The following is a 72,089-nucleotide window of genomic DNA, read 5'->3' on the forward strand; positions in this document are numbered from 1 at the left end:
ACTCATTAATATCAACATTGTCTGTAAATTTTTGGAACATAACAAGCTACCAAAGAATGCATGAACATAACAACAGTATGGATGTCAGCAAGTAGCAAGAACAGGACAAGGGGGGATGAGCCAGGAGCTGAAAGTAATCCTTTTCCCATAACATCTAAACACATCAGGAAAAGCAAGCTGCTGGTAGCAGGGTCCATTAACAGTCCGATAGAGGGCAAGGAATGAACCAGGTTCAAGGTCTAACCCCTTGTCAAGTCAGGAACAAAAGGAAACATAACTGCAAGAAAGGTCCAAAGTCCATCTGGGTAGACCTGTTATATATTTCAGGTAAGTGTGGAAGGCCCAGACCTGAACTTAAATAGAGTTCTTCAATCAATGGGCAGAAGATGTATGTGGAAATTCCAGGTGAAGCTGGGCCTCTTAAGGCCTTTTAGTGTAATCATGGCCCTAACAGAGACCTCCTGGATCATCAGAAATGATCCCTTGGTATTACATAGAGCCACATTTAGAAATTATCTCTGCAAATGTCAACTTGAAATGCTCGAAGTTTTTGCTTTTGCTGTTCATAATAAGCTGAATCATGGAATCATAGAATATCCTGAGTTAGAAGGGACCCACAGGGATCATCCAATCCAACTCCTGGCTCCACACAGTACCACCCCAAAATCAGACCATGTATCTGAGAGCATTGTCCAAATGCTTCTTGAACTCCAGCAGGCTTGGTGCCGTGACCACTGCCCTGGGGAGCCTGTCCCAGTGTCCAACCACCCTCTGGGTGCAGAACCTTTCCCTAACACCCCGCCTGACCCTCCCCTGTCCCAGCTCCATGCTGTTCCCTCGGGTCCTGTCACTGTCCCCAGGAAGCAGAGCTCAGCGCCTGCCCCTCCGCTCCCCTGGTGAGGGAGCTGCAGGCCGCCATGAGGCCTCCCCTCGGCCTGCTCTGCTCTGGGCTGAACAAACCAAGGGACCCCAGATGCTCCTCATAGGGTCTTGCCCTCTAGACCCTTCACCATCTTTGTAGCCCTCCTTTGGATGCTTTAATAGTTGTATGTCTTTCTCATGTTGTAGCACCCCAAACTGCACACAGTGCTCGAGGTGAGGCTGCACCAGCACAGAGCAGAACAGGACAATTCCTCCTCTCAACTGGCCGGCAGTGCTGTGTTTGATACACCCCAGAGTATGGTTGGCCCTTTGGGCTGCCAGGGCACACTGGTGACTCATCTTCAACTTGCCATTGACCAGAAACCCCAGATGCCTTTCTGCAGGGCTGCTCTCCAGCCTCTCATCTCCCAGTCTGTATATATACCCAGGGATCCCTCATCTCAGGTGTAACCTGTATAGTTTGTCCTAAAGTCTCATAGCTACCCTAGAGTTAGGCACATTTTATTGTCAAGATGAATTTCTGTCCATTGCCCACTGATGGCCATTTATTTTCAACCCCCAAACTGGCTTTAGATGAAATGTCTGAACTTTCTGTTGCTCCCACTACTGGTTTGTTTGTAGTTCAGTTGTTGTTGTTGTTTGTTTTGTTTTGAGAACAATGGTATCATTACTTCCTTATCACTACTCAAAATACCTTATCAGCTATATGGTATTTGCTCTCATTTACAGCCACAGCACAGCAGTGATATCTAATTAGCCTTTGACTGACTGTTGCTGCACACTCGTTTTTTTGTGGTTTTTTTTTTTTTTTTGGCCTTTTCAAAAAGTTTATAGTTTATGAAGAAGTTTATGGCTATAGTTTATAATGGGAATTCTTGTGGTTCTTCTATAAGTACATGACCTTCCACCTCATACAGTTAGACACACATCCATTTCTATTTCACTCATCAGAATCCTTCATTGCCTTCCATGGTCTGATCCTCTGCTGTATTGCTCTTCTTTGTGTCAACACCTAATTTCATTTGCACACTCTTCCTGTTTGTATGAACATCACTAATTATAAACTTGGTGATGTGTGTTAAGAGCGATCTCTGATGGTTCACATTAGTACCCTGTTCTCATAGAGTCAGATGACAGGATCATAGAAGAATTCAGTTTGGAATGGGACTCTAGAGGTTCATTAGTCCCCTGTTCAAGGTATCATGAATATCAAAGTCAGATCCAGTTGCTTAGACCATTAAATCCTTTTTCAACATGTCCACAGTTGTTTCATTCCTGCCTAATTTCTTATGGCTCCTGAAACTTTTAAAATTCCTTTTTGTCATCTTGTCTTTACTAAAAGTAGTTCTCATTTCACACTATATTTAGATGTTTACTGAAGTTCAATTATCTTAGCTGTGAGCCAGTTCATTTCTCTGGAAGTGAAATATTTTTTTGTACTTCCCTTTTTGCTACTAATTGTTGTTTTGGCCTGTCCAGTAGTCTGGAGATTTTTTTTGTGTGTTCCTATTGTCTATGCAGATTCATGAAATAGAAAAATGGAAACGGTGGGCCTTTGAGATCTCTGACTACTATAATTACTTCCTTCAATCCAATCATATGACATCAAATTTTAACTAATATTCCTGTTTTAATTCTTCTTTTCTTTCCTTCCTACAAATGCTGCAGTCATGCAAAATGCTGCAGTCATGCAAACTGTTAGACCTTAAATGAAACTTCCTATTGCCATGCTGGAGACCAGCATTACCATTCTTAAGATTCTTTGTAAGTCAGCTGGAACCTACTAGGAACTTAACACCCACATACAATGGCCTTATCCAAATACAACATTTCTCAAACTTCCCTGAAGTTTGATATTCTGACAAAATATCACGTACTTATTTTAGCAGTACAGGGTCATTAGGAAGAAAATATTAATGCTCAAACAAAAAAGAAAGAAGGAAAAGATAGAAAAGAAAGAGAGAAAGAGAAAGAAAGAGAGAAAGGAAAGAGAAAAAGGAAAAAGAGAGAGAGAGAAAGAGAGAAAGAAAGGGAAAGAAAGAGAGAGAGAGAAAGAGGGAAAGAAAGAAAGAGAGAGAGAGAAAGAGAGAGAAAGAGAAAGAGAAAGAGAGAGAGAGAAAGAGAGAGAAAGAGAGAAAGAGAGAAAGAGAGAAAGAGAGAGAGGGGAGAAAGAAAGAAAGAGAAAGAGAGAGATGGGAGAAAGAAAGAAAGAAAGAAGGAAAGAAGGAAAGAAAGAAAGAAAGAAAGAAAGAAAGAAAGAAAAAAGAAAGAAAGAAAGAAAGAAAGAAAGAAAGAAAGAAAGAAAGAAAGAAAGAAAGAAAGAAAGAAAGAGAAAGAAAGAAAGAAAGAGAAAGAAAGAAAAAGAAAGAAAAAGAAAGAAAGAAAGAAAAAGGAAGGAAGAAAGAAAAAGGAAGGAAGAAAGGAGGGAGGGAAGGAGGGAAGGAGGGAGGGAGGGAGGGAGGGAGGGAGGGAAGGAAGGAAGGAAGGAAGGAAAGAAAAAGAAAGAAAGAAAGAAAGGAAAGAAAGAAAGGAAAGAAAGAAAGGAAAAGGAAGAAAAAGAGTTCTACTGACCATTATCAAACAGTCAGTGGATAATGAAGTTTCTAGGTTGGACTGTGCATCCTACTGACCACTGAAACATTTACCCGTACATAAGGCCACTAGCATAAACCACCACAGCCTGATTACGTGCATGCCTTCCAGCACCCAGGGAAAGGTGCCACTAAATGGAGGCCAAACTCCAATTGCTGTGCACAACTAGTAGGGATTGAGATAGCTTGAAGAAACAGCAATGAGACCAGCAGTCTTTCATCTCTATGTCACTGATGCAACGAAATGCAGACTAGATCAGTGATGATCAAAGTCTTCTGAAAGTGTGCATTAACAAACTGGTGGTGCAAGTGGCACTGCCTTGCTCAAAGGCACAAGAACAAAGTTGCAGTGGCAGAACCTGGCCAGATTTAATCCAGTCTCCTTGGTGACATCAGAACTTGTTGTTTTCTATTGTTTATTGATTGCTTGTTTTTTTGTTTTTTAAGATCACAGTGTACAAAACATGAACAATAATGTATATTAAATGGTATGAGAAGAGCTTTCTCCTATTAGACGTGCATCCTCTTTTTTTTTTTTTTTAACTGTACAATGGATCACAATCTGTTGGATCCAATAGATTCATCAGAAGTTGTCGATGACCAAATGCGATTGCAGTCAAAATTTAGAAGAAGCTGAGAACCGAGAGAAACAGGAGTTTTGACTCTGTCACAAGGCTGGGGCAGAGCAGAAATGTCTCCCAGCATAGCGGCAGGAATTAAGCTCGTCCCTACTTGCTAAGTCTTCTGCTTGCTTAACGCCAAAACACGGAGGCAGGCAAAGCTCTAGCAATTATATCAAGTACTACTACAAATACAATGAAAACTAACACAAGTTGGATGCAGTCACAGATGTAGAAGCAATGGACTGTTTGATCAGACAGTATTTTTGTCTAAATAGCAAAAACATTGAAAATACAATTAACTTTTGCTTTCTACAGGTACAGCAAGAGATATCCATGCACAAGAAGACACAAAGTGGGATCTGTGAATCCGTTTAGCCACCACACAGGAGTGAGAGATTATTCAATTACCGTGGCTGGGTGGAAACAAGCAAGTGCAACATCAAACTATGTTGGGCATTTCTTCAATGGATATTTTGTTCTAAATCAAAGCATATTGCCAACTAATAAGGTAAACACAATGCAGTTCAGTTAGGAAAGAAGTAGGTTAAACCAGCTGTTCATTTACTTTCTCTGCGTCAGAAGCAGGAACTCAGTGAGTTCCTTGAACTCGGCATTCTCTTTTCTTTCAACTTTGTATATATGCCTTCACAATCTCCTGGGTTTTTTTTGTTGTTTTTTTTTTCCCCTTCATACTGCAGGCAATAACTGTGAAACTCTTTAATTTAACAATATGTTCTTTGTCCTGCAACTGTTCCTGTTTTGCAACCACATAGATTATATGTATGGGCCTGTAGGAATAGTCAAACAGTTAATAAGGGTAGGGTTTGGCATGCTTTCACTATGTACAAATTCTACAATCAAGTCCTGACAGGAAAGCACTGTATCTCGTGTGGTTCCCAGTCCTGACTAAAATATGCAAAATATGACTACTGGGAATGATACCTATTTCCCAAAGGATAATACCTTTTTTTTTTTTTTTTTCTTATCAATGCATCATTGAAAAGTATTTTGTTTATATTTATGCCATTTATTTTCCCAAGCATACTAGGTTTTCAAAAGTGACCCATGGTTCATTGTGCTTAAGATATAGAGGTGTTATTTCAAATTGTGTTACACCCTTAATACAGTGTGAATGAAAGAACTACAAAGAGACCTATACCAAATAACTGTATTAACCCCTGAGGTTAAATACTCATCTGCATGATTCTCTGGCTCTTCTGGTTCACCCATGTGCCCTGTGCTTGAGTGTAGTGCACATCCTACAAGAAGATAGAAATGCACTGTGCAAAGGGCACTGCAGCACAGAGGTACTGCAAACAGGATGAGGAGAGCAAGGGTCTACTCTTCAAAGCAGCTGCACAAACTCAGTTACTGATCCTGCTGATGAGATGGGAACCTGAGTAAAATCCAGTGTGTTCCTCTAGGGTTGCATCAAGAGCATCAGGAACACAAGGCAGGGAACACAGTAAACAAAAACCACTTTATTTGTATCTAATAAAGTAAACAGTCATCAGTGTGAACATGTATGGAGCCCAGATCTGGAGGTAAGGAAGTAATATCTTTGCATAATCCCTTTTTAGACAAGAAAGGCATTTAAAGTTCTTCATGTGGTCTTGGGCCTTGAACCTGAAGACTGAGTTAAGCAGAATAGAAAGACAGAATTCAAATGGGAATTTTCTCCTCTTTAAAAATTGTCTTACAGAGGTGGAACCTCAAAAGACTTGGGATTCTTGCTCTGACCTCAAAAGACTTTTGAAAATGGTTACTTACTTAAACCACTGGAATGCACAGGAGCAAGTCATCTCATGAGGTTCACAGACAGTCCAAACAGAAGGTAAGAAAGCTCAGTCAAAACTTTTAGACCACTAGAAGGTGGAGATTTAAGCTTTAAAAAGATGTGAGAAATCTATCGATTGGCTCTCCTTTGGCTCATGCTTGAAATGGACACCCAGTTCCAGAGGCCAGAGCCCCTCACATCCTCTGTCAAGGTCCACCTGATCTGCTCACCAGCATGAGACATAGTCTATTGTCTTTCAAAGGGAGAAAGTGCTCTTTTGTAATACAGCAGCTTCTAAACCTGGCAGAGCCTGGAGGAACTCCATCACTGATTTTCTCCACTATCATTCAGTTAGCTTTACCTCCATTGCAGCTCATTACATTTTTGGCCAGTTTTTCATGTATACAAGACATGAAAAAACACCTCTGAAAATCATAAGCACAAAGAGCACAGAATAATTCACTTTTAATTCCACTTTCAAAATAGCTCTCTAAAACCAAAACTCTAAGGAGTTGTAGTGAGAAAAAAGAAACCAGTCTGTAGAAAACAGAAAAACAGGAAGGAAAAAAAAAAAAAGGAGAAAAAAAAATAGCACAAGGGTTAAAATAGGTGGGAGCAAGAGAGAGACACCTCACCACACAGCTCATGAGCCACCAGGAATGATGGTGCAATGCTGGTTTGCCCTCCAGCCAGGGAGAAGGAGCAAAGCTCTCTTCTTTATAGCAGCAATGGGAGAGACAAGCTCTCCTGCTTTTCTTGTTCTTTAGCGACAAGTCCTGCTCACCATAAAAGTCTTTTCCAGGAGCTTACCAAGTCAGCACAGCCTTGGCAGTTGTGCTGTAGGAGGGAGGCAGAGGACAATTCAGGGTATGCTGTATTCGACAGGTACTGTGGCCTCTGAAATGCAAAAGGGTGGGCAGGAGCACCCAGCTCACCTCTCTCCACGCGATTTGTGTGTGTATGCCTGGTAAGGGACTTGCGCAGATGCCATGAAGCTGCTGAATATTTGCCACCTGTGGGGAGTCTCCACCCCTGGTGCTAAGCCCATTCCCCTTTGGGCTTGGCAGAGGACATGTATTTCTCGCATAACAAGCCTCTTAAAACTCAGAATAGCAGCATCTCTGTGCAGTGCCATATCTCCCAAGTTCCCTAAACCTGCTGCCTAATTAAACCTGCTTCACTCCTATGCCCCAGGTTGTCCAGGGTTGTTAAGCCAGAGCTAGCTACTGTTCTTGCCAAAAACGCATGTATCCATCTTCTTCCTGTTCTTTAGATTCCTTCGTGCCAGGGGACACAGACAGTAGCAGAAAGTTACACCTCCTGGTTAGTCCAGTGTTTTAGTCAGTATGGACTGTTGTTTCTGGCTCAGCAGTGTTTAGGCAGATAGCTTTCCTCTCAACAGCCCTTATTTTCTCTTGGATAGATCTGTTACACAGATGAGCATATTTGCCCAAAGCACCACAAAAGACAAGTTTTTACTCTCCCATTCTTTCAAATGCATAGTCACCACCAGAGACAAGTGGTCCCTACAGAACTGTTATTTATCCTGCTGTGCACAAAGGTTGTAGCACTGCTCAGTCAGGATAGCAGAGACTCATACACCATTCCATGAAAAATAAATAAATAAATAAATAAAATAAAACAAAAAATGTTTTGAGCAACATTAACTTCAATTAGCCAAACGTCCCAGTCGTGGTAATAATGCAGGCACTGCCCTTAGTGATTTCCTTCCACTAGGCAATTCAAAAGGACCTAACCAAATTCCTTAACTCTAAACGGTAGGCTTTATCTGGTTATATCATTTGGCTGTCTTCCAAGTGCTTAGGCTTAATATCCCTGACTGTTGGGAATATCGTTATCAGTAAAGTGCCATGGACATTTATGGTGCTATATAAATGCATATTATTAATTAATAACTACAATACTAAGTGCCGGTATTTTAAACGCTTACATGAGTTGTCTTACAAGCCACAACACACATTGCATTTTAAAGTTGATAATGCAATCAGAAACACTAGCGGATCATAACTGAAGCCCTCTTTGGCCATGGCAGAGCCTGAGCTTTCCCTCTCCCCACCTCTGTCCCCTCTCTGCACCCCTTCAACCCTCAGGCTTTGAGCTGGTGCCACTCCTGTTGCTTCAAAGCTGAGCCCGAGCTGCAGGTCACATGAGTCTGGGTGTCAGGCGTGCCTAACCCAAAATCTGACTGGATGCCAGCATCCGTGGATCCTCCCTGAAGGAGGGTATGATCAGTGGCCTATGCAGTGATCAGAAACCCATTCAAATAAACTACTGTCTATTTAGCATCAGGAACAAAGCATTTAGAGACAAAGGGGTTTCAGAACTACAATCAGGCTACACGTATCTATCTTACTTATCCTCTTTCTGTCTCCTAAGGGTACCAAAAAGTAGAGCTCGCACCTCTAGAAATCCTCCAAGGTTTGCTCTCCTCACAGGAGCCAGTATCCTAAGAAAACTTTTACCTTGAACCATATCTTTAGACTCTCACCCTTAGCATTCAGAGCAGCGCACTTTAGTTTGCAGGTGTGTTGGTGATAATCAATAATCCATTGTAATGACGTGCTAATGTATTAATGGAATTTGATCCTGCTCAGTGGAGTCAATGGTGAAATGATGAATTCCTGTAAGTATATTATTGACTGGGTATAGATGCATAAATTGAAAAACATTGCACACAGACATGGAGCACATGTTCATGTGCAAGATTTCTGACTAGATTTTTTCCTGCCACCCACCTTCACTTGAACCGTGTTGTGCAACTTAGTTCCCTACAGTCCCTATACTTTCATGTAGTTTATAAACTGACTAGCAACAAATCATACACCAAATTCCCATAACACACAAACAAACTCCCAAATCACTGATCCTGTACTAAGCCAGGCATTGAGGAAGAATATGCTAAGAAGCCTTCTTTTCGTAGTGAGGTTCAAAATTATGTCTTAGCTACCTGACTCCTCTTTGCCTAATGCCACACTAACCCAGGTCCCTCACAGGTTTCCCTGTTTTCCTAGGCTACTTATCCTACTGACGCCATGGCCTTCCTTACAACACACAGAAAAGTCAGCCCCTCACTGAACAGGGCTTCTTCACAAATATCAGTTTCAAACTCTGCAACAGCCCCCTCAGGGAGGCCCACATCGTAAAGCAGACGGTTTAGCAAAGACTCAGAGAAGTCTTTTAACTGCTATCAAGGAATTTGGCCACAGGATCAATAAAAGGTGGAGCAGGAAGAGGGAAATTTGGAGAGAAGTTCAGAGGCATGTAATGAAGAGGGGAAAAGAAATAAATTCAGCCTGTGGAGGTTACATCTTCCCACGGCAGGTCAAGGCAAGAGAAAGGCCCAGGAAGCCTAAGTCTCCTGGCAGGAACAGAGAGCTCCCACCTAGGGCTAGGATAGACTATAACATTTTCGCATAACCTTTGCTTGCTGACTGCAGCATCTCCCTGCAGCATGGGGGGGAGTGTGCAGCCCCATGCCCTTCCTTTCCCACCAAGCTCTGTCAAGGCCTCGAATTCTCAACATCTTAGTCACTACTTCATGCCTTTTGGATCAGGCCTTTTACAAGGACTACCTGTTTAAGCAAAGAAGAAGTGGGAGGGGAAGTAAGAGATGTATAATGAATCACAATAAACTCACAGGGGTTTGATTGTGTAAATAAGAGTGATGTTTAGTCAACAGAGTGCATAAAGTTATAATACAATGGCAAGTTGAAAAGAATGGATATGTCTTTACCTAATCCCAGTGTAACCTAAACTTATTCTGGAACAAAATGTTTCCCCAGCATTGTCAGCTCAAGGTAATATTTGGAAAGTCATGCAGATTGCATGATGCAGTTGCATAAGATAACTTTCATCGAGTCAGCTTTTTCTGAGGTGTTATACATACATGTCAGATTAATTTGACCTAGATGAAAAGTAGACTTTTTTTTACTAGCTCCCACCTCCTGTAATGTTAAATGTTAACACCTACCAGACTGATCATTAATAAAATATAATTGTTTATAATAATAAGTTTATATAAATACTGCAAATAAAATTCTGGGGAAACACAGGGCAATGACAACCAAGAGTCCCAGAGACATAAGATTGATTTAGACAAGTAGATACTGATAAGCATACTGAAGTGTGTAGAAAAGATCTGGGAGGCAGGAGGACATCAATTTTTAGGTAATTATGAACCATGGCTAAAGTTAAGATACTCCCTGAAGACATCACTGCTTTTTTAATTCCACCTAGGTACATGCTTTGTTCCATATAACAAAATTTGTGGGAAAACACTAGGCAAGATTTTCACAGTAAATCTTCACAAGTACTATAAGAAAATAAGAAACTACTTCTTCCAGAAGGAAACAAATAGAAATAGGCAACTGAAATGCTCAGAAAAGATCCTAAGTTCTGGAAATACCTCACAGCATTGTCAGTTTGTGAGCTGCACAGTGTAACCACAAGACAATGTGGCTTAAGAAATGATTTTACCAGGATCTCTTAGGGTGTGTTTAGATGGTGTAATGAGATTCCAACACATTTCTCAGATGCCTGAACATATTTATCCTGGCCACTGTATGCTAATCATCTATACATTTACTATAGGCCCTCATCCCAAACTTTTGATATGGCAATTCCAGCCTACGCTTCTCTTGAAAGCAGACAAAATTCTTTTAAAATCATATTGACATGCATGATGCCTACCTCTGACTGTAGTCAGCAACATGTTCTAGAGACTAGTCAGCAAATATTCTGGAGACTGCCTTCAGAAAAGAAAAATACTCCCTTTGGGTTAGTATTCAAAACTCAGCCTCTCCTTTGGAAAGAAGGCAAGATAAACAAAGGAAACAAAGCAAGCAAACAAGCAATGAGGCAAGAAGACAAGAAATAATAACGGTAAATAAATAAATAAAAATAATGTGAAAAGAGAAAAGAACTTAAAGGTGGGGCAAAAAAATGAGTTTTCTAGTCCCTTTTAGGCTCCAACATTAATAATTTCACAATCAGTCTCAAATGCATAGAAGTTTTGGAAGCCTGTTTCTATTTCTGCCAGCCTGTAAACTCTGGTTTTGACCACACTTCCCTGAAAAGGAAGTGAAATGCTTGCTTTGGAGGTTCTCAAAAACAGATCTGTCTCAGACTCATTACCACGGTAGTTCGGGGCTGCCGTCTTTTCAAGCACCAATCTTGTGCAGTTTACCCAATGTAAGTCAAAGATATGGTATCTCAAAAATAAAGCCAGGTGGATTCTCATCCATAGATATTCCCCAAGAAATAACATGTGGAGCAGCACCAGGGTGACCAAAAGAGGAACAAGAAGATATTAAGACGGAGAAGGGGGTCAGAGGCAGGAGAACTACCCAACACGGGGTTGCAATGAGGGAGGCTATCAGGGACAGAGTTGGTTTACATAAGTAAATATATATATATATATAAAATAAGTAATAAAACTATTACTTATACACCTACTATGTATACTGCTGCAGACCTAAAGAAGGGCTTTTGGTTTGATTGCTTTCATTTAGCTATTACAGATAGCCCACAAGTTCTACACATGGAAATACTATCATTCTTCAATTTCTCCTTTGGGCAATGGTGCACTAAGTGATGGTTAGATGGATGGTTTGAGGAGATTGGTTGCATCCATAGATATGTGTACAAATCTACACAATCTTTCTACCCCTTCTTTGCTGGGACAGCCAAGCCAGTAGTGAACTGGCTGGTTGTAACCTACCTCTTGACTTCTCCCAAGTAAATATGTAATTTCTACTACATAATACACATCTTTGTTAATTTACTCTAGACCAGAATTTCTCTCACTCGGAGCCTTTGACTGTGAACTTCCAGTCAGCTACCGTCAATCAGAATGTCATCTAGATAAATGTTTACGCTCCATATACAGAGAAAATTATGTCGTAGTTTCTTTAAAACATTTCAATATGCAAAGTGCTCCAAAGACATGGTGTCTTTCAAAAATATAAACATATAATCTTTTTGTTCCAACTGTCTATTGGAATAACCACCTAAAAATACCCATTATCAGCTATGGTGGTTCCACACACATTCATATTTCACCTCGGTTGACAGTAGAAAATGTTCCCATTTTATATGTCTGTACACAGGGAGAGGATTTTAGCTTTAATTTCTACTGGGTTGGTTCCTTTACTCTCTCTACTGCTAAGCAGATCTATCTATCTTTCTGTCAATCTCTTCATTTAGCTTTAGGGCAGAAGAAAGAAGCCTTATGGTAAATTCTGTCTTCTGTACCTTGTGGAATGTTTCTCTATCCTTTGAAATATGTCCTTAAGTGTATCTTGAAAGATGCTAGTCCTTCCTTCTTCCAAAAAATCATCTTCACCAAACTAAGAGCTTGACATATTTTTAACCCAGTACTTGTTTTCACAGTGTTGTTAAAATTGTGTTGCAATTTCCAGGTTATTATTTTTCCTACGCATGAAATTCAAATATATCCTGCAATAAAGATAAACACTTATTTTTCACCACAATGTCTCTTCTTTTCAACAACATCACAGCTCATACACCAACATCTATTGTAAAGTTAATAACTGGACTGCCTTAGGCAGACAGTCCTCATCTCTTCTGCTTCAGTGAAGTCCATTAGTTCTGTGAAAAGTTCATTCAAGCTGGAGTTGCTGTTGCCATCATCTCCATCCAAAATCTTGTCAAGTGATAGCATCTATATATCTTTTCCTGAGTATTTAGTTTATGGTAGTGAACTGATTGTCACAGCATGAGGAATGCCTGGAGCTGGTCTTCTCTGAACCAAAGTTCACATGCTTTCCTGCTCCTGAACTCTTCAGAGGTATTTTGCCTTCTTTTATCGGGCCTGGGGTATCAAATCACCTATGTGGGTTACTGAGTCACTATGTGCTCAGATTTCCTTGCATGGCAAATTCAAAACAGCCTTTTGGGGTTAATTCTGTATCTCTTATTACAGTTTCTCTATTTTTATTTTAAGTTGCAGTCTGACCTAATCATCCACAAAACAATCCCCTGAATTGTCCTCCCAAGAACTGCAAGGTCAGCCCTTCACTTGATCAAAGCTGTAGCCCATTCTACAATTACACATTCCTTTTCCCACATAATATTAAAAACTTTTTTTTTTTGCACTGTGCTCCATTTTGTTTGTTTGTTTGTTTGATGGTTTTATTGTTTTTTTAATTCTATACATTTTGAATTTTTGTAGTGCAATCTTGTATCTATCCTCTTCTGCCTGAATTCATTGAAAACTGTTAAATGTAGCAGGGATACCAGGATCTGATCTCATGAGAAAAACGTTCCTTTTTAATTGATTCCCATTTCTTTGGCCCTTTGCTTGCAATTGGAGAGTTAAGAGACACCTAAACCTCTCTAATAATTTTCTATATATTCCAGTGACCAGTTACTTAATTTTGCAATTAGGATTATTTCTCCCAATATGTTTCTCCTCCTTGTAGCTCTTGAAGTCATCACCTTTATTTCTTCCAGTGATCAAAACAAATTTCTTCCTCTGAAGAGGTGATATATCCCTATAGAGCTTCTCCTTCTGACTGCTTGTATGGGGGAACACAAAGAGCTCTAAAGGTTGAATTCTCAACCCAGTAGCAGTCGCTTAAATCTGACATCCATGGTTGTGAAGGTTGCACTTAGTGAAGTTTACTACACCCACACTAGCTCTCCTCTAGAGAACAAGGGTTAGCCTCTGCAGTATCACATTGTGCTTATTGCATATGGGCCTTCAATGCTATTTGTAACAGCCTACCTGAATTGTTAGAGGGTAAAACAGACGGCCTTTGGGTGGAAACCCCAGGAAATAATTATGAGGCTGTCTGTCAACGAGATAAAAATAGTCTCAGACAACTTTTGTATATCCAGACAGAAGTCAGTTTAAGTGAACAAACAGATTAAACAACATAATCTTGCATGGGCCACGAGCAGGAGCACTGCTGTTTTATCACAACAGAAACAGGGAAGAAGAGGCTTTAGGAGTCAACCGATCCAAAATTGCTTTGGGCAATGCATTTGGAGCCAAAGTTACATGATGTCCCATTCCTGAACAGTGGTATTTTTCTGTGTTTGTTTGTTTAAACAAATAATTGCCAAATTTGAGCCCTGCCAGAGAACAGCATGCAAAAGATCCCTCCCAAACCCAGCTCCAAAGGGCAGGCTAGATTTCAATCTATCACCATATCCCCAACAGTCAGTGATGTTCATGTAACACACTCCCTGCTAGTCTCTGTTTTCCAAGGTGCTCATAGCACTTGGATCCTTTTTGGAACCACAGGGTGTTTACTGTACCAACCACAGGAATACATTTCGTTATGAATTTCCCTGCCCATTTATAGAAAATATGTATACTGTCTGTTCTTGTAACAGGCTTCCTTAATAAATTAAAAAATAAATCTAGAAAAACAAAGCATTACCCTTCAATGACTTAATAAGATTTTGCATCATCATCAACATTATTATTGTTATTATTAAAGTATCCCAGCAACAGAATAATAAAATTACACTGATGTGAGCAATTCACACACCTTTGATTAAGAATGTGTCAGCACTTTCCCGCATGAATCCTTCTTTTTGGTGGAATGAGAAGGAGTGGGAAAGAGATAAAAATCGCCTGCTGTTAATTCTTTGTGGGCTGCTCCCTGGCAGATGATGTTCTAACAGAGAAGCCGCTTCTTTATTAATCCACCTTTACAAAATAAATTAGCCTGAAACATTTATGATCTTGATTTTCAGGACTGTATTTACATTTAATTTGCAGGCCCCAGTGACTGTCCGTTGGTTCAGTTTGCTTGCTAGCCACTTGCGTGAGGGCACATTTGCTGGTGCCATGCGTGAAGTCATGGAAACCAACGTGCTTTGTTGGGGTGACCAGGGTTTGCATAGCCTTGATCACTTATATGCATCAAAATCCGGGGCAAAGCAAATCCTTCAGAGCAGTTTGCTACTTGAAAATATTAGTGCTCTAGAGCAGGTGGAACAAAAGCCTGTGTCTGTATAAGTTAAAGTCTGAAGAGGGACCTGAGTTACACCTGACTTATCCACTGTGATGTCTAAGAAGTAACTAATTGGCCCTAGTAGGACAGCTCAGACACCTAGACTCCTAACACAAGCAAGAATTAGATCAGACACCTCCTGAGGGCAATTCTGGTCTCCTAGGTGCTAAGCCAGGAGTAGTCTTGAGCTCTCAGGTAGGAAATGGTTCCAGTGAGGACAGGAGGTGGCAGACAAAAGCTTTATCCTTCTGTGACCTTAATCCAGGTTATGCAGCAAAAACATTTCTGCATCAAGGCCCTTTGTACATAGTGTACGGTGTAGTGCCACTGAACACCAAAACAATAACAAAAGAGCTTGAGAAAGGGACTCCTTCCACTTTTTTTTCCCAGCAGACTAATGGTAAAAGTACAGCCCTGGGAACGGAAGGTCCCAGGCACTCCTCAACCTGAGGGATTTCAAGCCTTGATCTCCCAACTGAGGTATGGTTTAAGCACCAGCCTTCATGGCAGGACACATGGGGACTCATTCTTCTCCTGTCCTTGTTGGCCCAGATGGCACATCCAAAATATTAACACGAAGAGGGTAAGGAAGAAAGAGTGTGATCCCTCAGCCATGTAGGAAAAGTGTGCAACTGGAAGAGGATCAGCCTGATTTAAGTTCTCTTTGTGCTGGCTCACTTACGTATTTTCTACTAGATAGTTTGTCAATAAAAGCCATGAGTAATCTGGGCTGTGAGTCAGAGCTAGTCCTGTTGGTTGACAAATCCAGTTTAATGCTCACAAAAGAAGATATATTGCAAGGCAAGTAGAGGTACCAATATCTTGCCTGTTAGTGTATAGTATTTACATTAACTCCTAGTGGTAACAGATAAAAAGCCCACGTTCACGCCAGTAAATTAACCAGTCCTACGGAGCATTGTGGGACACCAGAAATCTGTCATCTCTGCTGTTTAATTGTGGAACATCTCGTGGCACATTTCTGGTTTGTGACAGTAACATGTCCCTGAGAAATTCTCAGGAATGGCCCTGGTGTTAACACCAGCCACAGCCAACTCCCAACAGGCAGCCTGGATGCAGCCACCCTCTTTTAGAGAGTAACAGAGTTTAATAATAGGGGATCTGTGCCAGAGAAGGGCTCTAGGCATGTTTTCTTTAGTACTAGAGGTGTATCCAGTAGGAGTTAGTGTGCAAGGAGCTGTACGAACAAATACGGGATTGTCTCTGAAGAGAAGGAGGCTCTGTCCCAAGCAGTCTATAGCTGTGATCTGCTGCTTCTTCATTTAAAGTCTGCTCTTCAGAATAAATTCCATGTGCTGAATTTCAGTAATGCTGTGTGCCTGCAAAATAGTCATGCAGTGGCTAGAAATGATGGAAAAGAGACCAGTGCAATGTAGCAGTTCAAAAGGAAAAGGTTGAAAATTTCAGAAAAACAGAGATTGACTCAGAAGAACACAATTCCAGAGCTGCCCCACACATAACGCCGCCAGTAAGGATGGACAGCTGAAAACCACAGCCTGAATTACTGTTCTGTACCGAGCGGTGTGATTATTACATATGCATCAGAGCTTGTGGGCAATGCAGAGGAATCCTGGAAGTATTTTAAGAAGCGGTTTTCACAATTTATGGCTGTGAAAGATACAGAGTTAATGAACAACACAGGGAAGGTGACCTTGTTAACTCTTTCACAGATGCTTATCCGAGACCTCTTTGGCAGAAAGGAGAGACTTTTCCCTGGGCCTTTATGTAGATCTAAGGTGAACAGAGTTTTTAGGGGTAACAACAACAAAGAAATACTTATTTTGAACTTGCATATGGGAAGAAAAACATTGACACACATTCAGAGTCCAAGTGTATCCCGGTAAGGAACAGCAGCCAGTATTTTCAAAAATCAGCCGGATACCTATACTCCTACTTTGTCAGGTAAATACATATCCTGATTTTCAAGAGGGTTCCCCCTGGCCTGCAGGGGCAAGTTGTGATTTACAGAGCTGATGACCTGGTCCATCACGGCTCCCTAGAGGACCTGGGAGCTCTCAAGGAATCCCAGAGCTCAGAGAGTGCTTGCAATCACGCTCAGCTTGCCACAAGTGATAAAGCACGATGCAGATCCTCCTAAAGGGGGTCATTGGACGTAAATAATTGGACACGCTGATAGAAGCAGGGAGCAGAAGAAGGAGCGTGGGTCTTGGCAGCTGCCAAGGAGAGCTGCATGAGCCTGGGAAGAGACTGCAGAACAGGAAGAGCCACAGTGTTGGATTACCTGACCCAGATATCAGAGATGTCTCAAATTCAATTTCCCATATGAAGCCTACTGTGTGTTACATTTCAAGAGATAGCACAGTATATAACTCCTGTATTGCTCCAAATCACATAAAATGTGAAGCAGAAATGCACAGCAACGCAGCCGTTCTTCCCATGGCTTGTAATTTTAGTCTCAGTCCAGTAACTAACATGTCAACCTTTCCCTTCCAACATCCATTAATAGTTCCAGGATGGTACTTTTGTCTGAAAAGCGGTGGTTTCCAGCAACAGATGTTGGTCTGCTCTAATACCAGTAGCAAGCATAGCAAGCGTTCGTAGATTTGAAAGTGCCTTTCTGAGAGCGGCAGACTGCATGCAGGATACCTCCCCAAATGAAAAAGATGAATGTCCTGAAGCGTATGATAGACTCACTTCCCATGCTGGGAAGATGCAATCTTCTCTCAAAGAGGAAAAGGATTTTGTTTTCTTTGTTTTTGTTCCAAGTGACATAGTAACATCTACCTGAATCCAGACAGTAATTGCGACTGATACCTATCAGGATATGTAACATTATACAACAGGATTTGACATAGCACATAGGGAACAGTCATTTTGTTAAGAGCTGGGTGGTTACCAAAAATGCATACAATAATTTAGGGTCAGGATTCTTGTCTGGCTGTATGTCCTTCTAGATAACTGTGTTATAGAACAGTTAGTGGCACCCAGAACCGTGCAGACTCTGAACTTTCTAATTCAACAGCTGCGCTAAAATACTTTGTGTAGTTGTCTCATTAGCTCCAAACATATTTGCCTGTGTAATTGTTTAATAAAATCAAATAGCTAAGTATCGCTGGGGGGAAGGGCACTGTACAACTAAAACGTCTTGTTCTACTTGAAACAAAACTTTTTACTTCATTTTCCTAATATTTTACTTACTTTTTACATATCCTTTGTTTTCCATTTTTTCCAAGTTTTCTAGTTTCTTTCAAACTGAAAAGTTCAAAGGCTTTGATTTTCTCTAAATATTTATTTTCTTATTCATTTGAAGCTCCAGAGGACCTTGACAGGACATGAGACAGCTGGAAGATGCAAAGGACTTAGAGAGGTAGCTAGCTCCCCATTGATACCTAGACCATGAAGAAACTTCCCCCAGGTATCATCATGGTGTGCTGCAGCCATCAGGCTTGTTCTCCCCACAGCGAGGGCAGCTGGCCAGACTCATCCCCATCAAGATGTTTGGGTAAATTCTCCTTTCCGAGGAAAGAGCGTGATGATACTTGTCTCTTCCCTCACCTGGCAGTTGCTGTTTTAAATGCCTATATTTTGCAATGAGTTCTGAATTATCTTCCAAAATTATACATGGCATCTCCCATCTGGCACTGATGTCAGCATGGCATATGTTTACCCAGGAACCTGCAGAGCACTCTGAACTTCTACAAGGGGGAAATCAGCTTATTTCACTTTTAATGTCAAACCTGCAGCACTGTGAGTTCTGCAGGTAGCAGCCAGATGAAACAGCTGCTGGTCCATCTCCTGCAGGCTTGGATGCACCTCCTCACATTTCACCAGATCCAATTACCTTTACCTGGGGTGCTCCCAGAAGGATCTGAGTCCCCCAAGGCTTAATTTGCAGTCCTCTGAGAGAGATGCACAGAGTGTCAGACAGCCCACATGAAGCCTGAAACTCCCTCTGGAGTGAGGTGCCCCACCTGTCTTCCTGATATCACTCTTCCTGAACCAGCAAGGAAAAATTGCTAAAAATCTCAGCCACAGAACTTTTACTGCACTTCTCACAAGCCCTGAGCAGGCTACAAAGTGGACTTCAGTAGTCACCACATAGAAACAGCAACATTTGAAAAAATATATATAATAATAAAAATAGGAAGAAATTTTGATTTTACAGTCATTCCAGTTATCTTTTCTGTTTTTTTTTTTTTTTTTTTTTTTTTTAGTCAAGTAGTTAGAAGTAGATAGTCCTGACAGACAGTGATGGTTCCTGAGACAAACTGGTCCCTCAAGTATTTCATGCATAGGTCTGTAATTCTGTCTGACTTCTGTTACATTCAAAATACTTAAATGAATGAGGAAAAAACTGTTTGGGCATTTGTGTTTAACCTATTTCCTTAAAACAATAACTTTTTATGGGCAGGGACAGGTCCCTTTGTTCTCTGTTTATATAGCACCTGTTTCATCATTTTTCCATGCATGTGATACCTCCACATACTAGTGGCTTCACTTGCTATTTGAGATTTTGAAAATCATCATCCTTCAGTGACTTTAAGATATATTGATACAAACTCCACTGTCCTGTTATCATTTACTATTCCATCCCTGCAATAATAGTATCTCTCATTTAAATAGGACTTTTCTTTAACTAAAAAATGCTAATATTTTCATGCAAAAAATAGATTAACCACATCAGTGAGAAAACAAGGTTTAAAGCACCAAAAGATCATTACATATCATTTTAGGACTGGCTGCAGTGAAGAACATCATAATATTAGTAGGAAGAAACACTCACGCTTTTATGCTATGCAGCCACTCAAGTAGGAACAAAAAATATGTACCTAAATATAGTAAATAATCCTTGACTAGCTTCCCAGTCCTGCAAGCTGCCAAACATCTCCAGCTCCTTACATTCACAAAAGTTACATATATTTCTGTTCCTCATCAGAACTGACATGTTACGTTTCAAATAATGAAAAATTAAAAAAAGGAAAATAGAAGTTAAAAAAAAAAAAAAAGTTGATGCTTTAAAAATTTTGTAAAGTTTAGATTTTAGGGACACAGAGGGCTATCTGTAATCACCTGAGCAGATTCCATGCCCACCACTGATCTCCTCTGGACTAATTCCTGCTTGGCATCCACTTATGAAAGTAGAAGTAGAATCATAGAATCATGGAATCATAGAATACTTAAGGTTGGAAAAGACCTCTGAGATCATCTAGTCCAACCGTCCACCTGCCACCTACATTGCCCACTAAACCGTGTCCCTAAGTACCACATCTACCTTTTCCTTAAACACCCCCAGGGACAGTGACTCCACCACCTCCCTGGGCAACCTGTCCCAATGCCTGACTGCTCTCTCTCAGAAGAAATGTCTCCTCATTTCCAACCTGAACCTCTCCTGGTGCGACTTGAGGCCATTCCCTCTAGTCCTATTGCTAGTTAGCTTGTGAAAGAGGCCGACTCCCACTTCACCACAAAAGCAGTCACAATTGATTTAAATCTGCTTAACTATTATTTGCAAATCACTTTAAAGTTCCCAGAAGTCTTCCCCTAGACAGAAGAAATTCAAACCTACTGCGAGAACAGCTTTTCTTCAACATTCTTGAAGCAGCCCATGGTTCTGCAGCAGTGCACTGAACACAGGGTGAAAACCAATGAGCTGGATCACTGGATCTGATCTCCTGTTTTAAGTAAAAGCCTCCTAATGATGGGCAATCCTCAATAACCTTAGGAAGTTTTTCTCTTGTTGAATTACCATCACGATTAAAAATATGTCCATGATTTTCAGTCCAAACTTGTCTAGTTTCAGCATTCAGGCTTAAAATCCCATTAAACATTTGCATGATGGCTTGAAAAGCCCTTTTATTATCAAATTACTGGTCCCCATAGTAAACTATGTGATCAAATTGTACTGCAACCTTCCACGTATAAGCAAATGACGTGCACAACACATAAAATGTCCTCAATATCCATTGATGACCTACTGTTAAAAGAGGTTTCTGAAAAATTTGAACACAAGTCTATCAAAACCTTCGGTGAGTCTTGCGTTCCATTGCTTGGTGATTTGCCAAGAATGTGTTAACATACCTGCCCCCATATGAGCAATAACTCCTGTGATGGGAGTGTTTGAAATGTCCTGACAGGAAAGTTTGAACTGCGGCCAAAGGAAGCTTTCACTTCCAAAAGGCTGGGATTTGCGAGCTCCTGTGGTGGATTTAGTCACACATGGCAAGCCGTTCAGACTTGTCACCCATCAGATAATGAAAGCAAATGAGGAGTTCCAATCAGTGCAGGAGCCAACCAGCAACATTTGGACAAGCAGCTGAACTCCCCCCAGATTTGTGATGGGACTGGGGGGAAGGGTAGGTTCACAGCAAAGACGTTGATTGGAAGCCCATTTCCAGATTGGACCTCTTTTTTGAAGCTACCAGGAAATGCAAATAGGCATGAAGCAAGGCAATGTGATTTGTGTTACGGTCAATATTTGCATAACACAGTTACACGTCTGTATGTATGGGTGTATAGCAAGCACAGCTAATAGTCTGTAATTATGCCTTGGAAAATACACACACCAAGAAATTTCCAAAGAGTCTGACCTGGCAGAAAATGCAGTCCCAGGAAAACTGCAGCAGCTTGCTGGGACTATCCCAGCATACACTGAAGCTGCATGGCTAAGACCTGGGTCAGGCAGATAAATCAGATGGGACTCTACCTTTTCCCTGACTGAACACACATGTAATAACTTCTTGGCACAAGTACAAATTTTAAATTTGGTATCCTCAGATATGTCCATAAGCAACATTGACATTGGCTTTCAATAAACATCTCTGCCAGTAAAAATCAACTGCTGGAAAAGTAAACATAAAATGGCACAAGCCTTAAGCAAAAGGTAACTGATTAAAAACCCGGACCTGACAATGCCCACCTTTACACAAAATGCTGAGATGCTCTCCCAAATAATTCAAAATTTTATTAGGTCTCCTCATTTTTTTAATATGAAAATAAAAGGTGATACTGCGCTTTTATGTGTGTCTATATTATTTCTTAAAAACATGCTAGCACCTGTTTGATAAAGCTGTAGTAAATACTCTGCCACTGAGGTGCCTCTTATGTAAATGCCTGTCACCACTGACTTCAGTTCTGTCTCTGCACAAGTCATGGAGACCTACTACAGTTTAAAAATGCACAGAATTAATCACTTTTTGCTACTATTGAACAAGGATCTCAATTAGAATAAGTAAATCAATAATACCCTCGAATCTGTGTTTTTGTTGCACCATTCTGTGCCCTCCACGGCGCTGTCTTACCCTTTGCTTTCCAGACAACCAGGTTTTGCTTCCATCTGGACATTTTATGATATCCCAAGCTGCCTTCAACTTGACTGGATGTTATTTGTTTCTTCTGACCCTTGATTTACGACATTTCATCTCAGATACCAGTGAATTTGCTGCAATGCAATAGCCATTTTGTGGATTCTGCAGAGAAGATACAGTTGTTCTGAATTACATTTTCACCTTCTAAATTATAGGTATTAAGATATATAGGGTGGGTAGAGGAAACAAGGAGCTCATTTTGTTCTTGGAGGTGCAGCGATGTTGCAGCAAATGTTTGTCAATGTAAGAATCTGGAAAAAGAGGAAACACACACACACACACAATTAGTGACATACATGAGGTAGGTGGGAGAGCTTGGTTCTCTGAAGAATTGGGTGTTAGGCGACGGGCTGGAGACCAGTGATTTGAAGCAGGGCAGCAGCTGTCTCCATTATCTGTGGGCTCCTCCTTTCCTGCAACTGGCTCCAAGGCAGCCACAGCTCCAGTGTGCCAGAATGATTGATGAGAGAAGACCCCATCTCCCTTTCCTCTCTATAAATGGGTTTAAACAATTTGCTGCATGCCAACAGCTAATGAGGAGAAAATATCTGCCTTGAACCATTAAATGAAAAGATTATGGCTGACTTCATAATATCTGAGTTTTGAGGAGAAAAAAAGCCAAATATAATCATCACTGGTGTACTGCCCTCATCGTGGAAAGATGGCACACAAAGATCCATTCCCTGGAAATTGTCGCTCTTTTTCTTCTTTTCCAGGATACACAGGGTAAAAATATTTTGTTAATGTTCTACACATGTGATGAACAGACAGACATTTTCCAGCTTGTTTTGGCTTAAATCCTCCCAAGGACTACCGAGACCCCCTTCTTTCACAGTTTAATTAACACAGTCACCTGTAACATTACTCTGTTTCAGCTTTTCAGTGCTGTCAGTCTTCTGCATGAGTCTGCAAAATCTTCCTGCCTGATGAAGACTGAGCTACTTTATTATATTATTTTTATGTTTAAACTCATTAAATTTTCACAGAATACTGATTGCAGAAGTAAGCATCCTTTCATTTAATGAGTCAACATTAGTCCTTTATATATCTAGATAGTATGTGTTTAAAGACAATGGAAGAGTAGCAGTGTATCTTAATAAACTCTCTTGACTTATTTAATGATGGGGGTCTCTGAAAGATTAATTTGATACAACGTAAAACATTCATTACTGAAATAACTTTACCTTTGCAGACTTTGGCTTGACAAAGTGGGGGGATTTATTTATTTTCATTCATGGTCTTTATTAAATATCTAAGAGAAAATAAATTGATTAGAGAGAAACATCTATCAAAGCTTTTAGGATAAACGTTGACTTACATGCTCTGTGCAAAGACTTTGTATGAATTTTTTATGTGATATTGACCTTATTTATTTAGAAAATGTAATGATATAAAAGGTTAAGTACAAATAATAATAATAATAAAGCCTATCATCAAATAGAATAACAAATACCACAATAAAGTCTCCAGGAGAGCAAAGTCTAACTTCTTTCTGGTATCTAGCACAGAATGCCATTTCTTTCCCCTGAAAGCCACAGAAGAATGGTAAAACAAAGAGAAAAATATATAGAAAATAACAGTTGTTTACTGTTAATGCAGTCTCTTTCTTCCTGCTGTGACAAGGTGACATGGTGCTTCATTCACTGTGTCTCTCTGCAGACCTAAATGTTTTTACTATGAGTCTTGTGTATCTGCACTACCTTTGGTTAATTAGCATGTAAACCAAATGGCATTTGTTGCCATTATTGCAAAGTCTGTTTTCTCCATACTACATGATTTCTTTGCAAGCTTGGGTAAGCTTCTGCATGAGGAGGAATCCCCAGAGTGGAGTGCACAGCATCAGATGAAAATATGCAAAAAACTTTGGCTTGTCTGGTGCACTCGGCATATGGCCAGGTACAGGAGAAGCCACTTGTGAAGAAGGTAGCCCATCACCTGGAAAGGTTTGTTAGAACATTTTGAGTTGACATGAAGCTCTGATTCACCCTCATTAGCTTGTGCCCAGAGGGGAACTCGGCATTGTTGAGCTGCAGTGGTGTTATCCATGTAAGGATATATGTCTACACTGCACAAAGGTGTGACTTGCTAGACTAGAAACCACAGGCTATGACAGGCCAAACTCTCAGGTTATATCACATTCTAATCAAAAGCATGATGGAAGTGCATGCAGACATACCCAACAGAGCTTTCAACACTTTTATCTGTCTTCAGAATAAGATCCAGCCCAAGTTCTCTGAGATTTGTATAGACCTCCCCTCCAAAGTCTCAAGAGCAAGACTTTTCCTGTAAAATTTACAGTGGGAGGTACAATACCTTTTTACTGGAAACTCTCCAGCCAAAATTTGCAGACTCAAAAGATTAAAGATAACAGATTGGCTCATGGATGCAAATATGAACCTCTCAAAAATGTGATGCTGCTCCTAATAAGTTCAGATTCACCTCTGGTTCAGATGAAAGTTTCACCTTAGGGTGTGTATCCAAATTAAGTTCCAGTGACAGTTATTCAATGTCATAAGAGTTTTGCATTTACCTTTTATATTAAAAATTGAGCAAATATCTGTTTTGCATATGCCTTTTATGTTAGAAAGGCTCACCAAGATAATACTGATGCACTGCAGCACTAGTTCAAGACGCAGCTGAGAACCTGCATACAAACACTGCAGAGCTCTAGCTTTCTGGAAATAGATGACAATGTAAACAGACAAGTCAAATGCAATTGTGGGAGGAGAACATTTGCAAAGATGTAACCTGAAGGGCCATATTGGACAAGTCAGGAACAGAGATAGTAAGACTGTAAGAACAAAATCCATTGAAGTTAAAGGGTTTTACCACAGACTTCAATAAAGACTTCAGACTTCATTTCAGCCCAGAGGAAATAGAAAAAAGATGTAGTTTCTAGTGTTTACTCTACACTTTCAAAACTATGGAGTGTTAGATTTTTTATTTTATTTTTTTCATGTCTGAGTAGTCATAGGCAAAAGAGAAGAATGTCAGCAGGTGACACTAAAAGAGACAGCAAACCCGTGTACACTAAGTGGTGCAAGTCAGCGTATTTGTGTGGATTTCTACCTTGTTACCCACAACAGTACTTTCCAAGAATCACAGTCAGCAAGTTCACAACACCAGCACCTCCGTGTTCAGCATTACCAGCTTAAAATAATAACACTCAGCTGTAAGACCATTTAAGGGACTTCTGTCGTTTGAGGTTCGAAGGAAGGAAGGAAGCAAGTAAGGAAGGAAGGAAGAGCATTTAGGAATGTGAGATTCTTACCTCCATCAAAATTCCCGCATCCTGCCCTTGAAGAGAAAGTTGATGAGTTGCAAAGTAGAGAAATGGCAACTGCATTGGTGAGGGAGAATACAGGAAACACAGCAACAGCAATGTTTTTTTTTTGTTGTTGTTGTGTTTTTTTTTTCTCATCGAGTAGAGTTAGTGCAGGAAGAACAGAGGTTTGATTTTGGCACTGAAAGCTATTCAGAAGTTCTCACCATGAAAAATGATGTCCTAAGGCTGAATCAGCTGCCCATGTTAGCAATGAATTCCTTCTGCCCAAATACCTTCCCTGATCCTCTTTCTTTGTTGCTATGCTTGAATTGGTTCAAGATTCTCTAAGAAAAGTGGAAACAACTGTACGTACAAATTACAGATTTTTGCTTACCCTGCTTTGCCAGAGAAACAAGGCTTATGTGATCTTCTTGAATGCATTTTGTCCAGCTTTCCCTAACTCTGACAGTTGAGTAGAGTTCTTAGAAGAAACAAGTTTTTACAAGAGGCCTGTATAAAATACATATTGAGGCTGCATGCAGCATGAAAAGCCATTTGTTCAGTCCGCAAACATCAGAAGGACATGGCATTACTTTCGGCTTGTTTCCTAAAGAAGAGGTGTTGACTGCCCAGTCACCCAGGCAGGTCTGGACCAGCTGCATACACCATGTGTTGCCTCTTCCAGGTCAAATAAAAAAAAAAAAGCAGGGAGGGGTGCCATGGCTGAGTCAAATAACTTCTTCATTGATCTGCTGCTCACAGAACTATTTGCTTACCATTTTCAAACATCTCTAGTATTAGGCTTCATGTTTTAGTTTAATGGTAGAGCATGTTTTTTGACAACTATGCACAGTATGTTTTCACTAATGACTTCTGCTTTTGAGATACCATCTTCCATGTGTTACATTGAGCAGAAAGCTGAAATGTCCAACTGTGGAAAACAGAATTTTTCCCATTACTACTTGAGCTCACTTGAAGAGTGAAAGAAAAGGGAGCATCTCCATAAGCCTTCAGAGACCTAAGATCCACAGACAATAAAAAGAAAATCACGTGGTAACAGAAATAGAGTATTTGTCTAAGAGATCGCAGTGAAGCAATTTCAGTCAGGATCAGGTGCCCAAGGCTATGTGGTTGCTGTGTAAAAAGCACCTCCACACCTTATGAAAGCATGTAACCCTGTATGACAAATGGGAAATTATTACACAATAATTATATGCCCTTGCAAGACCTGATTGCTTTAAAAACTTGGTACCTATCATGCCAAAATACGTCTTATAAGATTGCTATCAGGTGGCTCTTACTATAACAGTCTCTCAACTTGTGCCTTCTCTCTAAAGCTTGCAATGTGATGAACTTCACTGGTCCTCATCCGTAGCCTTTCTTTGAAGGGTCTCAAAGCACCTGCAGAAGAGCCGAGTGCCTTCAAGCTGATGATGAACAGGATGCAAAGATGGCCACAGATGAGACTTCTGATCTGCCTCCACACTTTCTCATTCATCTGTAATTTAGAAATAATACTTCTGCTTGAGCTTTCTTAGCTAGGTCTATCCTTCAGGACAGAAATATCTTCTATTACACTGCATTCCTAGTACCTAGTGCAATACTGTCCTTAGCTCAGATACATATATCATGCTTACTGAACTATGCATAAGGAATGGTAACCACCTTACTGCCATTTGGAGCTGCACCTATTTATGTTAAAGGAGCTCATCATCACTAACTGATTAAAATGGGTTGCTGCTAATCATAGGCAATGAAGTTGTTGAGGGGGAAGTGTTGACACGGGGAAAGAAAGTGATTAAATATCATTAGCCATCTTTAACGTTATCAGAACAGGCTCCTTGTCTGAGCCAGGTTAACTCCCACTTTCTCAGTGATGCACTGGAGGATGTTTTCTGAAGGATTCAACCATATAGCTTTCACTCATTACAACTCTTCCTACTTATGTTAGCGCTTCTCTTACCAGTCTGACATATCTAGCCAGGACTTGCAGAAGCAGAGACACAATTTCCCCATATACAATCTCTTTCAAAGTACTTGAAAGTATTTTGATTTCTTAGGGATTTCATATTATTTGTTTATTTATTTATTTATTTAATGAGGTGGGCCTAGTCCGATCTTCCAAATGGCAAAACAGGACTGACATTTTGGGCGTTTTTCACTGTTATGTCCTGTTATTTTATTAAAGAGGTCTTTTAAGAAACATACACTGCAGCAAAATGAATTCAGTGAGGGTCAGGGCCATGTTGTGCTGGACACCACATAAACAAAGCAAAACAGCATCCCTATCCTTTAAATAAAAAAAAAAAAAAGGAAAAAGAAAGAAAAAAAAAAGATACTCAGCCCTATAAAGGGTGTTTTGTAATTGTAGAACTGCTGATTCCTACTCCAAATCTAAACCTAATCTAGGATTTGAACAAAATAAAGCTCTCAGCTCTCTCCATGTCCCACCAAGGGAAGGTGTTACTCATACCAAAAACAACGTAAAGCTGCCTGAATGTGGCAAAGCAGGAGAAGAGCTGAGCTCCCACAACAGAGCAGGCAGGTAGCACTAGGGTTACTGTACTTGCAAGAGGGGTTGCAGGCAATCCACTCTCTTTTTCAGGCTTCTCTTTTGATAAAGAACATTGCTTAGCTATTACATCTGTACTTCTCATTCTTGGTAGCTAACATTTAACCCAATCATTTCACATGTAAGGATCTGAGGCTGTAGACATGCTATCTATTTAATGGAATAGGTGTTACACTTACATTTAACAGAGCCACATGTGACCCTTAAGTTCCTATTTGCTTGGCCTCTACATTATTCATTTCTTTGCAATCTGTATCGGACTTTATATTAAAAGAGCATGATGGTTGGGAGCAATAAAATCTCACCAAGGAGATCAACTTAGCAGTAAATAAGAAGCCAAGACAGGAGCTGAAGACAGTGATTAATTTTGGCAATGTAATGGAATGGTACTGAATTAAAGGAGCCTGTAAACACGTTCTGAGATTTTCCAGTCTCACTGCTTTTTGATTTCTTTCCTAGTTTGGTAGAGTATTTTCTAAATGCTGAGATACATCCTGCCAGTGTTTGTATCCTCTCACCTATTGGTACCAGAGGTCTGTTAGTTTATTTTATTGTTATTTATCAGATATTGGCATCTAATGGATGCTGTGAACACAAATAGACAAATCCTCACAAAAATCAGGTAAAGTTTAGTAAAGTCAGAGGAGCTCCACTGATTTACATCAGTTGATAATTAGAGACAATGTGTTTGCTTCTACTTCAAATCATTGGGAAAACATTGAAGTCCAAACAATTTACTGGTCCAGTTACCTTCACATCTCAATATGGTGTGATGCTGTTTTCCTTACGATCAGCAAGCAGCAGTGCAGAATGCAAATGAATCTTCCACATCACCCTTTGAGCACCAGGTCGTGTGAAAGGTCAAAGGCATGTTACACTTTTCTTTTTTTTTAATAATAATAATAATAATAATAATAATAATAATAATAATAATTAACAAACAAACAAATAAACAAAATCTCCTGTATAGGGTAACAGTCTGCTCTTACATGAGGTTAGGGGGGTGTAAGAACACCAAAATTAAATCCATAATACCATAATTAATCTTTCACTCTACTTCGAGCTGTACCAGGCAGAACCATTTTATTTTTAACATTTTTAGACAAACCAGAACTCTAATAATAGATCCTGTAAGTAGTCCTGGAACATGAACTCCCTGTACAGCCTTTACCTTCTTGCTCTGTCTTCAAGCTTTCTCCCATCTCAGCCACGATATGTTTAAAACCCTCTGTCCTGATAGGCAGAAAGATTGACTTATTAGTCCCACGAATTGTACACATGGGTTAGCATATGTGAAAACATGCCCTTGCAACTATTAATCTATCTGCCCTCCACGTTCCACTCCTGTTTCACCCACTCACTTTTCAGATTAAAAGTGCTTTGGGGGGAGGGAGACGATTATATTTTAGGGGCAGATTGATGGGCAAAGGAGCCAAATGATGCTGCAGCCCCACCCCATACTGCCTGGGGGAGGGCCTGTGTCCATTCAAACCTCGTGGCTGAAAACTACTCCCAGCCTCCTGATCTAGCTCTTCTGTCTGAAACGTCTGTATGGCCTATTGTAACAATGGAGATCTGGTATCAGAATGTTAACACTCAGAATTATTTATGTATTTATTTATTTAATTAATTAATAGTATTTATCAGCTAGACATAATTACATTAGTAATTCTGAAATTCTGAAAGTATTTATAGTCCTACCTATAGCCTATGCTGCCAGAGTGAACTTCTATTGCTAAAACAATCTTCAAGCTTGTGAGCTTCACCAAGCCAAAGACTTGTAAGACTATTAGGCCCCTTGACCAAGCAGGCATGATCCTGGTTTTGTGTTTTTGGTTGTTACATATTGTGAAGAGTTGTTCCCTTCTACAACAAAAGCCTACAAGTATCACAGCAGTAATGGTGATACTTTTTGATAAAACACCAGTCACTTCATATGTGTCACTGTTCGAAGAAAACCACATTAAGAATCTCAGAAATATTTCTTATTTATTTTCAATAGCCAGGATTCTCCAGGATGCAGCATGGGCATCTGTGTCTGAACCTGTCATCAGAGAACCTGTGCCATCAGATATGGGACCGTTTTGAGGGAAGAGTGACTGAAATGCTGCCTGGTGGAAAGGGACCTGGGGGCATTGATCAATAACTGGCTGAATATGAGCCAGCAGTGTGCTCAGGTGGCCAAGAAGGCCAACACCATCTTGGCTTGTATCAGGAATGGTGCAGCCAGCAGGACCAGGGAGGTGATCATCCCCTGTACACAGCTCTGTGAGGCCGCACCTTGAGTACTATGTTAATCTTTGGGCTCCTATTTACAAGAAGGACATTGAGGTTCTGGAGCGTGTCCAAAGAAGGGCAACAAAGCTGGTGAAGGTCCTGGAACACAAGTCCTGTGAGGAGCGGCTGAGGGAACTGGAGGTGTTTAGTCTGGAGAAGAGGAGGCTCAGGGGAGACCTTATTGCTCTCTACAACTACCTGAAAGGAGGTTGTAGCAAGGTGGGGATCAGGCTCTTCTCCCAAGCACCAAGTGATAAGATGAGGGGAAATGGCCTAAACCAGGGAGGTTTAGGTTGGATATTAGGAGAAACTTCTTTACTGAAAGGGTTGTGCAGCATTGAAATTGGCTGCCCAGGGAGGTGGTTCAGTCATCATCCCTGGAGGTCTTCAAGAAATGTGCAGATGTAGAACTTAGTAGCATGGTTTACTGGTGAACTTTAGTACTTGTCTAAAGGTTGGACTTGATGAGATTAGAGCTCTTTTTCGACATGAACAATTCTATGATTCTATGAGGTTAACAGAGAAATCACACCCCTTCAGCCTTGTTCACTATTATTACTTCTCCCAGAAGAGGGTTACATTAGTGTGGGTTGAAAAATGGGACATAGAACCACAAGCATTTTATTTTCATCATCAGTATTAATATTGCCCCATATTTGTCTGCATCTCTTATAGATACTACTGTATACACTGTACAATAGCAGACAGGAAAAAAATAAAAATAAACAAATAAAAGCCACAGTCTTTCCTCTGAACCATTCACAGTGTAACATTAGGAATAGCAACCAACTCCAATCTGAACCATTTCTGGCAAGCACTGCAGAAAGCTGTAGCAGAAAAAGGAAAGGAAAAAAAGAAAGCACTAAAAAAAAAAAAAAAAAGCCAAAATCCAGCACCAGCCTCCTCTCTGTATTTGAGACCCTCCCAGACCAGCTGCAAACAAGCCAAGCACAGAGACAGCTCTCTGGAAGGTTTAGTGGGGGATATTTAGCTGCAGGTTGATGGGGAGGTGATGGAAGAGAGTCTGTGTTACCACATTTTGGTTACTCAAAGAATTTTCTGAGACACTTGAAGTTATCGTGTGCTGTAGAATGCAGAGGAGAGAGGAATGTGAAGGGTTGCCTGGGACTGCTGCCATTAGAGTTTCTGAAATAATTTAGAAATAAGTGGATAATAATAAAGACAGTTGGATGGATCAGAAACAGGCTGTTTGGTCCCAGAGGTTAGTGGTCAGTGGTGCAAATTCTAGTTGGAGGCCAGTAACAAGTGAAGTATCTCAGGGGTCAATACTGGGTCCAGTCCTGTTTAACATCTTCATTAACAATCTGGACAAAGATGTAGAGAGCACCCTCAGTAAATTTGCAGATGGCACAAAACTGGCGGGAGTGGCTGACCCACAAGAGGGCCACAGAGACTTCCAGAGGGATCTCAACAAGCTGAAAAAATGGGCTAACAAGAATCTCATCAAGTTCCACAAGCAGATGTGCAAAGTCCTGCACCTGGAGAGGAACAATCCCAGGCACCAGTACATGCTGGTGGCCACCCAGATGGAAAGTAGCTCTGCAGAAAAGGACCTAGAGAAAAGGACAGAGACAGACTATTGTTAGTGGTGCCAAGTGCCAGGACAAGAGGCAACAGGAGGTTCCATCTGAAGGCCAGGAAGCACTTCTGTGCTGTGTGGGTGACGGAACACCGACATAGGTTGCCCAGTGAGGTTGAGGAGTCTACATACCTGGAGATCTCCAAAATCCACCTGGACACAGTCCTGGGCACCTTGTTTCGGGTGTCCCTGCTTGAGCAGGGGTTGGACCAGATGGCATCCACGGGGCCTTTCCAAACTCAACTATTCTGTGACTCTATGGATTTAATCATGTCTACTTCATATTATTTTAGCTTGCTTCCTCTCCTCCTCTAACTTTTGATGAATTACAGAAGCAACTGGGAGTTCTTCCTGGGCCCGGAATCTGGAAGCACTAGACCCTGAACAAAGGAAATTCCTTCCCATAGAGTTTGCAATGAGAAGGTATGTGAGTTTGAAACATGGAAAGACTGAAGTGTCAAAGCTACTCAGTGATTTGTCTCAGAAAAACTCATTGAAAGATCCAAGTTCTGGATTCACTGACAAGAGTGTTCCTCACTGCTCTTCTCCATAAATGCAGGCCCAGCTTTCCAGCTGTAGCAATGTAGTGTTCACATGACCTCTTGCCTCAAAAATTCCTCAGCTATCCATGCCTCAAAAATTCCTCAGCTATCCATGTCTACTTTTTCTTATTTTCTGAAATAAATGGATAAATCCATCTGATCTGTCGATTGTATTTTTTAATGCACTCATTACTGAAGGATTTATTCTAGGCAGTATGGCTTGTCTATCTATGTGCTGTGATCTGATCTACCATCCAGAGGCAAAATTTTTATGAGTCTGAATATAGCCATAACTGAGCACATTGTGGTTTCACTCAACTTGCTCTTTTCCTCTGGAATGTATTTGTGGTGACATTTCCCTTCTGATTATCACTGTCAAGGAAAGGCCTATTATTTAAACAACAGTTGTAAAAAAGATTGGAGTATAAATATTGAAGGTCACCCCAGGACTTTATGCAGGCACCAAAAGGCATTGTGGCTTTTGCATCATTCTTTGTGACCTGAATTTCCTGTGCTTACCATGGAAACTCAGTCCTTGCATCCTTAACTCAGAGGAAGGAAAGATAATTTGTCTCAACTGTTCAGATCCTTCTGATTTGGAGAAGTTGTTGAGTCTTCACAGCAATACAGAAGGAAAGTCCATTGTCTACCTAGCCACTCCTGAGATATGACACAACTGGCATAGCTACAAATAAATGTTCAAAAACTTTCCAGTGTTGACCTTGTACCCACCAAACTGAAGGATGTAACACTTCTGTATTGCTCTAAAATCTGAACACCTAGGGAGGCCTCTGTTCTCATTATCATATGAACAACTTCCACTGCTCACTTTGGAGACCTATAGCAAAGAACAATGGAATGTGACTTGGAAAAAAAAAAATGGAAACATGACTTGGTGTCAATCTCTCCTCAAATCCTAGCAGAAACAAAGCAGTTCTGAGGCTGAAATTTCTAATAGTTGTGTGACTGCTGCTGACAAATTTTTTCCATGGTAGGACAATGGGAGTCACACTTAGCCTAACAGGGGTTTATTCTTACATATTCAATCACTTTTTCAAGACTTGAACGACTTCCACATCAATCCAGCGCCAACATTGTAACAGACTTAAAACTTATTACACACCAATCTTAAATCTATGTTCTTGCTTTGGGGGGCTGCCAGTTTTTATGAGATGGAAGTGCAAGGCACTTTCACCTTAAGCCATTTATTATAGTATCCTTCAACACAGAGGTGTACCCACCCCCAGCTTCTGAGAACATTCTGCTCAGGCATTTATGACTGAGTCTAAGGTTCATTTGCTTTTTGTCAAATACACAATCATGAGAGAGAGTTTTCAATTTGATTGTTTTTCATGGAGCTCAAAAATTCTGCAGGTTCCACTTCAAAGTTCCTGGCAATCAACAGATTGGACAGTAAGATTAAATGATGTAAAGGCCCCTTCTGGCTTTAAAATCTGTATTGTCAAAAATTGTCAACTGTAAGTTAAATATCATGACAGATCTGTTCAGGTGAAGGCTAAAAGTGAATTTGTAGTTCATCAAGGGAGACGAGTCAGGGGTTATATAAATTTACACCAGCAGCAAATCTGACCCAGAAGGTGATCAGCTGCATCGCCTGAGAGAGCACATATCAGGTGGTGCTGGCCCATTGCTCTTTTTGTTTAAGAATGAATTTAACCCCAAAATGAGTTATCCAGTGTAAATACTTTGTAAAATAAGCAAGACATAGAACAGTTCTTATGGTTAACAAAAATACACAAACAGAAGAAAGGGGTTCCAGTCTAAAGAATGAAAGGAAAACACACAAAGTTTCTGCCCTGTTTCTTTGAGTTGAGCTATATTTAAAACAACTGGTAACATTATTCATCATCAGGAAGAATCAGGAGATGGGCTAATGGAGGAAATTAATGTCCATAAGGCAAAGGCCACTGGCTTCCTTTCGCTTAGGCACAGCTGAGAAAATATGATGATAATGTTATCTTTCATGCAAGCACACAGCTCTGAACGTGGCCGTCTCTCTTCAGAAACCAACTGCCCACAGAAACTATCAGTCTGTCTTCAGGTTTTCCATAGGCTCTTTCACCGTGGCATTTAAGCATTTCCCCATGTAAATTAAGGATGCTTGAGTCAAGAACAATACTGACATTATCACAAACAGTGACAAAGACCTTGTTTTTCAGATAAATAAATCAAACCTGTAAGAAAACAGCAATTCTTTTTTTATTTGTAGGAAGTAGTCAAACACCAACTGGATAAAGCTGAAGAACACAGGTTGACTAATGCTGTGAGTAGACATTCTTGCCAAAAACATGTGTTCTAATTATTTTTAAGGGAAGAGTGACAGCACTTTACATTCAGCCCTGAGGAACTCACTCCTCAGCAGCTCAACATGCAGAAGGCACCTTTGCTGTGAGCCCCTTCACAGGCTGCCCAGCACCTGATGCAGTGTCATGCAATCACAGAGAAAAATGAAACAAATCACACTTACGGCTTTCAAAGAAGTGGTTTTAAAGAATTTTCCCTGCAGAAGTTCTGTGTGGTGCTTTTTCTAAGTCTCTGCTGCCTTCATGATAGACAGGGTTACCCCACTGAGAAAACGACAGACTTACCTGAGTGAGTTCTGTACTCAGGGGACAAAGAGGTCCAAGTATGTCCTGACAGAAGCAGTCACAATTCTGAGTAGAGGAAAGATAGAACCCTTGCTACCATGGCTGTTTTGCCTAGAGATTTTAGGCACAGGAAGGTAGTCTTTGAAGAAAACATCTCTCTTGGAAACCAAGAGACAAAAAAAAAGATAGCACATGAAAATAAAATTTCCTTTGACTGTGCTAATTTGCAAATGCTGGTGGAAAAAAAAAATCTTTCAGGAAAGGGAGATGGCAAAAAGAGAGGGGCATGGAAAACCTTTCATGTGAAAAGAGATTGAAATGATCACGTGCATAAGAAAATAAAAGAACAAAGGGCTCTCAACTAAATTAAAAGGTAGGATATGCAAAACCACTCAAGGAAATACTTTTTTTTTTTTTTTTTCACGCCATGTGCAATAAAACCATGGGATCCAAGTTTACAGGGCATCCTTGAGATCGAAAACTCAAATGCCCAACTTGATGGACATTTATAAGAGTGACAAGAATATTTGAAATTCTATAATATTGAAGAAGAGCAAAGTTTGGAAAGAATATCTGGTCCCAAATGTGCATTCCTACACCTCAGTCCATCTGTGAGAAACCTTAGGAGAGCTACAAGTGTTTAAGAATATGAAATAGGGAACATGTGAAAGAGGAACAGCACAGCTGCCCTGTGCCTCCGTCTGGGATAAAAAGCAACTAAGTTGTCTGCATAACGGAGAATTGGGTAATCCATCATTCAGTCTCCTACCATCACTTATCTGCTGAAGAACTGACTTCCCTGTGCCATATACACCTGCGCCATACAGACTAGGAGATGACATTTGGGATGTCAAAATTTAGCTCCTTGGGGTCCTGGTTTCAGAGCGGTTTGTTGATGTGTTTATCTGTTTCCTTTAACTGAGATCATTGCGTGGCTGTAGGAAAAGCACTCTGTAACACAGGGATTTGAACTGTATCAAGTTAGGGCAGAATTTAAGAGCCAGCATATTCCATGTGCAGTGATATTCACCAAACATTTTTAAGCTTAATCCATTAAAACCCTTAGGTGAAAACAGAACACCTCTACTGCTACAACTTTCTAGCACATCATTTCAAATTTTATCAGTGTAACAGAGAGAATAATCTCTCCCTGCCTAAAACTTTAAGCAGCGCATTATAGCCCTGAGATTAGGTGCCAAAACTGCCTTGACAAGTCTTTGCTTTAAAGCCCATGTGTTGATTTACAATAATCTTTTTAACCAGTTCATTTGGTATCAAATACTTACTACAAAACTAACATGCCTGCTAGTGCGGGTTTAGCTTTGTATCAGTTTTTCTAATCCTTATTGCCTAAACTGAATATAAATTAATAGTATACTATTAGAGTTTTTCTGCTTCATTTCTTACAGTGAGTTGGTATTGAGTTTTGGCATTCAGTAAAATACTGTCTAATGGCATCCACAGAAAATAGCAGCTATGAATTACACTATACAAAATAAACAAGAAGTGATGATTTTCTTTAATGAGATGTTACTATATATATATTTGTATATAAATATAAACACAGGCTCACACGCATTTGTATAACAATCTTCTTTTGCAAAAATGTATCCATTTCCCTTTAGACGTTAAACAAAAATTAGGTCAAACTGATTAGCTGCTACCTGCCAGACACGCAAGAGCAGACTCCTGCTGCTCCCCCTCAATTAACACTGTGCACATCATCAGTTCTGAGGGTATAAATGTTTTTTTTGTGTGTGTGTGTTTTGCTTGTTTTGTGTATTTATTTATTTATTTGTTTGTTTGTTTGTCTTTTGCTTTGGTTGGTTGGTTGGTTGGTTTGGTTTTTTTTTTTTTTTTTTTTTTTTTTGCCTTACCACAGTCTAAGTCACCTTGCTACCCCAGCAGATTGTATGCAGCAGGTAGGCATACTGCCACCAGTGGAGAATAGGACCTTTTTCTCTGCTTTATTTAGCCGGTGAATTCTTTGATTCCTTCATGCTTTAGCTGGGCACATCCCTGGCCCTGGCTGGGACCCTCAGCAGTGCTGCAGTGCTAGCAGGGCAGCCAAGATGCAGTGGGAGGGAAATGAGCAGACATGGCACGCACTTAGTTAGTGAAGACCAATGCCCACAGCGTCCTCCCTTGCCATGTAACCATCCATTTTGATCATATGTCCCCTGGGGCAGGCAGGAATGATTCTGCACACAATCAGAAACACTCCAGGTGTCTGAATAGTAATATAATAATAATAATAATAATAATAATAATAATAATAATTTATTAATTTCAGAAAACCAGGCATATTTTTTTCCTCAGATTTGGTTTCTTTCTTAAAAAAAAAACAGATATGGAATATTGCTCCTAGATCTGATCGCTCCATGTTATTAAAGAGGACATGCCCCTAATGATTGCTCCTAGATAGTTGTTTTAATTCTCTGAACATTAAATGCCTTAGCTCAGCCCTGTAATAACATTATATTCAACATGTCACCAGAATGTTACTCTTTTTTTTAAAAAAAAAAAAAAAGGTTAAAGATTCCATGTTCTCGTTATAATATTGACCACCAATGGCTTTTGAGATTTAACTAATAGTTTTGATTACCTTGAAAATGAAAAAGATACTTTTCTAATAACTCTGTAACTCTGTGAAGTTTTGGCTTTCTAGAGCTGAAGTGTTTTTTGGAAATGGCTTCTCTTGTGGCAGAGGCCACAGATTTGGAATCAGCTGGAGCTCTTCAAGACATGAAAGCCCCAGGTGCTCATGACTCTGTAGCTGGAGTTGCCACCCTGCAGCAAAGCCACCAGAAGGAGAGAGAAGTGAATGTCACCATCACCCAGCTAAGTTGGCCAAGTCCACCATCAAATCATCCAAGTGCTCACCAAAGCGAGGAATAACAGGGTCTGGATGCAGAAAGCAGCAGCCACCTCCAAAAACACCAGCTACAGGTCCACAGGGACATTGCACTGTGTCCTACATCACTCATGTTTCTGAGGAGGTTGTCCTAATGGCTTCCAGAAAATGGATTAAGGTGCGTCTTGATAGCATCACTTCCCCTGTTTCAAAATTGGCCTCAAGACATGCATTACAGTAAATACAGATGTGTGATGCTTTTGTTGTTTTACAAAAAGCGGTTGTGCAACCAAACTTCTGCCTTGTTATTTCAAGGAAACTTGGCTGCTGTCACCAGATTACAGCTAATCTGTGCCTGGTGACAGCAATAAAAGTGTGCTACAGAAGAGGTTTATGATGGAATTAATGTGGTGGAAAGGCATGATATACAATGGAAGCTGTTTCCTTTACGGTCTTGTACAGATGCCAGTGTATCAATTCAGGTGTTAACATCTGATTTTAAATACGGCACACATACTTTGTCCCTTTCTACCTTATTTATTTACTTTGGTTACATAAAATATGGGTCATTAAGGCCACAATTGGTCTTGGTGATGTCAGTTTAAGTATTGATGTGTCAATGCTTCTAAAATTGTCTTTTATTAACCAGGTACCAGATGTGCTGGGCCAGGCTGAGGGCCAGCTCTTAAAGCCCTACCTGTTCCCCTGACTGATCAGGAGATGGGAATGCACTGCCAGACGGGCTGGACATCACTCCCAATACCAATACTGAATAAATGTACAAGAGGAAGCCCGATCCACAGAGGTGCTTTATTGGAAGTGCACATTTCAGTTCCCAGATAATACATTTATTGGCAGTTATTTCTGAAAGACATAAGCTGAAAGATGGCAGAGCAAAATTTGTAGCTACAAGAGAGGAAGAGAAAAATCTGATTAAGCCAATATTAGAAATGACATTTTTAAAGTATGCTGAAGGTCCTTTGGGAAGTTTGGGTAATTCAAACCAAAGGGATCTGTGTCTATTTCATGGGGCTTGAAACTAAGCCTGTCTAACCAACCTCTTAGATACACAGGCTGAATTGGAATCATCTTTGGTGGCAGCTAAAGAACTACAAAAGAGTCCAGAAAAATGTATAACCTGTGTACATGACGCTACCCCCTTAGTGCCTGCTCCAGGGTAAAAAAGAGAACTTGACAACTTAAATTTCTGAATTAAGACTATGCTTCTAGTCCTTAGCCTCTGTATGTAAGAAAAATAACTGAAAAACTCCCTTTTGCTTTATTAAACTAAAACTGCCATTAGACCAGTAAAGGATCACTCATACCCACCAGTGGGTCACAGCTGGAGGAAGAAGCTTGTGAGAAACTGCATAGAAAAACAGGTTTTCATTTCCTCAGTGGAAGGAGGGACAGAGAAAGAGAAATGTACTGTCTCTGGGAAATGTGAGGTCTGTTTCTTTCTCATCCTTATCACAGTAGAATACCCTACATACTGGATTAGTGTTCCTTTTCCCACAGTCTGAAAGGGCAAATAGAGGCAGAACAACTTTAAATAACAAATTGCAATCATAGACTTGTGGTATAAGCTGGAATTTTATCAGTTCTCCACTTGCTTTTATAATATTTATTTCTAATTAGACAAAGCACCCGTTTATTAAAGATACCAGTTTATAAATGGCATGGAGAGAGTGATGGTTGAAATAGCTCTACCAGCAAAAATCTAACCTCCTCCTTTTTCCTCATAGGGTTTGTAATCACCTTGCTGGTGAAGATTACCAGAACCAGTGGAGGGAACATCTCAACTTCTTGCAGTGAGTTAACCCCCTCATCAAAGCTTGGTAAAACAACCCTTCTGGCAACATGGCTGATGGATATTGGTACCCCATTTGCCCAGCTCTGCTGCACGGGCAGGGAGGCTGCAATAAGCAGCTGGATGGATGCACAACCCCACCAGGGACGGACATTTCTGCAGGGGACATCTGACGATGCTGCTTGTTAATGCGGTAATGAAAGCTGGGCACAGCAGTCATGAAAGGCCATTCCTTACTGATCACCCTTAAAATATGTATATTTCTTTAAAAACTAATGTAAGCTGTTTATGCAGTGTTTGGTATATTTATTTTATATAATTTATTGGAACAGTTAAGTGATTTAAGTCATACCCTGAATCTATTTTCTGTAGGAAGTTGTGTTATATATTTACTTGTCTTTTGCATCAATTAGACTTGAGGTGAGGAAAAATTACGAACCCTTCACTACTAAATTTCCTCTGTTACAGATCTAAGTTCAATGATCAGCTCAACTATATCTGAACTCAATGATCAACAAAGGTAACATTCAGGTCCTCTGGTATTTTAAGGGGATTTCATCTGTCGATGGAAAAAGAGTGGCAAAAAGAAAGAATATCTTTTTTTTTAAAAAAAAAGCTGTCCCTTCCTCACTCCACCTGATTCATCACCCTGGTTTACTATGCTTAATAATAAGAATATCTTTCGTAGAAAACAGGGGTTTGTTTTGTTTTGGTTTGGTTTGGTTTGGTTTTTTCAAAATGCTATGACTTTTTTATTATTACACAGTGTTCAGCTGCCAGTTTTAAACATTTCTGCAGAGAGCAGATATCTAATTCACCACAACACTAGGTAATTCCTATTCAGAATATGTGATCCATAGTTAGCAGATCTGACAGCCTTTTGTACTAGATAGAAGCCAAACTAGACCCAGAAGAGGCTGTGAAAATTGTTAACTTAGGGCACCATATGTCCCAGGGACCATTTTCTCCCCTACTTTGCCTTTATTTTTATTTTTATTTTATTTTATTTTATTTTATTTTATTTTATTTTATTTTATTTTATTTTATTTTATTTTATTTTATTTTAGTGACTTGTCTGCTTTCTTATTGTAAGCCCCTTAAGGTCAGGATCAAGTCTTCCTGCTAGTTAACAAAGTGCATGGATCACCAACACTGAGATTCCCCATGAGTCTACACAGTGCTATCAAAATCGTGGAAACATCACCTCCTGACATGCAATTAGTGTTGTTAAAAACCTTCAAAACGCTCTAAAAAGGAACAAATTGTGTTACTGAGGGGAGGAATGGACCCCAGAAAGAAGCCACAGACTGCCCAGTAGGCTAGTGATAGAGCTGGCCTTACTATACATTGGTTCTGTAATGTGCAGTACCCATGGAGCCCCATTTGCCTCCTGGACATAGATAAAGGCAGAAATTCATGCTGAGGACACTGAGAGTGCACGAATATCTCCCCAGCAGGCCCACAGACATGAAAGAGATATGTTTCAGTGGCTGCTACCCATGCCTGTGTTTGCTGGAGGCACTGAATAAGTGCTTGTTCTACACTCCTACAAGTAGCCCTGACTCATCACAGACATCCAAACATGCTGAGTAATGTAAACAAAAAGTAAAAATACAAGATAATAAAATAATACATTTGCATGTTTTGCACTCACTGAACTGTTCTCTGGTATTTGTGCACTGGCCAAGCTCTACCTTCCTGCAGTAGGTAGAGTGCAAAAGGCTGGCAGAGCAGAGAAGGCCAGAGCACAGACAAGTCCAGCAGAGCAGTGCCCCAGGACAGAGGCTTCAAGTGCAGTGAAAACTCCTTGCAAAACTGGGCTAATTTGCAAGAACCTCATTTGAGTAGACTGCCAAAGAATCGATTCCAAAAATATTGACCTATCCTGTCTCATCACTCTGGAACAATGCATCTCCAGTCCTTTTTTAAGAATTTGTAGCATATAGGTAGTTTTCCTTTGTTTGTCCTGTCCTGATGCTTTCAATCAGACTCATGGTGCCTGTTTCCAAACAAAAACAGAAGTGAAAGAAAGTGTTTTAATGGATTTTAAAGGATTGTGTTTTTTTTCAAAGTTCCTCTGAGAAAATTTCAAAATGCTTAGCTTTCACTCCTATTTGGAATGCAATAAATAAATAAATAAACCCTGGATCATTCCTGAGAAAAGTATCCACCCTTTCTCAGCCACACTACTGAGCACAGTGTACATCCCTCCAGTTACGCAGGAGCCCCTTCACACAGGACACAAATTCACGCTTTGGCTTTCTGCATCTCTTTCACCCATCACCAGAATTACAGCCACATGTGCACAGAGCATCAGGCAGCTGTTCAGAAGGGGAGAAAAAATGCTGGTGCTTAACTGATTTATGGAAGGAATAAAATTGATGAAGTATCAGAAGCCAGTTGTAATTCCTTTGGATTAACACCTCTGCTTTCTTCCCTAATTGCCATTAAAGATTACACTCAGTCCCAGCCCCAGTCCTGCATCTTTCTGCAGACTGGTGCTTCCAGCAAGATGCCAGATTTCCTCTGCTATCATGTTGGAAAGCTGGCATGCAGGCAGCCCTTGGGGGTCTCCAGCTGAACAGAAACAAAGCCGGCATGCTTTGACTGGATCACAACAGCCAGACTATGACTTTTTTTTGTGTATGTTATCTTTCAAGCCTGGCAAATTAGCTTACATGCAGTAGGGAATATTATTATCAGGCAATCATTTTTAGCTACTGTGGGGTGTGGAAATCACACACTGTGTTAAAAGCTGCTAGTGAAAATGATCGTCAGAATTATTTTAAGCAAATTAAACTATTGCTGATCACTCATTCTCTCTGAATTGAGCAAAGCTTTAGTAACTGTCAAAAAGAGAAAAAGACTTCAAAATCCTCCATCTTTTCCTCAGGTAGCTTAAATGAAATCTGAGCTGGGAGATAAGGATGTTACAAAAAGACACCTCTTCTTATAAGCAGAAAAGACTTGAATGGGTTAAGCCATATCTGGCTGAGTCCCAACAGACATAAAAATCACCTGTGCCTGCTCTGAAATAAATCAGTGTCCTTTTCTGCTGCTGCCGTTGTCTGGAAATAATGCAAATGCAATGGGCCTGCAGTGACATTGTGCCGCACTCGAAGGATACACATAATAAATTGTCCCCTAATACTGTTAAAGAGACATTTTCGTCTTACTCAGTAGCTTTTGAGGTTGAACTGTGCTACTTACTAGTTGAGGACTGTGATATGGTGTCATGCCATTCTGCTCTATTATTCATTTAGCCTCTTATTGCTTATATGCACATTTGGTTCTTGAGTCTCAAAATGCATTTTGCTGCTTACACTCAATGATAGGGTGTTTGCTGGCACACAGAAAAAATGCAGGGAGTTTTCTTTCCACTTTGTTGCTGTTGTTTTAATAATTTCTCTTCAACAGCAGCTGGAACAGATCGTAGATTCATACAATTTAGTTCCACTGCATTCATCACTTGGAAAAATGCATGGCTGCATTAAAGGAGGACAGGAAGAATTTGTCTGCCCAGCAGGAAGCTATTGCTGTTCCATAATTGTTTGGTAAAAAGGAGCTGGAATAAAAATGGTAGTAAATGGGTATCTGTGTCAATCCAATCCATCAAAACGGGCTTAACTGACTGGGGATTCACAGCTTAGCAGCTGGATGTAAAAGCAGACAAACCCAACATGAGAAGAAATAATCATTCATTCAGTTACAATATTTTAAACCTCAAAAATTATACCTGATTGCATCGTCTTCTGCATGCCCCAAAATTGAGTAGAACTAGCAGCAAGATATTTTCAAATAATCAGAGAATAAAGTCAAGTGAGTACAAACATATAATGGCAGTAATAAATAAGAGTTTAAACAACAGGACTGAGATGTATTTGATTTGTTTGGTTGGTTTTGTTTTAGTATTTAAGCATTATTAAAGTCCCCAAATGCCCAGTCATGTCCTAAAATTGTCCTCTATCTTATGCCAAGGCAAGTATTTGTGCATCCTTACAGAGGAACAGGTCAGGGAACTGATCCTGTTAGAAAACAACTCAATAAAAGTAAAAAGGGAAAATAAGAATAGTTTTAAAAAAATTTACTTTCCTATGGGTGGGTTGCCCAATTCACTTCATGCTTTTGCCAGAAGAGAATGACATGGGGCTGAGAACAAGTGCCTGTGCCGAGCAGATCCCTTAGTATTGCAACCCATTGCCCGCTCAGCTCTCAGTATCCAAGATCGTTTAATTGAATAAAAAGCCTGTCTTGGCACCTTTCTGCCTCATTTTCATGTGTGAACACAACAGACAAAACTGAGACAATGAAAACCACTGAACCAGAGTAGTAGCAGAAGGGATTTGGCTTGAGGCACGAGTGCTGTAAAACTTGTAAGCAATATGGTTAAACCCATTAGTCATCTTCTGTACATAAGTGTTTCACAGGACAGGGAGCAATAGCTGAGTAAGGGCTAATGCATCAACGTACTGCAGATGTAGCCACATCTTGGGGTAAGATTCCTGGACAACAAAGCTAGAGGAAACCCATGGCAATCACTTTGCCTGGCAATTTGTACATCACAGACCATGGGACTTTCCTTGGCAAATTCCTGTTTCAAGCCTTTGACTTCAGATTAAACAGCAGTTTTTAAATCTGTGGCGCCTGGACCTCAGGGAATTACGTGCATAGAAACTGCAAAACCCGCCATAAGAAGAGGGGTTTGAATATACTGTACAAAGGTGTATCCTGCCCCTTGGGAAATCCTCAGAGATTTGCATATCAAAAAACAGCCCAAGACCACTCACTAGAGCACAGATCTTTTAGAACATTTCCCAGTAATCACCTGAAATTTTGCACTACAACATCAAGGATCACTTAATTTTGCATATTTTTAATTGCCATCTTTCTAGTACAATTACACCTTTCTTCAACCCTCGGCCATTGGATCTGCTATAACTTTGTCTGTCAAACTGGAGAGCCAACCCTCTGTAATCACATTTCTACTCTCCAAGTAGGTACTCCCAGGCCAGCAAAATCACCCTTTAAGCCCTCAGTAATCTAATCAGGCTGTGTTCTCTGAATCTTTCACAACAAGGCATGTTTTGTGGTCCTCTGAAGCTTAGGAGTGTTCGTCTTTGAACGCTTTCCAATTTCTAAATCATTCCTGAAATGCAGAGCTGGACACAGTGTTACAGTGGATGCTACGCCACTGAAGTACGGAGGTAATAGAGGCTCTCAGCTTCAGGCTCAGACATTGGTATTCATATCTGCAAGGTTGTATTAGCATTTCAGTTAAGTGTCTGTAGCTCATGTTCAGCTGATGACCTGATTTTAATCTAGAAGTCTTTCCAAGACTTACTCTTTCCAAGGATAGAATCCTTATGCTGTTGAAATTACCTGTGTTCTTTGGTCTTCATTGTATGGCATTGTATCAGACTTACAGAAACTTATGCTCTTTGATTCCACCCTTCCTACAGAGTCATTCCCTTTAAGAACCTGCTCTGTCTAGGTGTAATCACAGAAGCTGTGCAAAAGTTAAAGCTTCATCTGTGCACCCTCTCCAAATACCTCTAGCACCATTCACTTAATGCTCTCCTGAGCATTTCAAGCACCTTGCACAACTTCAGTCTTTCTGGAAAAAGAAAAAAAAAAAAAGGAAAAAAAAAAAAAGAAAAAAAAAGTTATACATATAAAAATTAGATCACAGATACTGATCTACTGCGCTTAAGCCTGCTGTAATTTTACATAAAGAATCTCCTAAATTTATGAAATGTGCATTTGCATTCAGAACTCCAAACAACCTTGGTTTCACAAAAAATTCTGGTAAAAAAAAAAAGAAAGGGATAAATATTATACATGGCTACCTGGGGAAAAATAAAAAATAAAAAAATACAAATTTGCTCACACGTGTCAAAGATATTCACATTTACAAAATATTCTGACTTTCAAAATTCTTTTAATTCCCACATGGTGCACCCACAAGGTGCAAGACATGAAAGACAAACAGAAACCCTAATTCTGTCCCTTGTGCTTTTTCCTGTATAAGGGAAGCAGCAATAATAGCAAGCAGGTTTATATATCCCAAGGTCCACAAAAATTTTGCCTGTGGCTCAGGACAATATCTTATGATAACATTTCATTTTCATTTTAAGAGTACCGGGACTTGACACGGGCCACACTCCTCGCAAACCAGTGGGAAAAAAAAGGGGGGGAGGGAACCCACTTGTTTATGTACTTCATTGCTGCAATGTCTAATCCTTGCTTGTTTGTAATCTGGCCACTGCATACTGAGAATAAACTGGTTACTTCTGAACCTTTCCCAAGTTACAGCCTTCTACAGGACAGCTTGCCCTCACACAGGACTGGAGGAGAATTGGTGCTGTCACATAAATAAATGAATTATACCCATAAGGGCATTTTCCTAGTCAGCTTGAAATTTAGTCTCCAGATATTTTGACCACAAGGCCATTGCAAATATTTTCGTGCAGCGTACTGGTGTTGTTTGGGATTTCTTATTGTTCTCTGAAAATGGCAGAGGCATTTTTATTCTTTATATTTTGCTGTGCTGTGCAAAAATACTGGGTATACTAAAATTTCTTCAATGAATTCAGTTTCTAAGTCACACAAATACTTCTGTACATCCTCAACCATGGAGACGTTTTCAGAAGACAATAAATCAAAAAGAGTAGATTAAACTAGGACCCAAATCCTAATTAGAATTATCCTTAATTAGAATAATTTCAGCTACTCTCAGCACAAGCCCTTGAAATAAAGAAGCTTCTTTAACATTAAAACTAATTCCTATCAGCATGAGCACTGAGACGTTTATATCCAAAATTACTATGAAACCATAGGAACTACAAATTGAGGTATATAAAATGAACACATATTGTTCTCTCTCTAGAAGATGAGAGCTCTCATTGAGAGACCTTCCAGATAGCACAGTGTTTGGTCCTCCACCTGATTAATGCAGGCAGATCCCACTGTCAATGGGGAGCCCCATGGAGAACCCGTGGCTTCCTGTGGGCAGATTCTCTCTCCACCTGAAGCCATCTCCAAGACTGAGACCTCCATGGGTTTGAAGCCTTCCCTGTGAATTAGATTGCACTTCACAGTGATGTTCTGTTTACAGCCTCCAAAGAGTAAACCCCAGTCTATTAACTTTAGCAAACGAGCAACAAATTGTTAAGAAAAATCCAACAGGTGACATAGGTGACAACCATATATTTATCCAGCTGTGGGCCCGTAAACAATGGGGAATCTCTCACTTGCGGGCCACACAGAGACCACAACATCATTTCACAGAGTTTGCAGGTACCTTATATCTTTCTGCATTATCACAGAGTAGTACTAAGATGCAGACAAAACTCAGCCAAGCACATTTTCAAATTCTGATTTAGCCCTCTACTCCAATAATCTCTGCTAATGTACTACTGTAGTCTGTGATAGCCCTGTAGCATTTAGAGCTAATTAGTAACCCTTTCAGCATGGAACCTTCATATGAAATGCAGTCATCAAATAATTAGGCCAAGGAACAATTTGGCCAACTGGACAAATAACAGATCTTGTTGTACTTCATTATTTTTAAAAGCACAAGCTTACAATATAATTGCCAGTTGTGTTTCTGGCTTTGCACCTTTCTGAAGAAAACCAGCAAAGAACCAGTATTTCAGGCTGTGAACTGACCAAAGCAAAGCCTGAGGAGACACTGTCAAAGGGCAAGGATACCACAGTCACATATATGGGCACAACAGAGCTGAAGAAGGATTTTTGATCTTCAGTCCAAGCTGGTCTGTGGTCTAGAACCTTCTGCATTCCTAGAAGTGATGTGTTTCCCCTCTATACTTTCTGTTCTTCAAATGCCCTCGCAGTGCATCCTCATATCACAACCTCTTGGAAAACTCTACCCTCTTTTCTCTTCCTTTAGTCCACACTCCTTGAAAGCCAACATTTTCACTGCTGCAGTTTCTTATTCATGGTAGCATTTAACTTCTCAGCCTTCCATTCACCACAGCAACAACCATACCTCTTCCTAGCATTAACACCCCAGAACGAGTCAAGGTCAGATTAAAGCAAAGACCAGCCAACATGATTTTCCAGAAGATGTCTACTTTAATTATCTCTAAACTTTACTACTAAGTAGTCACTTGGGGGGAAACAGGTCATCTGTGCTGTTTTCTTCTGAATGCAGGTTTTTCCTTGTAGCAGAAAGTTCCTCAGAAAAATCATCCTGAGCCATCACTGTTTCTTCAGATTTCTGGAAGGGACCAGCAGCATTGTGCAGACAAGGAGCCGTGGGCTAAAAGAGCACTGTGGTGTGCCAGAAGCATCAGGAACCTTTCCCTAATGCTTTGCTAATTTTGCTGTTGACCCTAAGGCCGAAGCTTTGAACCAGAAAATCACTGAGGCCACTGCTGCCACACATATCTTCATTGTATCTGTTCCTTATCAGTGGCAACAGGTGGACTGTCCAAAATTATGTTTTATCCTCAGAATACGGACATTAAAATTTTTAAATCAGTTTTCCAAATTCTAAAACATCTCTGTATTAAATTTTCCAGAACTCTTTTCTTTAAAAAATTATCGACTCATAAAGAATGTAGAAAGAGGTCATCTGAGCAGCTGATGACAACACATACTAATCTTAAAAAAACTGCATCAAATCAAAGAGAAGGCATGGCCAGGAAAACAAAACAAAACGAAACAAAAAAAAATGCACATTCCGAACAAACTGGACTTCACAGCAAATTTTCTGGAATGTTTGCAGAGATGTCTTTTCTAACAACCGTCATTAACCTGCCAGCTACTTTCTACCTCTTTGGAGCCAATAAACCTTTTGCATGTGCAGGAATCAGGTTAAGACTTCTACTTAGCTGAGCTTTTACACACATGCCAAAACGAATTGTTTAATCACTGCCTAAGATCTTGAGTGTGTTTCTTAAACTCAGTCACCAGCTGTCTTTCAGAGGAGCTCAGGCTGGGAGCACAAAGTCACGGAGACCATAAAGTCTGAGATTTAGCATTGGCCTAACTTCATGATTTCTAAAATCAACAGGATCATCATGGAGAGCTTTAAAAAGACATTAGTTGCTGCTGACACTAGCAGCCTTCAGGAAAACATTCAAGGTATAAGTCCACAGCCTTTTGCAAAAGATATAAGCTTGGTCTGCCAAAGGTGCAAGCTGACTCTCGGTTGTGTTAGCACAGTGCAGAGTCAGTATGTGCAGACTCAGAGTTATTAGCTCAGTTTCTGAAACATGATGACTAGAGTTACAGGGCTTCCAGTCTGCTAACAGTACAGTCAGAGCAAGCTTATACTTGTCCGCAAATACTACACGGGTTGCTGCTAGAGAGGATGTAGTTACACTTGAAAAGCTATGCAGTTGCACCTGCAAACCTTGCAGATTTTTTATTGTTTCTCCCCCAAAAGTAGTTATTGTATCAGAAATGAAATTCTGATTTTTCACAATAGAAGCCCTGATGAACCTACAAGTGATGCTGTAAGACTTCATGAATCAGGTATTAGTCCTGATTATTACAGGAGTGTTCCCAGCAATTCTAATAGTAATTTCAGTGTGTTGGCAGAACATCTGTGCTTCAGAATTCAGGAGAAAAGGGTTTGTCATGTACAGCCATATTTTGCCTTTTTTTTAATGTTGCTGCATTCAATATTTTATGTGGGAGATGATAAAAGATTTTAGAATATAGAAATATATAGAATGGGTTCAGTTAGAAAGGAGCCTACAAAGATTATCAAACCCAACTGAACAATATTCCTAGAAAGGTGGTTGATGCCCAGTGCCTGGCTGTGTTTAAGAGGCATTTGGACAATGCTCTTAATAATACGTTTTAGCTTTGTGTCAGCCCTGATGTAGTTTGACAGATGGACTCGATGATCATTGTAGGTCCCTTCCTACTGAAACTATTTTATATTTCTATACTCTATATTTCTATAATAAGCAAACAACACAAAATTAAAGCAAATGTTTTATTAACTAGGACAAAAAAAAAGAAAGGAACAATACTTAAACGCCAAGAAAATATGTCTGACTTTCACCAAAAAGCACTAATTTTCTGGTGCAAAAAGAAAAATATATCTGTATTAAATATTCAGGAGTGGGTGGGCCTAAGCAGGATTAAAGGCAAAATAGATTATTAGAGTACTTGTTTTCTGTAAAAAATAATGTGGAAGCTAACTTGTTTCAACATGTTCTCAATCCAGACTGGGCTCACTTTTTTCATCAACAATTCAGCCTGAACCCAATACCTGCATGTGAGCCCTTGGTTAAGGTCAAATACCTATATTACACTGCCCTTCAAGCAATATTGAATCAGTAAAGTATCTTTTCAGCTACAGTTATATTAGATATAGCTATTGACTTCCTTCTTTTTTATTGCACTATAAAACATGCTGTAGTGAAAATAAAGGTTTACTTTGCAACAGAGAATTCACAGACATCTATTACTGCTGACTCTTCAAATCCTTGGACATGTGTCTTGCTGCCTGTGTTGATTGAGACATTCTGAAAACCAATTAACTGTCCTTCAACCAGCCCCTGACTTGTATAATTAGTGCAGTGTGGTTTATGTAGCAGGATACGGTAGATGCTAAAATAGTTGCCTGTGTCCCTTTGTGTATATCCAAACTATTAATGAAAGGTTGGGTTTCTTTCTTTCCTGTTTTCAGAAAACAGGCAGAAAGCTGCCATCCTCACAAAGGCTTCGGTAGGAGTTGGCTGCCTCCGTTTGATTTTAAAGATAATACTGTCTCATCTTGATTCATCCCACTCTAACAACAGAAGATTCAAGTGTTCTTTTGCCAAATTCTGAGGTAGTTTTGAGACTGATGTAGCATCAGGAACAAGTAATTATATTCACTGTTACAAGCCTCGGGTAGAAGGTTTGACAAAAGAAATGTTCTATGATCATCAAGCAAATAGACAGGGGCAAAAACAGCTTCAGATTTCAAAATTCCACCTTGTTCCTAAAGTGATCTACAAAAGAAATCATCTAACACTATTTTTAGAGTGGTTTTGGATATTTTTTTTCAGACATCTGAAAGGTGCCTAAACCACAGAAAGAGCTCTTTTACACTCAGTCATCTTATCTTTAGTTTTGACATCCCAATACTGCGATGATAACACACTTGAGAAAATCTTTGGCCAAATTAAAAATAAATAAATATATAAAAATCCCAATTAATATAAACCAACACCATAACCAATAAGATATACAAGGAAGCACTATATTCCGTAGTATTAGCCTCTGAAAATATTCAAACACAGGTAAGTCAGACAAGCTTATGTGTTCTCTGTGGACACTCTGCTTGCCTGGATGCTGCTGATCCAGGTGGTGTCTGTGACAATACACATTTATAACATTTGTATACCTAGGTCACAACTGGCTTTCATTGCCTGCCTATCGTGGAAGGCCCTGTAGACCAAGAAGGTGCATAACAAAAGCACATATTAGTGATTCCTATCAAGGAAGGAAGAATCGGGTTCACATCTACCCCGAGTAATATCTGGTAAGGTCTATCCACTAAATGCAGTGCATCTCCCAGTACTTTTGTTGTCTCTTAGGGTCACTGAAGAGCCAGAAACATTTGTGCAAGGATCCAGGCTTAACTGTAAGATACCTTTCCTTTATTTAGAAGCAGGGCAAGGAGATGTGAAGAACTAGAATATGGTCTCTTCTTTTGCATTAAATTTAGAAATAGTAAAGCTGTGCTGAAATGAGGTCTCTGAAAACTGCAGCCTTGCTTACAGCACAGGTGCAGAAAGTTCAATAGCAACAGGGGCTCCTGGCTCACCTCTCTAGGAGAAGCAGATCTTACACTCTGTTGTGTTTATGAAGACAGTAATTTACAACCAACCAAAAGCAGAGTCAGAGTGTGGCATGCTACAAACAACACAGTTCAGCAATCCCCAAGAGCTTGCCATCTAAATAGACAACACAGATGCATAGTCAAGGGCAAGGCACACAAGCAGAGCAAATGACATAATAGCTGCGAATGGCTGCTATTAGTTCCACAGCTAGTTCCCAAGCCTATATTATTTTTATCCTTTTCTTTGAGAAAGGGAGGACGTCCAAAGAAATAATTAAAATGGGAGGGAGGAGGTTGAGATGGAGGAAGGCTTAGAAGACATTTCACACCAGAATGACCACCCTAGATTTAGCTGTCCCTTCATGATATGGCCAAGCTCATCAGGCATCACACCACTGTAGTTCACAACAGCCACAAAAACTTCAGTGAGACAGTCTGAGCAGGAGGGAAGAAGCTACAGTGGGACACTCAAATTAAGAGCTAAAACTGTGTATGAGTCCAAGTCTCAACCCTTCCACAGAGCCTGTGGGTGAATCAGACAAGTTCCACGTCTGCCCTTTGGACTGTTTGAAATGAGACAGGCATTTCTCTCCATATGTGTGTGTATGCTGGTAAACAGAGAACCTCTTTCAATACTGCTAAAAAAAAAAAAAAAATTAACCATTTAACAAGTGTTAATTTATAGTAAATAAATCATAGAATCATAGAATTGTAGAATATCCTGAGTTGGAAGGGACCCATAAGGATCATTGAGTCCAACTACTGGCACCACACAGGTCTACACAAAAATTCAGACCATATGACTAAGTGCACAGTCCAAACACTTCTTAAACTCCGACAGGCTTGGTGCCCTGACTAATTATCACAGTTAAACCAAGGAAATCATCTTTCAGATACTGTCACTCATATATTGAATTGGCTGTGACCAGCCAGCACCCTGGCCAAGATGCAAGTCAGGTATGGAAGGCACCATGCACTCCCAAGCAATCCCTCTGCCCTTACAGTAGGACATAGTCTCAGATGCAAACACTTGCCTGTTGGATTGTACTCCAGAGATGTTTTTATTTGAGAGGGGAATCAATACTGTGAAGCAGCCTGAAACTAGGCTGCCATTTGTGTTTTGACAAGGCTTTGAGAACTTCATTGTCTGGGGAAATTATAGCCTGGTGAAACAAAAACAGTGGGGAGAGAGGGAGAAAAATGCCAGAGATGACACATATTATGATCCTTCCACCCCTAAGTTTGCCGTTTGAGTCTGCCACAATTTGCATCTACATTTGCATTTTAATTGTTCTGTGAAAACCTTTGCATTGGAAGAAATCCAGAAGGACCACACATGAAACATGCATACACACACGGATGCAGGCCCTGGGTGGATGCCTAGTCCTTTCCAGTAAGAAGATCATGCTGTAGGCCAAGTTTCAGAAGATGAAATTCTCTTTCTCCACTCACCTCAGATGAATCAAGAGGGCCCCTGTGGTAGGAACTGCAGATAAGCATTCACCTCCTCAGGAAACTAAACAAATTGCATCTATCAAAGATATCTAAGCAAGGATTTAGGGGACCTTATTTCAGGTATCCACCTTCAAAAGTACATAATTACATGTTTCCAGCTGGATCACATAATGCCAAAAGGCCCCAGTGTAGATCAGTAACCTTGTCTGCCAAGGTTACGTCTGCTGTGTTAATAGGACAGCCAGGTCTTGCCCCAAACAGTTTACAAGACAGGCAAAGGAAATAGCTACCATCTTGTTTTTCCGATATGAAACTGAGGCCCAAAGCCAAACAGAAGAGCTGACAACTGAAGCAATATCGCTCATTAAAAATAAATGCCAAGCCAACAACTTAAATCAAGGTACTATTCTTCACTGATTATTAGCCTGAGCAACCCCTTGAAATTTCAAATTCATGCTAGGCCAAAGCCTGGGCCTTCGTTCCTCAACAAAAGATACTGCATTCAATGCAGTGTATGTGGGATATTTATCAGACCAGAGGCTGGAAACAAAAACTTTGTCTCTTTTCTCTCAGCATCTTAATAAGAGTTTGTTCCTTTGCCATGGTACCAAGTGCCATCATCTCATCAAGAAGGATATTTCTTGTTTCTTGATACCAACCATAGGGACTGCTAAGATGAAGAAAAAATTTTGTAAAAGGAAGGGTTTGAGACTTCTAGCCTTGTTGCAGTATTCCCTTGTTGGCTGTGGCACTCCAGGGACTGCTATGCTATCGGGGCAGCTGCCTGGAGATTGGTTTTGTCCTGGAAGCCAGGCCACTGGCAGTAAGTCAACCTGGATCTACTGTGTTCAGTACAAACCACATCTAGTCTGAAGATGGGAGGATCAAGACGGATGGAAGATAATGATTTTTGCTTCAGTGACAGTATGGGCTTACAGTTTGTTTCATGGGTGTGAATTTAATCACTGTCAAACACAAAGGGATGTTTTACTAAATCATAAACAGATAAGAAATTCTGACTTGCAGTCTCCTGATCCTCAAATTGCAAAATAGTTTAAGGGTGTCCTTTCAAACACACACACACAAAGAAAAAAAGAAGAAAAAAAAAAAAGAGAGAAGCCCTTGGTCTTTGGATATTCCTATTGGCCAAGGATGTCTTAGATATGAGCAAGCAGTAATTCCTAGGACTCTGCAGCCTTCAATTTATAATCCAGATCCACAAAATGATTTTGATTAAAAGAAAAAATGTAAGAAAAATGAATAAACTCTCTTAAAGGAAAAAAAAAATAAAAAGTCTAGCTCAGATTCCTGATTCCTTACTGAACTGGGTGAAAAGTAATCAGAAAAATGGTTAAACATGCAAAACCAAATCAGAGACAACCTTCACGAAGAGCAGGGTGGGAAGGCCCAGCAGGGAGATAGCTTCATTTGGCTCAGCACTTTTCAGAGCAGTTCATCTGATCATGCCCTCAGCAAAAGAAGTGGGAGGGATTTTTTTTTTTTTTTTTAATGCCTGTGGGACCTATTTGGGAGCTTGTATTCTTAACATACTTGATTCTTGAAAATACCACCCAGCCAGATTGAAAAAGTCTCAAAATCAAGAAACTGTGGACAAAAAACCAGCACCACCTCCATTAGCAATGTCATTACCATCCACTAAGAAAAAGAAGGGGGGAGGGGAAGAAAAGGGGAGGAAAGGGGAGAAGGAAATCCGAGGGGGAAAAAAAAAAAAAAAAAAGTCAGTTTCTATCACTCAGGGATGCATCATCAGACAGGAAGAAATGCAGAAATTAGATCACCTTAACTCTGCTCCTTTCTGTATCTCTAAATGTGGTATCTCCTTCTAGCATTATTAATTTGCACCAATCAGTTACTTAGCACAAAGACATCTGTGTTTCTAATACATACACCTCACCTCCTAAGCAGGAGATAAAGAGTTAAATGATATAGGACACTGTTTCCTTTTTTATATGATAACTAAGAGGCGCAATATAATTGCCTGATTTGCTCTATTTCATTAAGGCTCCTTTTCCTTCTACTTCAAAAGGTTAATGCCACTCATATTTCCTTTTTTTATTGTCTGGCTTCACATAATGCCATGGGACAAGACAAAATAAGCAGTTGCCTCAACAAACTATAATTCATCACAGCAGAACAACGACCAGCTGTAATTCAGTCTATTTTTAAATCCAACACGTAATGAAAATCACTAAAAATAATACATTTCCCAGAGCCAAGACAATAGACCTAAAATATGTAATAATTAGTGCTCTGGCCCAAGTGCTTCAGGCTCTAAACTGTTTTATGACAGCGAGATCTGTTCCTAGCAATCAACCCAGTCCACTGGTACCCACTTAACATCTTTATTATTAACATGTGTTTCTTGCAGCATCTACGTTTAACCACAAGCTAAAAGCACCATATGCCTGCTTAGCAAAAATCTGTGCCTCCCAACTTGCTCCCTGCCAGTTCAGGACACTCAGAGGTAACATAAATGAATTCATTGTCTAAAAAAGGGAAAGTCTGTCAAAAAAAAAAAAAAAAAAAAGAGAGAGAGAGAGAGAAGGAAACTGCCTTGGCATACTTTGATACCTAACCATATTTATATATCAAAGAAAGCAGGCTGCAGAACAAAAAACACCTTAAAAAACATCCCCACCTTGGCCAGCTGCCTGCCTTCACCAATATGAAGTGGCACCCAGCTATTGATCTCCACTCCCTCTATTTTACAGCAACATTCAGCAGTCTTCATCAAGACCCTCCACGCTGCATAAGTTCAAAGTGTGTGTTAGCGCTTAATAAATACACAAAAATTCGCTGAATGATCCCTGACAGTCTGCCAAAAAAAACCTGCTACTGCAGCAGTGCTTTTTTTTTTTCATAATCTGCATATGCTTTTTCCTTTAATTATTAGCTCACACAATGATCTGATACCTGCCAAATTTTTTAGTGCCCACAGTCTTGCAGTTTGCATCTTCAGAAATGGCTCTTTGGGGTTGAATGCATAAAGCAGACATTATTCCTAGGGCAGTTAAGTGAGTTTCAGTGCTGCTGGAATCAGATGGGTCTGAAATTCATACAGACCTTTGCCTTGATGGGCAAAAAGGGTGATTTCTTTTCCAACCTCTTAGCTTAATTGAGCTAGCATGAAAGGATTGAAAAGCCCTGACACAGAATTAAAACTCAGCTCATTAATATGCTTCGTCACTCCAGCCTAGACGTTATTTGTAACCTAGAACTGCCAGGAGTCCCCAGCCCTTGCCCCTCTGGGCCCCATACTGTACAAAACCAGAGGGGAGGGTCCCTGCCCAGCCCAGCAAATCTTAATTAGGAATTTCAGCTGCATTGGGAAAATAATAATTAATAATAATAACAATAATTTGGGTTTACTTTTGCTTGTCAGGATCTGGCTGCAGACTGGGAGCCCCCATGACATTTTATGTCCCATCAAACGCTTTCCTTTGATACAGCAGCTCACGGTGCCAATCCAAGGTTAAACACTTTCCTCTGACAACGCCACTGCTACCGTAAAATTAACACAGGCATTTTCCACCTCCTTTCACTCAGATAAAACTCTCATCGGCTTATGTGATGGGTTTACATGAGTAAAGAGCTCTGAGGACTCACATCAACAATCTGAACGCATTTGTTTAGGATGAGAGGGAGAACAGCAGCACAACTGCTGACAAGACAGGTGAGGCTCTGTGCATGCAGAGTGCCTGCTGAGGTGGAGCCTTGCCTGTGTAAGAGCATTACCAACCAGTCCCAGGCTAGACATAGAAGCATAAAAACAGGGCAGAAATCAATACAGGTTCGTTTCAGAGCATCATGATAATATTCATTTTAGTCCACTGGCTTATGACTCTCAACACCCCGTGTTTTAGTTCATTTCTTCTGTTTTACACCTGGCATGGCCACCACCACTGCTGCAACACCGTCAGGGCACATCGCGCTGGTTAGCTGTAATCCTCACATCCCTCACGCCTCCCCAGCGAGGAAATGAAATACAGCTATTGGCATGCTCAGGCAGACAGATGTGAGAACCAAGAGCTCAAAGGCTCTTAAACACTGGGCTCCCAACTATTAAGTCAGTGAGAATTAAGCATCTTAATCTTTATGAGGATCTGGGCTTGCACCACACACCTGAGGTGGTTCTGCAGCAGGCCAGGACACTGAACCTGTCTCTGCTGAGCTCCCAGCCAGACCTCTAACTGCAATCCAGCCACGTATTTTGACGCTTGCATTTGCACAGAGGTGTCTGTGCAGCTTAAGAGTAATTTGTATCCAGATGATTGCAAAACATCCCTGGAGCTTCCTGCAAGTGAAATAGATAAGCTTTCTGCCATATCAGAGCTTGGCTGCAGATGCTGGGCTTTAATGTCCAATCTTTAGGCACCAGTTGAATTCACAACTCTTTTCAAACTCCTGTCACCTAACCCTGACATTAAGGCTGTGCCCATGTTCAGACCTCCCAGCCACTACACTGAAACTTTGTCATTTCAACGCTTTGAGGTCATTGAGCTAGCCTGGAAGTCCAGAAACCAGGGCTGAGATAAGTCCAGTTCCCTCCTCTGCATAGCAAGTTCTCTGCTGCATCCATGTGTGTTGGAAAAAAAAACAGGTGTCAGCTAATGTTAGTCTCAGCTCTCCCACTCTTGACTTCTCCCACTTGTCCTCAAAGTCAGATGTGGAAGGAGACACCAGACTTAATTTCTAGAGAAGGGATCAGCTGCTGGTCTGGGAAGTAAAAATTGGGTGTTCCTTCTATATCTTTGCTGGTACAACAGAGAGGATGGACATCTCAGGTGGCTCTGGTTGGAAAAAAAATGTCTTCACGGTGAATACAATTACACTAACAAGTGTTCAATATGTGCAGAGTATAAAAGCTCTGATGGTCTCACTGAACAGGGAGGGTAAAGCATACCCAAAGAGGATAGGGCAAAGGGCTGAGTAGCTCAGCTGATTGAAGGACTGAGTAGGTCAACTCATTAATGTCATTAAAGGAGCGTGGATTATCTTAGACACTGAGCAGGATGGGTCTCTGGAAAGAAATAGTTTGAGGCTGTTACAGATATGAAGCGGATGAACTGAAACTATTCCAGTAATTTCAGAGGTTGTCAACCCAAAATAACATTGAAAATTATGTCCTTTTCCCAACATTCCCCTACAGGCAGCCTGGCTAGAAGCATGACAATTCTTTGTCTACCTGCACATGGATATGAGCTTTCTAGAGAAAAAGAAAAAAAAAAGGAAAAAAAAAGGAAGGAAGGAAGAAAGAAAAGAAGGAAGGAAAGAGTTGTTATAAATATTACTTCCATGATAAAAACAAACTGTGCTTGTATTTCAACAGATGTGGTATCAAGTCATGCATAATTTAGATTCTTTGCTTGGGCTGGACCTTTGGGATTGACAGAGGAGCTTTACTGGATTATGACTTGTGGGTTGAAATTAAAAATGACAAGATAAGAGTCTCTGATTTTCCAGATGTAAGTAGGGCCACTCAAGCACACAATAAAAGGGGTTTTGGCATTTAGATAAGATTTTCAGTCATTAAGACTTTGTACTTCAGGTTCTGTTTACAGCAAACCTCAGCTTGACAAAAAAGGATTTTTAAATCAGTGAGTGCCAAGCCAATGATTTCCTTTCTGTGAAGCTGCATAAACAATAACTCATATGAAATGATGAAGTAGAGATTGGGTACCTTGAGACTGTATGAGTATTGCTAATTGATTGTTTTTAACCTTTCAAGCTTTTATGTTTGTCCGGTGATAAATAGTCGTTTTTCAATATTTTTGGCTTTTACATCAAAATGTCAAGTAAACAATGTTTTTTGATAGAATACATCCAGAACTGAACCTAGATTATTCTGCTTTTTTTGTTATTTGCCTTTGATGATCTGTAGTCTTAAGAAAATAATCCCCTTTATACTTGAATCTCAGACCTGGCTTTTCTCCTGTGAATAGAAAGAACTTACTTGTAGTTTGGCTAAACAGTTAATTGAGCACTGAAAAGTCAAAGAAGAACAAGGTGAAAGAGGAAAAAGAAGCAGTAAACACAGCTCCCCACTCCTGGCATCGCGTAACTAATATTTTAACAGCGATGAAAAACAGAAGTGATGCAATATTTAGGAAATCCGTCCAGAAAGTTGAAAAACAGGACTTGATTTCCTGTTTGACCTTGGCTGTTATTTAAGGCCACATTCAGGCCACAAACCAGAAGGACCTAAAATTAGGCATCACGAATCCTATGACGTTCAAGCAATTCAGCCCACCTGCTGTGTACAGAACACTCCCGAAATGATGGATAGAGAGGAGCAGTCACATCACCTAGGTTAGGCAGCGATAGCCACCGAGGGGATCAGTAAGGCAGTGCGCCCACCATGGGTGTTGTGATTTCTCCTAGTGACTCCAGACGGGAGCCTAGGATGTGACGTAGCAATGAGGAAGTGGCACCTTTTTTCATTCAATTCAAACAAAACACCTTTTCCTATCTCACTTGGGCATTATAAAGGTTAATGCTCTGTTGTTTCGGTGCTTACATGTTAGTGATAAGGTCAGGTAAATACTTGGGAGACAAAGGCTGTAAGTTGAGGTAGTATGTTTTATTGGACCAACCACCGAAGATAAGTACCTGCATATATAGCAGGCTATATAGGGACCATAAATATCCCAAAGCCCACAGAATTCATCTTGCTTTCACTCTCAGGTGTGGAACTGCAGATCTCAGTAGATGGAAGGAAGTTACAAACAAACAAACAAACAAAAAGTGTATTTTGCTGCATAATATCCATACTATGGTCCCTGCTGATTGTGAGAACAACCAGCACCAGATGCTTAAAAATAAGGGCTAAAAATGCAAGTAGAAGGTAGGATTGTCACCTTGTACAACTAAAAAGGCACTCTGTGCTTTTGTTTGGAGTGTTTCTCAGCTCTAACAGCCATAGGAAAGGTGACATGAGGAGAGGAGCATTCTCCATCAGCTCCAGCCCTGGACCTTCATGGAGCTCACAGCATGATGCTGGGTCACGCTGCTTGTTAGCTGGGACATTCGTTTATTAATACATGAACACACATTAGTCCTAGGCTGCTTGTTAGCTGCTTTCAACAGCAATAAAAGTTCCACTCTGTACTAAATCAACTCTATTACTCCATTTAAATGGCTTTTTCGGTGCTGCAGAGCCAGGGTTTTTGTCCACATACCATTCAGCTTTCTCCAAAGCCCTTTACCCTGCAAATCCAAATTATCTGTCAGAGGAGAACTGCTCTGCCAGCTTTCTTTGCAGGGCACTGCAAACCTGGGATAAAATGTATCTACTGACTGCAGGGTTTTTCTCTGTTGTTTCTGGCATGCCCCTTCCCCTCAGAGGCTCTAATAACCAAGGCTGCTTCCTCTCTCAGGGTCAAGATGAAGCTGGCATCATGCATGATTTTGGCTGGCTGGAAAACCTGAGATGCCAAACACCAATCACCAACTCCCTGTGCCAGGCACTGCTACGGAAACCAAGTCCCTGCCCTGATGAGGGGTGACCTAAAAGCATTAGGACAATCAGAAGGATAAATATAACAAGATAAAATCTGTGCTCCAGCTTTCACAGCGAGAAGACAGCAAAGCCAGCAACAGAGCCAGTCTCCTCCTTCTCAGAGTAATGCCTGACCCCTGGACAAACAAACAACAGCTCGTAACGTAACACAGGGAAGCTGCTTTGGACTCCCAATTAACCCTGTAAGAATGACTTGACAAGCACTACAGAATACCAACAAAAGACATTTTTATGGAGGCATTCGTTTGCTTTAATCGAGCAAAGAGTTTAATTAAATTTTCCTCACACACCAGATAAATAGCATTTCTCTCTGTCCTGCTCTGTATCTTGTGAATGATACTTTAATGTGGTTTCCCCAGAGTCATTCCTTAAATTGCAATGATTAACCACAGCCAGGGTATTTTTTCTCATGCACTAAATGTCAAACTAAAGGCAAAAATAAAATTAAAATTATATTGTCATTTTGTGCTGGCTCCGAATTCAACCAGTTGGAATAATCTCAGTGCCCATGAATGTGGCCATTTTTCTCTTTGGCCAGTCAAAGTAGATGCCTTCATCTCTGCTTGTATGCACAGAAGCAGAGGGACCTTGGCTGCATTATAAGCCATGGCTCCTGAAGCCTGCAACCTCTCCCTTTGGGAGCTGTGGAACACAGTACTGTAAGTCCCTCAGGATATATCACTGATAAGAAAGATCAAATTGTACATAGCAGAACAAAATGAAAGAGATGTAATTCACTTCAAGAGCAGCATTGGCTTCCTGTGCTTCCTCCCTTTGTGCCCCATTGAGCCTTGGGGAGAAAAGAATTAGGAAGGAGGTAGAGTAATTGCTGAGAGACAAAAGCATCAAGGCCAAAAAAATTAGGGAAAGATTCAAACCTGTGGAGATGCCAAGATTTTTCACTTCATTAAATCAGCCCATTCAGGGTCACATATAAGGATGGAAAATCTCTTTGTGCATTTGCCTCTTCATAGTGCCATACAGGAGAGGGGCACTGCCTGGTGTCACTGAGATGCACTCAGCACTTCTCAGGGGTACCAGGTCCTGCGCATGGGTGGTGAGGCTGGTATAACAGCATCTGCAGATGAACAAAAGGAATTCTCCCTCACAGGGCAGCTTTGGCACCCAGCTTAATTTACCTTCTTTACCCGTACTGAAAGCTGAAGGAGAAACTTTACCAGCCACCCTCTTCCCCCACCAAAATGGATTTGGATGCAGTCTTCTGGCAATAATGTAAGTTAAGCAGCAGAACCCATGGAAAAGGCTCAGTTAGTGGCAGGTTTTTGTTTGTTTTTGTTTTTGTTTTCTGGAAGCTGGCTTTAGATAATTCCTATAACCCCAAAATTTAGATGATGAATGACTTCTTTAAATTCAGTGTCATGTTCAGTGGGGCTAAAGGCTATGGAATGCAGAGCCAGGAATTTTTTTTATTTATTTATTTATTTATTTATTTATTTCTTATTTAATTATTTATTTTACCAGCTTGTGAGTATAAATCCATTCCTGGCCTGACATTGAGAAACTCAGGCTGAGGTTTTCAATAATAACAACAATAACAAAGATAGACTTATCAGTCTTTTGAGCAGAGAAACCAAAGAAATGGGGACTGAATTACACATTAACAGCATGTGGCATGTCCCTTCCAGGCCAGACCTAAAGGATATAATTGAAAAAGCATAAATGAGCAAAATCTTTTGTCTTTATGTACCTATCAGCCAACCTTTGCTTTTAGTATTATATGCTTTTAGTATTACACACATACACACACATATATAATGCTTTCTTTTGTATATCACAAGTCCCACGAGGCCAAAATGCAGTTGTGCTACTTTTGTAGTACCACGGTACTGTACATCTCAACCATCCACATCTTTACAAACCAAGGATGCTGTACTCTGAATTAAAATCTAATGGATGAGATAAATTATAAGTGCCATTTTATCTCTGATTAGAAGAGGAACTTTGGATTAGGGAGGCAAAATTGCACAGTTTCATGTTCACAGTTCATTGTCCTATGGGACTTCATCCCTCACATACCAGCTTAGACCTTATGACAACCTCTTTGGGCAATCTGTTCCAGTGCTCCACCATCCACACGGTATCATAGTGAAGAACTGCTTCCTGATGCTCAGATGGAACCTCTTGTGGTCCAGTTTGTAGCCATTGCTTCTGGCAGAAGAAAAGTGTCTACTAGCGAAATTTCTCAATATGCGATCAGGCATCCATTTTTTCATTTTCTTGTTTTCTTTTTTAAAGTAAGGAACAGTAGAGCATTCTATGCCAACAGCTGAAAATTTTTATTTGTGTCCTAAGCCTCCACGAATCTAGTCGTATTAAGGGATATTCTGCTCTACCACATCATTATGTGCAAAGTTGTTTTTGCTAAATCAAATGAATTAGGTTCTTGCCTGCTTAAGATACCCCCTTTTCATGTATCTTGAACTGATTTACCAACAAAAGAAATCAACCGGCATTTAGCATTTTATGCAACTAAAAAGAGCCCTGGTCTAGTGGAAGGTGTCCCTGCCCATGGCAGGGGGATGGAATTAGATGGTCTTCAAGGTCCCTTCCAACCCAAACCATTCTGTGATTCTGTGATTCTAAAAATAACAGTCTTGGAATAACCTCCAGTCAATGTGGAAGAGGAAGGATTTGAGGAAGAGTTCGTGTGCCTCAAGGATTTTTTGAGATATGTTTTCCCAAATATATCAGCTGGTCTAATAAGAATAGTGCTTTCACTTGTACACTTTCCCGGCCTATCATAACATCAAGAATAATTTTTATTGCAATAAGGGAGATAGCTTTGATCGTTAAAACTGACATTTCAGACATTTCACATTTTGAATGCTGGGTAGGGTTTTTTGCAGCAAAAGTCACACTTTTCTTTGGAACCCTTTCAAATTGTGTTCTTTCATTTTAAACAAATTTTTCTTCCTATCAGCTGTTTGCTATGACATTCCAAGACAGGTCAGAATCTGAACTTTTCCGGTGACATTTAATTCCTAACCATAAAATTATTGCCATTTTTCAGATGCTCTCAACAACTGAACTCTTTTTTTTTCAGTACCTATTGTATCATTGCATTATTTAGAATACCAACAGCTTTTCATTTTATGAATCAGTAGCCCAGTGACATACATTGCTCACTTCTCTGATGAAATGAGAAATTTCTGGCAACACACTCAGACAGCTGGCAGGTGGCAATCTATCATTGAAGCTGCAGAGAAAAGACCTCTGCCCAAAAAGCATGGGTGTGTAGCCATTATCTTGTGCCAGTAAAACAAGTCAGTTTTATTACATGGTATAGTATTGAGTACATACAGTATCTCTTAGCCTTCCATCAGAGCTGTCATTGTTTTGCCCTTCTGAAAGTTCCCATCACCATGCTATTTAAACACCCAGAACAATATTGATGCTACAAAATAATGGACCTACATAGAAAGTAAGGCATGTTAACAAAAGAAATCAAATAGGCATAATCCCTCAAAGATTTCAAAATTATTAGTTTCAATGAAATAAATACACCTTTCTTTAAAGACAACCCAATGAAGATTTTGGCTTAACGTTCAGCTATACAAAAGAAAATAAATAAATAAAACTGACCAGACATTGCAAGCATGTGGAACAGCATAAAAGAATAGTGCAGGACACACAGTGCATAATAAACCGATTGCAGAGCTGTTCCTGGAACAGAGTACGCAGCATTTGTTACCACACTTCAAAAGGGAACCATGGAACTGTAGGGATCAAAGGAGGACAACAAAATACAGAATTGCTAAAGACAGGGATTGCTTATCTTTAGGAGAGTAAATGAGAAGAGATATGATAAAATTGTATAAAGTAATTAATAGTCTAGAGAAAGTAGACCAAGTGTTTCAGGTTTTTTTCCTAGGTCAACTCTTGTGCTAGAACAGTTCAGAGAGGGGGCCCAATATTGGCTCCAGCCCCAAAATGAGCTATGGCACTCAAGTGCACACGTTCTTGGCCTGTAAGAACGTCGGGAAATACTTAAATACCTCAGAAATGGGAGAAAAGTCACAGTCATACTTTAATGAATAAGAAGAGCATCAAAAGTGATTAAAACAAACAAAACAAAACAACAAACAAACAACAACAGCAACAAAAACTAATTTCAGAGTGTATTACAATCTCTGCTGTAGGCTTCAAGCAAACCTCTGTTTGTAAGGCACCAGGATGAAGACTGAAATGATGGAAGATTACTCTGTGACCTGCATCTTTGGTAGACCTCTGAGAGCAGGGCACTTGCCTGGCTGCCTTGTTTAAGCACTGGTCTTTCCTCCATTATCCCTGCTGAAAGGCAGAGGAGTGAAGTGCAGCTCCCTAGCTGTGGCGGTACGTGTAGATTCCCTTCTCACTCAAGAGCATCCTTCCTCAGAGCTGGGAATTCAAGCACACAGGTGAGCATGAGTTCAACTCTTCAGAAACAGACTTCATCATTCCAAAAAAAAAAAAAAGAGAGACAAAAACAACAACCAAAAACATGCCCTTCAGCTGGGGAAATCCTCCATAGATTTCCTTTACAACTGAGTGGAAAGGAAGGGTTCCTCAAAGGGCAGTGCAGAGTAAAAACTTAACTCCAGAGCTTTGAACTACACTCTGAAGAAAGATCTCTATTAACTACAGAGGCACCTGAAGGAGATTGACCTGAGAGACTGGATGCTAAGAGGGTAGCGATAATCCCCTCAGTGTCTACACACTACAACTGTGCTCAGGGTAATTATGTTGGAATAGGTTTCTTAATGACGTTCATAACTTCAAGTCACCTTTGTACTTGAAATTGGGTATTTCAATTTGCAAGTTGATAAGAACTTTAAAAGCAGTACAATAAAGCTTACACTTCAAAAAAGAAGTCAGGGCAATGATTAACAGGATTAATCCCGCCAACATGAAACTAAACAGACAGCAGCATGCTGTGAAGCCCTGTAGATGAAACTTCTTGAGCAGAAATTAATAAATTGAAAATAAACTTTCAGGGCTTGATTCTTCCCTTATTCACAACTGTATAATTCAGAAGTAACTCAAATTGATCCAACAGAGTGATGCAGGAGTAGAACATGCCAAGATAATAATCAGACCACAATGGTATTCGGAGAATTAAAAGAAAAACTGTCACAATGGCAAAGTCACAAAAACTAAAGTGAGCATGTGATGGATAAATCTTTGGCATATGTATTTTTAGTGGGTAAATACTAACAGAGTAGAGGACAACCACTTACAGAAATACAGGCTTCCCTCCCTCTAAAAAAAGACCTTAGAGATCTGTGTGTGATTGATGGATTTTCCCCATGACATGTACATTTATTTATTCTTTCTCTATTAAAAATCTCAAATAAACAATATCCCCCGAGTTGATGGGAACAACACAAAGGGAGCACATTGCCACAGATGACAATAAGACAGAATTGATCTGGACAGATTTATACCCAGGTTTAGTAAGAAATTCACAATTGCTTCAAAAAAAAGAGAGAAAAATTACTTTTGCTTGGGGCAGTTTGTGGCTACTGCACTACCCCTTGCCTCTTAATCACTTGCTGGGGTGAAGCAACAATCAATACAGTGTGAAAGAAATCACAGGGGGCCTGAACCAGACCTCACTAAAGTCAGGGGTGGCAAAGAAGCCTTCCCCGGGGGATGTTCTCCAACAGCCACAGCACAGGGCCTGCAGCCCAAAAGCTGAGACCAAGGTGACTTTGAGCCACATCCATACTCTCTAGTTAGGGCTGTTCTAAGGGCTGAGACAGGTCCTCAGGAAATGCACCCCTGTCAGGACAACATCCTCAGGCCGCCGCAGAGGCACAGGACTGTGAGTCTCGCCGAGGCCTTACCTCGTCACGCTGCTCCTCTGACTGTCCTCCTGTCACAGCTATCTCTTGAGCCAGTTTCACAGAGCGCTCACAAGAATACTGTGGGGTTTCTTTCCCCAGTGCATGCACAGCAGGACAGATAAAAGGCCAAAGCTGAGGCATTTGAGGCTCTCTGTTGCTGGGTCTCAGCCCCAGCCAAGCAGCCATGGAGCAGTGACAGAATACTTCACGCTCTTGAGACAGCAAAGTCCTTTTGGAGGGAAGAAAGCATTAGTCCAGAGGAGCTTTGTTCATTATTTCTTTGCTGTGGGATCTCTGTATAACCTCTCGACAGTCATTTTGTTTCTCGGTGTCTCATTTCTACAGCAATGTACTGCTACATTGCTGTCTTCAGGGGCTGGGAGAGGGCTTGAACACTAGCTGTCTTAAACAGTGAGCTCCTAGGACTGCAGTAAGAGATCTCAGGTTGCTATGAAAACTGCGGGTGAGGCCTACTGGAAATTTTGTCCTTACTACGTTATTGCAAATAAATAAAATAAAATAAAATAAAATAAAATAAAATAAAATAAAATAAAATCTAGAATAGAATATTAATAAATACATAATAATAAAAGTAAAAATCGATTAAAAAAAAATAAATAGGAAATTTTCTCCTAAAACTGTGTCACTAGACTGAACTGAAGTATGTAATCTGGCTTCTCTTCAAGGCCGATTACAAACCTGGATCTGCAATATAATTTTCAAATGAAATAATTACAAGTCTTAGAGTTAAAGGATGGATTTTTAATGTTCTATTACCCAGCCTTGCTTCTGATCCCTCACTGACCTCAGGCAACAAACCAAAACCAGCTTAAACTCCATGTAAATTTCACATCTGGAGGCATCAAGTCAGTAGGAGTGTACTTATGAAGTCAGACCAAGGTCCATCTAACCCAATAGTGTGCATCCAACCATGGTCTGCTGCCCAGATGAGGGGTGTAAGAACCAAGTACATAAATGATATTTTTCTCTATTTAGCTCAGTTTCTAGCAGTCTACAGTTCATGGGCTTGCTCAGTAATGGAAGGATCTTTGCATGTAATAACCTTTAGTGCACCTTTCTTTTATAAATTTATCTAATCATTCTTTAAGCCTATATAAACCCTTGGCTCCCAAAGCCTCCTCTGTCATTAGGGTTTTCAGTTACTACTTAATTTTTTAGTATCTGCTTAAAGAGAAGCCACTCCATAGTTCTGACCTCCTGCATTGTCCATTCTCTGCTTTCTTTCACACCTTATTGTATCCTTTTGGTGATGCACCAAAACCTAAAAATGCACCATGTTCTCATGAAACTGTGCACTCCACAAAAAAATATTCTATTCTCTATTCTCCTCCTAATAATTTGTAACACACAGATTTGATTTCTAATGATCATTAAATTGTTTTTTTTTTCAGAGTTCATGGAATTTTTTATACTATAATCCCAAGATCTCATTCATGATAAGCAATGTCCATAACAATGTTTGTTGTTCATAAGTTTTTGTCTCTGTGTTAACTTCATATTTGTTCTTTTTTGCCCAGTATCAGAAAATATAAAAATCGAAAATTCTTGCAAGGAGTTCTCATTTCACAACTATTTATGGTTTCATATGAGCAAATTTTGTTATCTCACTGTTCATATCCTTTCTCAAATCAACTATGAAAATACTGAACCTTGAATAACTACTCTAAATGTCTATGGGACACCAGTGGGGCTTTCCACCATTGGCAAAACTGACAGCTTAATCCTACTTTTTTTTTTTTTTTCCCCATGCCCTTTAACCACTCTTTCACCTATGGAAGGACCATTCCTTTTATCCTACTGCAGCTCAGTTTTTTGTTTGTTTGTTTGTTTGTTTTTTGAAGTCTTTGATGAGAGACATTGTCAAGGGACTTTTAGAAACCAAAATTTCACCTGAATATCCCTTGTATGCTTGCTTATTGACTCCTGTAAAGGTTAGATTTATGATGCACAACTCTATAAATACCACAGGGACTCTTCCTCAATATATCATATTTACCCACATGTCTGCTAACGTTACACTTTATTATAGTTTCTATCATCTTGCCTAGTGTGAATGTTTGATTTACTGGCCTGTACTTCCCTGGGTTTCCCCTCACATTTTCCACTTTCTATTCCACTGGCACCAAAATAGCTTTATGCAAGAGGCTCAACTAATAACCAGTCACAAGGTGTCAGGCAGAACTTAGAGCAGAGCAGATATAGCTAGGATACTTATTTAAGATGCCCAATTTGATCTCAGGTTTAAAAATCTCTCTAAAACAAAAAAAAAAATCAGAATTCTACTGAGACTAAGGAAAATCTAATGAATAATGTAATTCTTCATGTTCAATTCATTTTATTTCATTGACCTCAGTAAAGCAGAGACCAAGTCATTTTCTGAAGGAAATCATTGTGGGTTTTTTTTGTTTTTTTTTTTTTTGTTTTTAACAACAATAATACAAAAGACTGCTTGAAAGTAAACATCTTTTTTTCCCGCATTGATTCTGACGTTTTTCCCAGTCAAACCAGCAGAAAAACCAGCACTCAAACTGGTAGAGAATCGGGCCCTAGTTGCTGACTTGCAGAAACACGGTGGAAGGTGCCCTCTGGGATGAGAGGCTGTGCATCTTCCTACCCACATGGTCCAAATTTAGTTCCTGAAGTCATTGCCTGCTTTCACATTCGGCAACCTAAATAAAAGTGGCTCTGTCTTGAGACCAGCAGCTGCACTTGCAGCTCTGTCACGTTCTGTGCACAAACAGGTGCAGCGGTTCAGGATATTCCTGCTCCTCAGCTGCTTGTCCCTGCCCCATGCAGTGCAGGGGAACACACACCCATGCACCTCTGCCTCTGATGCCCAACACCCAGCACTTTAATGCAATCCTGCATTTTTCAGCGTGTTCATGAGCAGGAGCATGACAAACTTTCTCTTTTGTTTGTTCTATCATGGGGGCAATGACATCTAGAGTTGGGACAGGAGTTTTAACAGGAGAGGGCAGTAGCTTCTTAAAATCACTACTGCAAGCTTTCCCAAAAGTCATGTTCCAGATGGCCTCAGTGATGGAAAAGTCACTGCTCCTTGGCTTTGGTACTGAAATAAAGATCTTGGTGCTTGACTTGGTGCATAAACTGCAGAGTAGGACCAGGGAAAGGTCATCACAGAGCTGCACATGCTACATTCTCAAGAAGTGTAACAGTCCCTGCGGGTGAGTGAATGCTGACAGATCCGGGAGAGGCAGGAGAAAGAAGCACTGATGTGATCAACTCCAAGCCCTGCGCTTGTCGCTAGGTCTGAAAGGACTGGCACCGCTCTACCCACAGGGTGAAGGAAGAAAAGCCATTTCACTCGGCACCTACTCTGAGGGGATTTCTATGTCCTCTTCACTGTGCTATTGCTATTTGCTTTTACTAAAAGCTCCACTGATGGATACCCAGAGAAATACCCACAGAATGTGGTTACAGAAACAGTCTTGCTTTCCAGCAGCAGCTCAGCATCCTTTATAAACCAACAAAGCTCAGCATCAGCTCGATACTTTTACAGTTGATTTTCAGTCTCTCTTTACACTACATAAACAAGAGCATTACTACAACTCTACAAGCTGATGGCTGTAGAACCAACAGATAACTGAAACCTAAACTATATTTTTCAGAATAATGTCTTAGTTGGATTTCTTTGTAATGAAATAGTACTCTGCAAATGTTTAGGAAAGTTCTGCTCTTCAAAGAAAAAGGGGCTAGAGGTTATTTCCAAATGGGGCTTATGGAACAATTGAGAATTATGGAAACTATTTTCTAAGTGGATCTGCTTGGAGGTACTGATGAGAAGAGAACTACAAATTCAATGCCAGCTCACCCTATTGAAACTCAGACTGGGAGTGTATATCTACAAGATCATCTCCTAGTGTGTTTAATGCATTTTGCTACTTTCTGCTAAGACAGATAGCATACTAAACAGATCCAAAGCGTTCTTCACTGCAACACTGGAGCATTCTTTTTAATGGAGGGTATAATCTCATTACAAGCTCTGGTAATCATCTAGATTACAATCTTAATTGCCAAAGTAGGTAAAATAGATAAAACATATTTCATGTGTCCCCTCCCCCTCCCTTTTCTCTTTTTAAAGGGTTCAGCAAGAGAAAAGTGGATTTTTTTTCTCTCTCTCATGAGCTTTTAAGCACCAGAAAGGTTTCTTTGTCTTTGTTATCCTCCACACACATCCTCTGCCAGATTACATTTCAAACTTCAAATTTATGATTATATAGCCAGATTCCTGTGACAATCTTCCGTCAGGCACTGAGAGCTCTCAGTATCTCACAGGAGGTGTTCAACACCTTATAGGATTCACTTCTCATTACACTGACTCCTGGAACACATCTCTTGGTAGTTCAAAAGGTACAGTCTCCTGAATAGAAATCTCATTAACTCCATCATCCCCTCAGCCAGTAGTAACTTACACCATAGGCTATCTACTTTTGTGAAGAGCTATATAAACATCCCCAAAACAGCTTCACATCACTCTGAGAAGGGAGATATTGCCTTCTTGCTAAATTTGGCTCATGTGTAAGGAAATGAAGGTTCTGAGAAGTGAGACTGGAAAGCCTTGAGACAGGGAGAACAAGGAAATCCTGGTGCCTGGCAGCTGTCTGCTGCCATAGCCCTGCTGACACCCACAGGAGGCTCTGCCTTTAAACAAGTGGCCCTTTATCTCACTGCAGCTGAGCTTCCAGCTGGGACCAGAGCTGAAGCTGTGCCACATCAGCACTGAAATGAGGTGTTCAGTCAGAAACAGGAGCTGCTGTGAAACTATAGGTTCGCGAGCCTATCAAGCAGCAGGAGGAAAGGGTTTCTCTCCAGACAAGCACTGCAATTTTTGCACAGTCTCTTCAAGACAGCTCCACCCAAGTGGCTCAAATCCCAGAGTAAATGACTCCTCTGACGACGCTCGGCACTAAAATCAGGTTTACAGATTTGGCTTCTGAGAGTCATCTTGTATCTTGGTGATAGAGTTGCCCACTGCTGAGCTCCTGCATCACAAGAAAGGCCACCTGACAAGTTTTCTAATTCCTGCCATCAAACTGCTAAAAAGCATGCTTCAAATGGCACTAGTCCAGAACACAGTTTGCAAAGAACCTGGAAAGTGCTTAGTTTTTACTGAGATGCAGAGGAAAATCAGCCCTTTGAAGCACTCACATTGAAGAGGTGCTCAGACTAAGAGATCTTATTATGACATTTATTCCAGAGAAAGAGGACACCAGGGTCAGAGACAATGAGTTCTCTGCTTCCTTCATTTCCCTTGAGAAAATGGCTTAGGTCTGCTTTCCAAAAGGAAAGTCCAGCCACAGCCAGTGTAAAGACACAAATCTGGGCTAAGGCCTTTTTTATTGAGTCATTTTCCCCAGCAGCGCTGAGCTCTCAGAGCATCCTTGCCAGGGAAAGGAAGGTGTAGGGTAATCCTTCTTTCCATTAGAAGGAGGTGGGACATGAGAAACAGCCCTGTAGTTTGTACTCTTTCTCCATGTCACACCTATATTAAGAGTGGCTTAGCTCCGATCTCAAACCAACCCAACCTGTGAAAGCCACCATCTACCTTTCTTCTGTAACCAGTCCATGCAAAATATGACCTTGCCCCTGCTGTCCTACTCCAGAATCTCATTCAAAATCCGAACTCTTCATACTCATAGTTGTG

This window comes from Anser cygnoides, chromosome 2 (assembly GCF_040182565.1).
Source record: "Anser cygnoides isolate HZ-2024a breed goose chromosome 2, Taihu_goose_T2T_genome, whole genome shotgun sequence".
Lineage (NCBI taxonomy): Eukaryota > Metazoa > Chordata > Aves > Anseriformes > Anatidae > Anser > Anser cygnoides.